This window comes from Xenopus tropicalis, chromosome 4 (genome assembly GCF_000004195.4).
Source record: "Xenopus tropicalis strain Nigerian chromosome 4, UCB_Xtro_10.0, whole genome shotgun sequence".
Taxonomy (NCBI): Eukaryota; Metazoa; Chordata; class Amphibia; order Anura; family Pipidae; genus Xenopus; species Xenopus tropicalis.
In genome coordinates, this window is record NC_030680.2 from 5,478,026 (window position 1) to 5,550,114 (window position 72,089).

The following is a 72,089-nucleotide window of genomic DNA, read 5'->3' on the forward strand; positions in this document are numbered from 1 at the left end:
AAAAACAAACTTGCCCAAACTGCGCCCAGATATTGGACGGGCAGGGCCGTTGTGGGGCCCCATACACTGGCAGATAAGCTGCCACGTTGGTCTAAAGAACTCAAATCGGCAGCATAAATATGCCTGTGTATGGCCACTAGGGATGCACCGAACCCACCGAACCCCCGAACCCACCCTGAAGGATTCGGCCGAACCCTAATTAAAATAAGTTAATTAGGATCGAAAGGGGGTTAAAAAAAAAAAACAAACTAATTTCCCCTGACCATTTAACCCTCTCCGGATACCGAAAAAAAGCCTGGATTTGGCCCGGATCCCGAACCAAATCCGGGATTCAGTGCGTCCCTAATGGCCACCTTTACAATCATTGAGACAATTGCATAAGCACCGGATCAGGTAACCAGAACCAACACGGAACCACACAAACAAAAGTACAGCGTCCCTTGGTGCATTGGCATCACCTGACCCACCAGTATCCAATCATCAGGCACTTTAGGAGTTTGGAGAAACACAGACACACACACAACACAGCTTTGAAAGAGGTAATATCGTAACGTTTTGAAACAACATAATGGGACGCAGAGACTCACCTCGGATCTTTGGTAAATTAAGCACCGGCTCCGTTACCGGGAACTGAACACGGAAACGGGTTTTTGCACAATGAAAGAAAACATCATTCTAAGCAACTTCTCAATATACCTAAATTAAACGTCTTAAGTGGGTTTTAGAGTCACCACTACTGAAAGCAAATTCCAACTCTGCATCAGTAATCTGCTCTCCTCCAGCCCGGACTACAATTCCCACAATGCCTTGCACCTTCTCTGATTCACAGACCCGCACAGAAGATGCATAGTGAGAACTGGACTCGGATCCATTAATCCATAAATAAGTATGTTATAGAAAGGCCAATTCTAAGCAACTTTTCAATTAGTTCCTTTATATTACTTATGTTTCTATTCAAGCCTCTCTCCTATTCATATTCCTGTCTTTAATTCAAACCACACCCTGGTTGCTAAGGTAAATTTGGATCTGGCAACCAAACAGCTGCTGAAACTCCAAGCTGGAGAGCTGCTGAACAAAAACTGAAATAGTTAAAACAAACTACACATAATAAAAAATGAAGACCAATTGCCAACCACACTTTGGTTGCTAAGGTAATTTGGATCCTGGCAACCAAACAACTGCTGAAACTCCAAGCTGGAGAGCTGCCGAACAAAAACTGAAATAAATAAAAACAGACACATAATAAAAAATGAAGACCAATTGCAAATTGTCGCAGAATATTACTCTAGTCGAAAGGTGGATAAGCCCTTTGAATTTTTTAACATAAATTGCTTGAAATTATATTTTTTCATTGTGCAAAGAAGGAACAAATCAGTTTTGGGAGGGCTGATAATTAAATAATTAGATATACAAACGAGCAGTGTTGATTTCTATGGTTATTAAACACCGAACAAAGGCCACAATGAGAAATGTCTGTGCAGACCCACGATACATAGGACATATAATGGCTGTTCAACAGTCTTATATCCATTACTAAGAAGGAACCAATCGGATTCAGAGATGGTTCCGCCGGCCTTGGAAGCAACAGTGCCGTAAGGTGCAACTGGATTGGTTACGTAATTCATACACATCTTCCATTAGACACATGAAATCTACTCTCTAGCATAGTGTGTGCCTATAACATTAATTCCCTATATATTTATGGGTGGGAGCTGCCATGGCGTTCCCCTCATTTAGTAATGCAGTATGGCAGCTCCCACAAACACATATAAATAGTAATACACATAGAAAGAATGTTCTGCACACATTAATAAAGGGATACCCCATACTGTACTATATATGCAAGGGTAAATACACGGAAGACATGCTAATAATTTATGAAACATTTGTAACCATATATAAAGCTTTTCTGATTGCACAGAGGAGGAGACCTAAGGTGGAATGTCTTTACTAAGCAACAAAATCTCTGTTTTCAGGGGTTAAAAGAAAATGGTACAGTCATAAAAATCTTGAATTTGCCGTTTTCGGCCCCAAATACAGGGAGAGATTTCAGGCACAGGGTGACAGCACCCGAGAAGCTGCAGGACTGCTTAACACAAGGCACCAAAGGGAATTAGAAAAAGTAGCCAAGATGGCGGAAATGACAAGGACATGAACGCAACAACCAATAAATCTAGTCCAACAGTCACAAGGGGACGTCTGATGGAACGAGGCTAGAAGTCAGATGGCTACAGTTGGCCAGATAAGTCATAGGCTGCTTGACAGCCAATGAGATTAAACCTTTTATGCAGAACGTTGATATGGCAAGGATATGGAATATATAAAGAGATGGACATTATACCCATTATACAGTATATTATGGCTACATATACACAATCTGTACATAAGACAGGTGACATTTTCCTGAGAAAGCAAAGGGACTTTTTTTTTGCAGGACCGTTGATTATGGTGGATGACCATTGACCAGGTTCCATCATTATGAAAAGATATATGGTCTAACAGTAATAGATCTATCCTATCCTGCATCACTCAAGAAAGTACGATGCAGAATAACCTCATTATGTCTTGTGTATCCACCCCCCCCCCAAAAAATAAAATCAGAGGCTGTTTTGCTGAACTACGACGCTCAGAGATGCTCCGAGGGCTGCCATTGCTTCCTGCCGAATTCAGAGCACCTATACGTTGGGTATAAATATTAAATACTTGGCTGCTGTACCCACACCTCCCAAGAGTGAGTCCATAACGGGGCGGAGAGTGGGCGGAGGTATGTCACATGTTAACTACTAATCCCTGCCCCCCCTACGGAGAGGGGCAGAGTCCTTCATGATAAGTATAGGCCCAGCAAGCAGTTGCATTTTGGATATAAAAAGCAAAAAGGCAACAGTCATAATCATCTTTGCAAGTGGCCCTCAAAATCACAGTTCTAGGGAGACAAAACTAGGAGCAAAAACCTATGCAGGGTTTCCAGAGTTTTAAAGACACAGCGCATCGATGACATTTCCCAAGAAAGGGTAAGTAAAATAAATAAATTAATCGGCAAAACGTCGGGAATTGCCCAGGAATCTTGCTTTGAGATTAAGGAGAACGTGCAACGTAGCCATGATTATTGTCCTGTTCCCTAAGACAATTCCCAGGGTTTTGCCTCTGTGCCATCAATCCAATGTTCTACGAGAAGCTCTGGAGACTACTAAAGTGGAAACGTTGCTATGCAGCCAATCAAAGGGAGCCTTCTCAGCTCCTACAGCAGCTCAACACTGTGCTCCGATAAAAACATTCGCTGTTCCACCAAAACGCCAATGGATTGTCTACAGTGAATCTGTACATTACTCAGCGAGGCAAAGGGTACGCAAACTGCCTTCATCTGGAAACCTGAGTACGTACGTTTCTTTTATTTGAAACTTTTTATACGAAGAGTCAAAAATTCTTCCCCAAAAAAACGTTTTCCAAAAAAGTTAAAAAAAACAAAAAACATAGCTTAAAATCAAAAGTAAGAAATAATATTAAAAAATAAAGAGCGGTGTTGAACAAGGTATTATTGGCTGTGTTTTGGGCAAAAACGCAAAAAAAGTGTCCCAAGTCCATAAGTGGGGCGGTGCTACATGGCCGCAGAGAGCGCCACCTTTCCTTTGGTGGCTATAAACTCCTTGTCGTTCGAGAGAGGTTCGTTCTTGTTGCAAAGCTTCTGCTTCAGCTTCTCAAGCTCGTATTCGTGCAAGATCTTTTGAGTTAAAAATTTCTCACGTTTGACCCGGGCCTTCACCTCCGATGGGACGTCGGGGATCAGCCAAGCCACGAAGAATTTGACGAGGAACACCACGTGCTGCGGGGGGAAAATACAAACAATTTTGAGAATCGAGCAGACGGCACAACTAGGAATGGACAAGCTGACCCCAAGCCTGTGGGGTTTACCTTTGGGTTGAGTAGGCCCAAAAAAAACAGGCACCGGCTACAGTCTGGGTGGAGTGCAGGTGTAACCAGAAGGTCCCAAAATACAACATTGGTGGGATATTGCTCCCAGAACCTGGACCTTCCAACGTCTTCTCAACCAAAGGTTTTGCTCATTTCTGACAGAAGCCAGAGAAAAAAGATGATACTTACCTCCATTATAATGATGAAGGCCATCTTGGCAGCGAGGATATGCCAGTACTGCATGGTGACTTGGTACTCCTTTTCATGGCCAGGTGGATAGCGATAGTCTCTATACCTGTAGGTTCAAGCAAACAGCAGCTTTGGGTTTTTCTATTCTTAACAGGTTTTACACAGACCAGATCCATGTGGCCACCGAGAGTTTCTGACTGTTTGGCCCCTGGGCCAATGGTTGTATCATTGTAGAGGCTTATGCAGACCCCTCAGGAGAAGACTGTGTCAACGGACAAATACATTCCTTGCCCAATGGGATTTTCAAACCAGTCCACTAGAAATCTGGTCAATCAATACTGATCAGAGACCACTGTTTTGGCACCATGCGTGGTCCAGACAATGTCAGCCCCTGTATGGCCAGGATAATATGGCTGGAATGGAGGGGGATAAACAGATTTATAAAAAGAACTAATTAATTAATAAATCAAAATCTAAGAACTGGAACAAAATCAGTAATTCTGAGCAATCTGCCCACTTAACACTGGGCAGTTTGGGCAATTTCAACAAAATAGTCATCTATCTACTCACAAAACCTACTCATGATCAAGCAGAATCTTCAAGTAGTCATTTGCAAAATAGTTCCTTGGGTTCTACCAGTTATCTGAATGGCCTAATAAGGGTCTTCAACGGCACCATGATTTGTTGTCAAGTTGGCATCTGCCCATTTGTTAAGTTCTCCTTAATGGCAATTAAACCCAAAAGGACCCCCCAAATTAAATTCCAGAGGAAGTCCCATGAGTGTGACATCTGCCTTGCTACTGTTACTGGAAAGGGGGCCCTGTTGGGTACCAACGTGGCCAGTAGGAGGAGCTAGGCAAGGGGGGCCCTGTTGGGTACCAACATGGTCAGTAGGAGGAGCTAGGCAAGGGGGGCCCTGTTGGGTACCAACATGGTCAGTAGGAGGAGCTAGGCAAGGGGGGCCCTGTTGGGTACCAACATGGTCAGTAGGAGGAGCTAGGCAAGGGGGGCCCTGTTGGGTACCAACATGGTCAGTAGGAGGAGCTAGGCAAGGGGGGCCCTGTTGGGTACCAACATGGTCAGTAAGAGGAGCTAAGCAAGGGGGCCCTGTTGGGTACCCAACATGGTCAGTAGGAGGAGCTAAGCAAGGGGGCCCTGTTGGGTACCAACATGGTCAGTAGGAGGAGCTAAGCAAGGGGGCCCTGTTGGGTACCCAACATGGTCAGTAGGAGGAGCTAAGCAAGTTGATCCTAGCGATGTTCCTAAGATATTCTCCTGACTGGTGCTGTTCATTGTGGATTAGGCCATTGGTAGTATCATATGCGTCCTACAGATATTTATCAGATAAGTTCCAATATCCAAACATGTGGATACCCTAATGTAGAGGTCGTCAGACTTTGTGGACCAAGATTTTGGCCTGGGACCCCCTAAACTCATTTAACAGGATACAGAAATACCATGTCCTATATGGCTAAAGTTATAGGCAGGTCCAAAGTAATGGAAGTTCTCTGATGAAGCAACCATCACAATAGAAGCCGCGTGGCTACCAACCTGCAGCTGATGACGTTCATGTCATTTTCCATGGGCATGCTCTGCTCCTTGAAATCAGAGACGTTAAAAACAGACAGGCTGCTGCCAATGTATCCCGACATGGGCGTGCCTTCATCTTGGGAGTAGGCGTAGTAGTAGACCAGGCGCGGAATCATGTCGGACGTGAAGGCCACGATGAAAGCCTGAAAAAGGACAATAATTACTGATGGATCTTTGGGAAGGGGAAGTCAACTTTAATATGAACTTTCAGAAAGCCAACAACTGTTGTTGGGCAGGTCATTAACCCCACATTCATAACTGCCTGCTGAAACTGCCACCGAGTCCCATATACCTGTCTGGGCATGTTCCTGATCTACCCAATTCTGCCCAAATGCTTCCAACCTCCACCCAAACCACACTCTTTAGGATCCAACCCACCCATTTCAGCCGTCTGAGCTTTAACCAAGCCCCCAACAGGACTCCTCCCTGTCCCCTCCCAAATGTAAATAAACTCTCCTTACATTTGTTACCACTGAAAGAATAGCAATCCCGTTCAGGATCTCTTGCCACACCCCTATGCTGTGCGCCTTGGCGGCTACCGGCCTCTTAAACTGAGTGGTCAGCTTCCACGAGTCGACCCTGATCTCCAGGATGTTGTTCAGAAGCGCGAGGAGAGGCGCCAACGGGAAGGAGGCCACAAACAGCGTAATGAATCCAAACTGAACAACTAAAGCAGAACCACACAATCAGATGGGGCCCAACTGTACGCAAAATGTGATTGGCTAAAACGGAATCACCATGCTAGGTTCCTTTTATGCAGAGAGAGATAAGCATTCTTGGAAAACATGGAGCCCATTTCTTACCCATTTCAAGATACTCGTTGAACAGACCCAAACCGCCAAAGGTCTGAAGGTCACCATCATGTTCCCATCGGCTGTAGAGATTCTGAGGATGATTCCTGGCCTTTCTACGCTTCAACCAGTTCCACGTCCACCTGAAACACAAAAAATTGATGAGGTTTCTATGGATATGATCTCATACGCCCACCAATGGTGATCATTACTTACGGAACAAATGCTTCTTGAATGTTGCCCCAGATTTGCTTGCCAGCCATAACGATGGTGAGCTGCGTGGTCAGTTCTATAAGGCACCCAGCTGGGTCACACTACAACAAGAAGAAGACAACTTTATTAATTCTAGAAGGTTTATTGACTTTCTATACACCAGTAAGGCGAGTGGAAGGTTTATAGCCAATCGGAATGCAGCTTGTGCCAGAGGCATGGGAGCGTGAAGAGTCAGAGCAACGTCTGAGGGAAGAACTCCATCTTGCCCATATGTCGTTAGACATGGACGGGTGGCTGTGGTTTATATGTTCTCCTTTCATGGGTGAAGCATTGGTGATTTATTCCCATAAAGAACAAATTAATTTATCTTCCTCTGGGAATGAGACAGAGGGTCTCTAATCTTCTTGTTATTATATCTAAAGACCACTCAAAACCACTTAGCAGTTTCCAATAAATCTCAGATGGGACAGTATTGTAGAGACCTATTGCTAAATACCTTTCAGCCACCAGGGGGCAACGTTTGTCCTTCAGTTTATACAAACTCTGGTCCGGGTAGCCCTACAGCTTACGGCTGCTCGTTGAGCCCAAAGGCTATGTGTACCAGGATCGACCCTTCAGTCAGTTGGTCCCCCAAACTACATAAGGGGGTAGTTCAACTTCAGCTACAACTGTTAGTATGTTATAGAATGGCCAATTCCTAGCAACTTTTCAATTGGTCAGTTTTTTATTTGTTTTATTCATTTTATTTATTTGCTCTTCTGACTCTTTCCAGCTTTCGGGCCGAATCCAGGCTTTTTTTTTCTTTTAAGGATTCGGTGTCTGCCGAATCCACGGTCCTGGGGTGAACTGAATACAAATGAAGACCAACTGCAAATTGTCTCAAAATAGCGCTCTCTACATCAAAGTAAAGGTGAACAACTCCATCAGGCCATAATATCATCCCCATATTACCAACAACTGCCCAGTTCAGACATTCACCTCTTCGTTTCTCCACTTGCCGAACAAATAGCTGTAATCAGCGGGGTAACCCACGAACTTGCCCTTAAAGAAGGCGACATAGAAGCAGGACGAATAGTAGTTGACAAATTGGAAAAGGAACATTTTCATCGTGAGTCGGTTCTCGTACTCCAGGTGGGTCCTTGGGATCTCTGCAAATGATAAGAGGAGCAGAGGGTGAGGATTGGACGGAATAATATTTAGTTACCATTATTCCCTATGGCCCAGTGCACACAAACAATTTCGGTTGCAACTATATTGGAGTTTTCTCCAGCTGCTAAAATGCAGCAAAATAAATATGAAGCTTTGAAACTGATCTGTGAATATGTAGCAATTCTCCTGATACATAAACAGCTGCCGCAATAAACCGTTTCCAGACTGCGGCAAAATTCTCTTATAGACAAAGGCAGAGCCAGGATCAAGCAGCTTCCAACCAATCAGAACTGCGGCCCCGTTGGTCTCTGTGGAGGCCAAGAAGTGAAACAAATATGGGAATATTGTGTTTCAGAAATTTTGAAACTGAACAGATTTTCACTGAATCCCTAATTGGATAAAATCAACATAATTGGCAGATCTGCGTTACAGAACCAAAACCTGTGTTGCTTTGAAGGCGCCACCTACAGGTCATTAGCAGGCAGAGCATCCAGCTGCAACACTAGGCTACACTTTTATCTTTATCTTACAGCCAAGTGTTATACAGTCCTAACAAGTGAGTGTGATACGGCTCCCAGCTGTGGGTGAAATGTGGCATATGCTTAGGAATTCTTTCCACTGATACTGAAATATCCAGTATACATGTCACCCAGTCAGAGCATTCTGTCACAGTGGCACAGATCCTATCTGACCCCCCCATTGTAAGCAGCAGTCCTGCCCTGCTTTATGGCTGAGATTCTAGCTATCTGTATAACAGAGCATTCTGTCACAGTGGCACAGATCCTATCTGATCCCCCCCATTGTAAGCAGCAGTCCTGCCCTGCTTTATGGCTGAGATTCTAGCTATCTGTATAACAGAGCATTCTGTCACAGTGGCACAGATCCTATCTGATCCCCCCCCCCATTGTAAGCAGCAGTCCTGCCCTGCTTTATGGCTGAGATTCTAGCTATCTGTATAACAGAGCATTCTGTCACAGTGGCACAGATCCTATCTGATCCCCCCATTGTAAGCAGCAGTCCTGCCCTGCTTTATGGCTGAGATTCTAGCTATCTGTATAACAGAGCATTCTGTCACAGTGGCACAGATCCTATCTGATCCCCCCATTGTAAGCAGCAGTCCTGCCCTGCTTTATGGCTGAGATTCTAGCTATCTGTATAACAGAGCATTCTGTCACAGTGGCACAGATCCTATCTGATCCCCCCCATTGTAAGCAGCAGTCCTGCCCTGCTTTATGGCTGAGATTCTAGCTATCTGTATAACAGAGCATTCTGTCACAGTGGCACAGATCCTATCTGATCCCCCCCCCCATTGTAAGCAGCAGTCCTGCCCTGCTTTATGGCTGAGATTCTAGCTATCTGTATAACAGAGCATTCTGTCACAGTGGCACAGATCCTATCTGATCCCCCCATTGTAAGCAGCAGTCCTGCCCTGCTTTATGGCTGAGATTCTAGCTATCTGTATAACAGAGCATTCTGTCACAGTGGCACAGATCCTATCTGATCCCCCCATTGTAAGCAGCAGTCCTGCCCTGCTTTATGGCTGAGATTCTAGCTATCTGTATAACAGAGCATTCTGTCACAGTGGCACAGATCCTATCTGATCCCCCCCATTGTAAGCAGCAGTCCTGCCCTGCTTTATGGCTGAGATTCTAGCTATCTGTATAACAGAGCATTCTGTCACAGTGGCACAGATCCTATCTGATCCCCCCCCCATTGTAAGCAGCAGTCCTGCCCTGCTTTATGGCTGAGATTCTAGCTATCTGTATAACAGAGCATTCTGTCACAGTGGCACAGATCCTATCTGATCCCCCCATTGTAAGCAGCAGTCCTGCCCTGCTTTATGGCTGAGATTCTAGCTATCTGTATAACAGAGCATTCTGTCACAGTGGCACAGATCCTATCTGATCCCCCCATTGTAAGCAGCAGTCCTGCCCTGCTTTATGGCTGAGATTCTAGCTATCTGTATAACAGAGCATTCTGTCACAGTGGCACAGATCCTATCTGATCCCCCCATTGTAAGCAGCAGTCCTGCCCTGCTTTTTGGCTGAGATTTAACTCTACATGTTAGCTTACCCATATCAGTGATCCATATGGCAACCCGCTCGTACAAGAAGTTAAGAATCATGATGGTGACAAAATTCAGGACGGAGGCCGTGACAGACGTGGCCAGTTGAGGAGTTAACAAGTTGCTTACAGGCTTCAGGGCCAGATTATTATCCATGATACTGGCGAATGCTGCATAGACCCACAGCCGATAGACTATAATTGCAATGATGCTGGCGATAATCAGTGCGATCTGGAAGGGATTTTTTAGAAAGATCAGTGAAACGTACAGAAGGGGGGGGGGGGGGAGACATAGGAACGAAGGCCGCAAAGGTAGGAATTTTACTGCTATTCTAAAGGCCAGATTAATAACAATGTTACATATTATTGAACTATGTGGGTGGCTACAATCTTAGATTGTAAGCTCCATTGGCCAGGGGTATGGACCATTTAGTAACAGTGACAAACTGAAAGATACAGTGGAGACTGCCTGAAATGGAGTCTCTGGCTTTACCCCCTTAGGTGGTTTATATATCGGCAGAGCAGTAACATTGCCAGACTTTGCGGTTTCGAGAAACAACAAACACAGACAAACAAATAAATGGCTGCAAAGCCACACGCACCCCCGTACTGAGAGCAGTTTCACTCCATGCTGGTACCCAGGTTAAACTGCAGCTCAATAATAAGGATAACCTAGAGATAAAGGCTGGGATATGGTACTGATCTGCTCCAGTGTGAAACAGAACCGGCAACGGCACCGAGGGAGGGCGCTACTGCCCTGTGTTTATTACTGGCTCTACTATCTCTAACAGCCTTCCTATTGTGTTATTAAGCTCATAGTCTGTACAGAGACATACCATAAAACTATGGCAGCATAGGGATTCCCCTGTACTAAGCACAATTCAGCAGGAACAGCCCCCTAAGTTTGCTCATAGCCTGTACAGAGAGATACCATAAAACTAAGGCACATAGGGATTCCCCTGTACTAAGCACAATTCAGCAGGAACAGCCCCCTAAGTTTGCCCATAGCCTGTACAGAGAGATACCATAAAACTATGGCACATAGGGATTCCCCTGTACTAAGCACAATTCAGCAGGAACAGCCCCCTAAGTTTGCCCATAGCCTGTACAGAGAGATACCATAAAACTATGGCACATAGGGATTCCCCTGTACTAAGCACAATTCAGCAGGAACAGCCCCCTAAGTTTGCCCATAGCCTGTAGAGAGAGATACCATAAAACTATGGCACATAGGGATTCCCCTGTACTAAGCACAATTCAGCAGGAACAGCCCCCTAAGTTTGCTCATAGCCTGTACAGAGAGATACCATAAAACTATGGCACATAGGGATTCCCCTGTACTAAGCACAATTCAGCAGGAACAGCCCCCTAAGTTTGCTCATAGCCTCATAACAGTATTTATTATTGACATATAATGAATTTCAGCAGTTGTTTAACCTGGGTGACCAAGCGGCACAGAACACTCTCAGTTCCCCCATTGAAGCCACCACATTGCAGCAGCCCAGTGAGAGGGAGGAATAACCCAAGACAGACGTTAAGGGAAGGATTAGGAATATAAAGGTGCTCACCCAGAATAAAACCGTAGCTCCCGAGAAGCAGAACCGAGCCGCCTTGCTAGTGGCAGGCAAGTAGGGCTCCATCTCCTGAAACAGTCAAGCAAGCAAAAGCCAAGATTCACCATTGAGCGAGAGACCACTGAGCAATAGAGAGACCGTTGCGTGGAACCGAGCCCCTCGCTGGCTGCCAACCCTCCCTGAATTGTGGAGTTAGGGGGTCTCAGGGTTGTGGGGGCTCTGGGAGTTGTAGCCCCAACTATCTCTACCCCCTGGTATGTGTATTTATTTTCATTAAACTGCAAACGCTCGAGCCTATGATATCTGAACCAAGAGAGAGCTGCCATATGCATTCCCCCTAGGAGCAAATAAATAGGTCACTTTTAGTATGATGTGTATTTTGAGACAATTTGCAATTGGTCTTCATTTTGTCATTATTTGTAGTTTTATAGTTATTGTATTTTTTGCTCAGCAGCTTTTCAGTGTGGAGTTTCAGCAGTTATCTGGTTGCTAGGGTCCAAATTACCTTAGCAACCAGGGAGTGGTTTGAATGAGAGGCTGGAATATGAATAGGGGAGGGGCTGAATAGAAAAATAAGGAATAAAAAGTAATAATAACAATGGAATGGAAGCCTCACAGAGCAATAGGTTTTGGCTGCCGGGGTCAGTGACCCCCATTTGAAAGTTGGGAAGAGTCAGAAGAAGAAGAAGGAAAATAATGTAAAATCTATAAGAAATAAATAATGAAGACCAATTGAAAAGTTGATTAGAATTGGCCATTCCATAACATACTAAAACTGGAAAGTGAACCCACCCCTTTAATGCAGAATAAAATAAGGGAAAGGAGCTACTGAGACCCAGGAAGGGTTTGCACAGCGAGGGCTTTTCTTTCTTTCACCGAAGCAAAATAAACCATTTTCAAAAAAAAAAAACAAAACCCTCTGAAAGCAGGAAAAAATAAACTGTTAATTTCGTTAGTTGACTTTCTGCGCAGCCGCCATTTTGTTTCGGCCGCCTTACCCAGAAGAGCACCGACATCCAGCACCAGAACATCTTTGCCAGGAAGTTACAAGCCGTTTGTTTAATAACCAGCTCGTTTTCCTACAAACGTAAAACACTGGCGGGTAAATCTCAAGAGCCCAAGGTAGAAAAGCAGCAGAAACAACGTTCCATTTCAGCTTAAAGGGACGGTAGGGTTGCACTATGGGGGCGGGGCTTATTTATACATATTATATGAATGGTTGCTATAGAGGTTATATAGACCAACGTGGTCTGTGTAGGCAACAAAAGAGCAATATCTAGTGGCCATGGTCTGTTGGAAGCCAAGTACAGGTATGGGATCCGTTATCCCGATATAATTTCCCCTTATTGGGGGCAGAACAGTCCTATTGGGTTTATTTCATGGTTAAATGATTCCATTTTCTCTGTAATAATAAAACAGTACCTGTACTTGATCCCAACTAAGATATAATTACCCCTTATTGGGGGCAGAACAGCCCTATTGGGTTTATTTCATGGTTAAATGATTCCCTTTTCTCTGTAATAATAAAACAGTACCTGTACTTGATCCCAACTAAGATATAATTACCCCTTATTGGGGGCAGAACAGCCCTATTGGGTTTATTTCATGGTTAAATGATTCCCTTTTCTCTGTAATAATAAAACAGTACCTGTACTTGATCCCAACTAGGATATAATTACCCCTTATTGGGGGCAGAACAGCCCTATTGGGTTTATTTAATGGTTAAATGATTCCCTTTTCTCTGTAATAATAAAACAGTACCTGTACTTGATCCCAACTAAGATATAATTACCCCTTATTGGGGGCAGAACAGCCCTATTGGGTTTATTTAATGGTTAAATGATTCCCTTTTCTCTGTAATAATAAAACAGTACCTGTACTTGATCCCAACTAAGATATAATTACCCCTTATTGGGGCAGAACAGCCCTATTGGGTTTATTTCATGGTTAAATGATTCCCTTTTCTCTGTAATAATAAAACAGTACCTGTACTTGATCCCAACTAAGATATAATTACCCCTTATTGGGGCAGAACAGCCCTATTGGGTTTATTTCATGGTTAAATGATTCCCTTTTCTCTGTAATAATAAAACAGTACCTGTACTTGATCCCAACTAAGATATAATTAATCCTTACTGGATCTAAAATAATCCTATTGGGTTTAATTCATGTTTTATTGATTTCTTAGCAGACTTAAGGTATGAAGATCCCTTATCCGGAATACCCTTGGTCCCGAGCATTCTGGATAACGGGTCCTATAGCTGTATAAGGACACAGTAAGCTCTATCAGAAATGGATATCAGGCCTTGCCAGGGGTCATGGCTTTAAAGGAAGCAGCCCCTATGGCTGCTGGGGGGCCCAGGAGGTATAGGGGTCCCAGTGGGGCCCTGACTGATAAGCAGTTTTAATTGGTCAGATATCAGTTGGGAAGATTTGAAAATCCCATCAGGTATGGGCCACACTGGCACACTGAGGTGGCTCTAGTCCAGGGGCGGGCAAACTATGGCCCGTGGGCTTTTTAATCCGGGCCGCTGTCTCAACGTGAGTCTTGGCGTCTGGGGACTGATGAATGAAGACGGCATAATGCTGGCCCGGCTATCAAATAAGTCAATGTGGCCCCTGAGCCAAAAAGTTTGCCCACCCCTGCTCTAGTCCAACTGGTCTCTGTTGCCCCACTGTATGATTTGGACCCTAGACCAAATGGACTGGCTGGATTTGGCTCAGGACATGGTTGGGCAAATTGGGCCCATGTGCCCTTGCTTAGGACTTGTATTCCAACTGGGCCTGACGCCTCTTCCAGAACTCCAAGAACAGGGTAACTGCAAAGCTACACACAGAATAACAGGTACTCAGCACCCAGGCACCCATGGGATCACACAGTGGTTCAGCCGAAGAGCCCTCTGTAAATATAATTGCTAAATGCAGTCTTTGTCCATTTTTATTCAATCTGCCCTGCTGCGACTGACTCCTGTTTCATGGGCCAGAAGCAGCAGTGCAGATAGGAAAAGTCCAAAAGCAATAATACTTAGAAATAAACTTTAAAACCAAGAATCTATATTAGAAAGTTATATTTATTGGGTTTAGAGTCAGGACATGACAAAAAAAATTCAAGTCTAACTGGTCTCTGCAGGCCCCACTGTATGATTTGGACCCTGGACCAATTGGATTGGCTGGATTTGGCTCAGGACATGGTTGGGCCCACGTGAACTTGCTTAGGACTCGCACAGTACCTATATCTCTCTCTTAAAGGGATACACACATCCTTAACCCATAATTAACATAACTCTCTCCACACGGGGTTCGTGGAACAGCAAACAAAGATTAGTAATTAGTGGTTAAAAAAAAAAAGTCTTATATAATTCACATTTCATGTATAAAGAGATCGTTAAAATATACTAAAGGGAAAATTAAACCTTAAAAAGAAAAGGGCAAGTTAAATATTACAGTAAATCAATTAAAACTGCATTTTGATTTACAAAAATTATTTTTTACAATTTTTTTTCTTTCTTTAACACTACTGCCCCAGTCCGACATATTCTGTCCTGTGCAACCAATTTACTCATGCCGCTAACCCCTGCTAACAGCCTGAGCCTACAGAATGGGTCGGCTGGTTACGGCACAACGGTATAATACATAGGTCATAGTGCCCCAGTGCCAAATCTATAGGACAAAATAATGACAATAGAGATTTATTAAACAATATTGCTTCATGTATGGAACGATCTGAGAGATATGGGTCGGACGCCCAGCGATAGGCAGAAACAAACCAGACAAATATTACCTGAGTTACTGGATTTTTCTTCTTTTCAGTGCACTTGGATTCATATTCGGGTCTCAGCTGCAGCTGCTGCTGTTCCTCTTCAAAATCAACCAAGTCCCACTCGTATTCCAACCGGGCCTGACGCCTCTTCCAGAACTCCAGGAACAGGGTCACTGCAAAGCCACACACAGAATGACAGGTACTCAGCACCCAGGCACCCATGGGATCACACAGTGGTTCAGCCTAAAGGTGGCCATACACGGGCCGATTGTAGCAGCCGATATAGGGTCCCTTAGACTGATTCGGCAGCTTATCGGCCCGTGTATGGGCAGCAACGACTGGCATGCCCGACGATATCTGGCCTGAAATTGGCCAGATATCAGTCGGGCAGGTTAAAAGATTTAGTCGGATCGGGGACCGAATGCGGCCCCTGAACCGTCTGCACCCATTGCCTTCATTTTAATTCGATCAAATTATAATTGGGCCAAACGATCGAATTAGCCTAAATTTGCCCGATATCACCCACCCGTAGGTGGGGATATCGGGAGAAGATCCGCTTGCTTGGCGACCTTTGTATGGCCACTTTAAGAGCCCTTTGTAAATGTAATTGCTAAATGCAGCATTTGTCTGCCCATTTTTATTCAATCTGCACTGCCGCTTCTGACTCCTGTTTCATGGGCCAGAAGCAGCAGTGCAGATAGGAGAAGTCCAAAAGCAATAATATTTAGAAACAACTTTAAAACTAAGAATTGATATTAGAAAGTTATATTAATTGGGTTTAGAGTCACGACATGTAAATAAAATTCAAGTTTCCACCAGGATTTGACACTCACAACACCCATTCAGATGTTTGTTCTCAAACAAGGGACTGGTAAAAACTACCAGCTGGCTGTTGCTATGGTACTGGTACTACCCTAGTAACGTTTACTACATTATCTTCAGTTTGAGGAATTCTGATAGATGTTTAGTCTCTGCTTGATGCAGGAAAAGGTGATGTACCGTGTTAGCCAGTCAAAAAATGTTTACAGAGTAACCCTTTTGAAATAAATAAACCAAACAGGAATGGTAGGTGTTAAAACATTTGGCCACTAGGGGTCACTGTTTCCAACTAGAGCCAATGGCAGTAATATATGGGTGCTAACATGCAGGTTAGCAGTGCTGCCATGGAAACAAAGGTATGTTAGCTTTGCTACGACAATCAAGTCAATATAAACTCACCCCAAATTCCCATGAATATGGCAAAGAACAGCGTGGCCACGTTGTCAAACATATGTGAATACTGAAGAGAAGGAATAAAAATGAGATAAATTAATTACGGAAGTGGGCGTGTACTAACAGATTTATTGCCCCGCCCCCAACGTACCTGCGACGGCTCACAAGTGGAATTTAACCTCCAGAACTCACAGCGCTTATCACACAGGGGGCACATTATGATCTGCCCACCAATGTTGGGGTCACAGATTTCTTTACTGCAGTAGTGTAAAAAACAAGGGAATAGTTATAGTTGAATTAACAAGCAGTGATTGGTTGGGCTCAAGAGGAGATGTTATTAAAGCTGCCCCTATTCTACAGCAGCATGGCATCTCCCTTACCTACTAATACTGTCATCCATTGTTATCCAGCCGTAGAGAAAACAGAAAAATCCAACAACAGCAGCATAGAACAGCATTTCCGTATAGAAGCCCAACCAGGCAAAATAGATCCCGATCTTCTCCCCATAGTATTTCCTAAAGGCGAGACAAAAATAGTCATATTGTTTCCCTTAGACAGTACAGTATGGGGGTACAGCTTATTGTGTGCCCAGAACATTCCTTCTCTGTATATTTGTATTTATACATATGGGTAGGGGGCGCCATAGTGTTTCCCTTAGACAGTACAGTATGGGGGTACAGCTTATTGTGTGCCCAGAACATTCCTTCTCTGTATATTTGTATTTATACATATGGGTAGGGGGTGCCATAGTGTTTCCCTTAGACAGTACAGTATGGGGGTACAGCTTATTGTGTGCCCAGAACATTCCTTCTCTGTATATTTGTATTTATACATATGGGTAGGGGGTGCCATAGTGTTTCCCTTAGACAGTACAGTATGGGGGTACAGCTTATTGTGTGCCCAGAACATTCCTTCTCTGTATATTTGTATTTATACATATGGGTAGGGGGTGCCATAGTGTTTCCCTTAGACAGTACAGTATGGGGGTACAGCTTATTGTGTGCCCAGAACATTCCCTCTCTGTATATTTGTATTTATACATATGGGTAGGGGGTGCCATAGTGTTTCCCTTAGACAGTACAGTATGGGGGTACAGCTTATTGTGTGCCCAGAACATTCCTTCTCTGTATATTTGTGTTTATACATATGGGAGGGAGCCAGAGAAAACCCTGAACTCTGAACGCCACTTATCAGTTCTGGACCCAAGATATATGAAGCCAGTACCAGCCATTTAGCCAGCGTCAGACTCTTCCCACCCACCTAATCAGATCCAGAGGCTGTTCCTTATAGAAGCGGGTAAACTTTGCCCAGTGAGTATATAGAGTGTATCTCTCGCAGTTCCTTTCATCTGTTTTCTTCCAATACTGACACTGAAGGGGAAGTAAAACCACAGTCAGAGAGACCGAAATAGCAGCGCAGATAACAGAAAGGGAAATAAAGTAATTAACCAAGTTTTAGTTGCTATGGCGATGAGACAACAATTCCTCTCACGCTGAGTGATCATTTTGGGCCCTTGGGTCCAATAAGAATTACTGACAAATTAAATCGTAAAAGTGGGCTCCCAGGGGGCAAAAAGGCCAGTCACAGAGCAGTTTGGGATCACAGTGGATACTGGATACTTAGAATGGGTCTGCTTATAACCAGTATCCAATCAGGTGTCTGCTTTCACTGCTGAGACACGCTTGGATAAGTAAAAGCTATTGCCTGATTGGCCGATGCCAGCCATAAGGCTAACCTTTCATGTAATGAATCAGCATTATTACTTGTCATTACCCACGCTTTATAAAAAGTAATTGTGATTGGCTGGGAATTGTTCAACCAAATCTCTGTGTTTATGACCAAGAGATACACTGTAACAACCAAACACTCAGAACCTGCCGACCTCCCGTCATTCATCCGGCTTCCCTGTTCCCTGCAAAAAAACGAGGGGTCCATCAGAACCACAAATATGATACGTACATCATGGAGGGGGTAGGCATCCAAGTACGACCCGTTGGTCAGGAGTCTCTTAATCCCAAACTTTTTCTTCCCTTCTTCTTCCCCATAATGGCAGCGAGAGAGAATGTAATACACCTGTGAGAGGGAAAATATCAGCATCACTAACATAGATAGGGATTCCCCTGTACTAAGCACAGTTCAGCAGGAACAGCCCCCTAAGTTTGCTCATAGCCTGTACAGAGAGATACAATAAAACTATGGCAGCATAGGGATTCCCCTGTACTAAGCACAATTCAGCAGGAACAGCCCCCTAAGTTTGCTCATAGCCTGTACAGAGAGATACAATAAAACTATGGCAGCATAGGGATTCCCCTGTACTAAGCACAGTTCAGCAGGAACAGCCCCCTAAGTTTGCTCATAGCCTGTACAGAGAGATACAATAAAACTATGGCAGCATAGGGATTCCCCTGTACTAAGCACAATTCAGCAGGAACAGCCCCCTAAGTTTGCTCATAGCCTGTACAGAGAGATACCATAAAACGATGGCACATAGGGATTCCCCTGTACTAAGCACAATTCAGCAGGAACAGCCCCCTAAGTTTGCTCATAGCCTGTACAGAGAGATACCATAAAACTATGGCACATAGGGATTCCCCCGTACTAAGCACAATTCAGCAGGAACAGCCCCCTAAGTTTGCTCATAGCCTGTACAGAGAGATACCATAAAACTATGGCACATAGGGATTCCCCTGTACTAAGCACAATTCAGCAGGAACAGCCCCCTAAGTTTGCCCATAGCCTGTACAGAGAGATACCATAAAACTATGGCACATAGGGATTCCCCTGTACTAAGCACAATTCAGCAGGAACAGCCCCCTAAGTTTGCTCATAGCCTGTACAGAGAGATACCATAAAACTATGGCACATAGGGATTCCCCTGTACTAAGCACAATTCAGCAGGAACAGCCCCCTAAGTTTGCTCATAGCCTATACAGAGAGATCCCATAAAACTATGCCACATAGGGATTCCCCTGTACTAAGCGCAATTCAGCAGGAACAGCCCCCTAAGTTTGCTCATAGCCTGTACAGAGAGATACCATAAAACTATGGCACATAGGGATTCCCCTGTACTAAGCACAATTCAGCAGGAACAGCCCCCTAAGTTTGCCCATAGCCTGTACAGAGAGATACCATAAAACTATGGCACATAGGGATTCCCCTGTACTAAGCACAATTCAGCAGGAACAGCCCCCTAAGTTTGCTCATAGCCTGTACAGAGAGATACAATGTCCATATTAATGATTCAGCTGAAGTTCTGTAGACCAGCAGTTCTGATCCAATAAACATATAAATTGCCCCCCAGCTCAGGCTACACACAGGGGTACAGGACGCCTTACGTACAATTCTGTTTCGGGTTGATGGGGTGAAGAATTTCTCCCTTTCCTCAGTACGGAAGAGCTCCTGTTTATCCTTCCGGAACGGCGCAGTGAAATAGTCCGGCTCGGGATACATGACCTCCTGCGGCAGCTTGAACAGTTTCAGCACGTGGCTCAGAATGTTCTCAGAATCATCTTTTAAATCATCAGCCTTGAGGGGCATTTTGAGGTTTAGGACTTCTGCGTAAGTTGTTAGAACCTCCCAGGGCGCGTGGATTTTTACAAAGTAGGTTTTCCCATTTTCAGATTCCTGCAAGAAAAATGGACTTACTCTGTAAGTAACATGGCAGCTCCCTCTCATAATAAGCTGTACCCCCATACTGTACTGTCTAAGGGAATCACTATGGCACCTCCTACCCATATGTATAAATACAAATATACAGAGAAGGAATGTTCTGGGCACACAATAAGCTGTACCCCCATACTGTACTGTCTAAGGGAAACACTATGGCACCCCCTACCCATATGTATAAATACAAATATACAGAGAGGGAATGTTCTGGGCGCACAATAAGCTGTACCCCCATACTGTACTGTCTAAGGGAAACACTATAGCACCTCCTACCCATATGTATAAATACAAATATACAGAGAGGGAATGTTCTGGGCACACAATAAGCTGTACCCCCATACTGTACTGTCTAAGGGAAACACTATAGCACCTCCTACCCATATGTATAAATACAAATATACAGAGAGGGAATGTTCTGGGCACACAATAAGCTGTACCCCCATACTGTACTGTCTAAGGGAAACACTATGGCACCTCCTACCCATATGTATAAATACAAATACAAATATACAGAGAAGGAATGTTCTGTATATATAGTACAGTATAATAGGTACTTACCTTTTTGTCTTCTGTCTCTAATTCCAATCCTGATTTCTGTAAATTTAATTCAAACTCTCTTCTTCTCTCCTGTAAGAAAAAAACAAAATGTGTCAATATTATATATAAACCACACCAGATAAAGAAAATACAGAAGAAACTAACAATTTAAAGGGGAACTACACCCCAAAACTATTTCTGAGCCCACTGAAAGAAAATGTAATTCTAAGTAACTCCCCAAATCCATTCATTCCTCATTCTCACTGGGTTTATAGTTATGTGTAACTGTCACTGTGTCTGTCCCTTTCCCTTCCCTGCACTGCTGGTTCTGACTCCTGATACAACTCCCCAAATCCATTCATTCCTCATTCTCACTGGGTTTATAGTTATGTGTAACTGTCACTGTGTCTGTCCCTTTCCCTTCCCTGCACTGCTGGTTCTGACTCCTGATACAACTCCCCAATATCCATTCATTCCTCATTCTCACTGGGTTTATAGTTATGTGTAACTGTCACTGTGTCTGTCCCTTTCCCTTCCCTGCACTGCTGGTTCTGACTCCTGACACAACTCCCCAATATCCATTCATCCCTCATTCTCACTGGGTTTATAGTTATGTGTAACTGTCACTGTGTCTGTCCCTTTCCCTTCCCTGCACTGCTGGTTCTGACTCCTGATACAACTCCCCAATATCCATTCATCCCTCATTCTCACTGGGTTTATAGTTATGTGTAACTGTCACTGTGTCTGTCCCTTTCCCTTCCCTGCACTGCTGGTTCTGACTCCTGATACAACTCCCCAATATCCATTCATTCCTCATTCTCACTGGGTTTATAGTTATGTGTAACTGTCACTGTGTCTGACCCTTTCCCTTCCCTGCACTGCTGGTTCTGACTCCTGATACAACTCCCCAATACCCATTCATCCTCATTCTCACTGGGTTTATAGTTATGTGTAACTGTCACTGTGTCTGTCCCTTTCCCTTCCCTGCACTGCTGGTTCTGACTCCTGATACAACTCCCCAATACCCATTCATCCCTCATTCTCACTGGGTTTATAGTTATGTGTAACTGTCACTGTGTCTGTCCCTTTCCCTTCCCTGCACTGCTGGTTCTGACTCCTGATACAACTCCCCAATATCCATTCATCCCTCATTCTCACTGGGTTTATAGTTATGTGTAACTGTCACTGTGCCTGTCCCTTTCCCTTCCCTGCACTGCTGGTTCTGACTCCTGATACAACTCCCCAATACCCATTCATCCCTCATTCTCACTGGGTTTATAGTTATGTGTAACTGTCACTGTGTCTGTCCCTTTCCCTTCCCTGCACTGCTGGTTCTGACTCCTGATACAACTCCCCAATATCCATTCATCCCTCATTCTCACTGGGTTTATAGTTATGTGTAACTGTCACTGTGCCTGTCCCTTTCCCTTCCCTGCACTGCTGGTTCTGACTCCTGATACAACTCCCCAATATCCATTCATCCCTCATTCTCACTGGGTTTATAGTTATGTGTAACTGTCACTGTGTCTGTCCCTTTCCCTTCCCTGCACTGCTGGTTCTGACTCCTGATACAACTCCCCAATACCCATTCATCCCTCATTCTCACTGGGTTTATAGTTATGTGTAACTGTCACTGTGTGCCATTCTGTTCTTTGGGTTGGCCTTTGCAATAAGCCCAGTAGGTGGCAGTAGTAACAAAGTGAATTTTACATTCAGAGCATGAACCATTATATGGTCCTTCCCTTCCAATTCCTGTGCTATAAATATAACATTTTCCAATGGCTTTTATACAATGAGGGGCATCAAGACTAGTTATGTGAATAACCCCAAGGTTCATTTATGTCCGTTTGTACAATATATAGTATTTTATCTAAGATCTGTACTTTATATTATCTGAGCAGCAATCTCCTTGTGACCTCTCACTCACATGTATCTGATTATCTACTCGCTTTATCTCAAGGGCAAATTATGGATCTGTGTGTGATAACAAAATAAATACAAATATACAGAGAAGGAATGTTCTGGGCACACAATAAGCTGTACCTCCATACTGTACTGTCTAAGGGAAACACTATGGCACCCCCTACCCATATGTATAAATACAAATATACAGAGAAGGAATGCTCTGGGCACACATATACCCTTATATACTACATGTTCAATATGATGGAAAATAAATGCAAGATAAACCTTTGGCTATTTATAACGCATTTCCCTTTAGAGTGAAGGAGGCTGATAAGAGTATCGTGCGGATATGGGCACAGGGAGGACAGGAAGCCCCCACCCCTCGCGCTATGTATATCTGTAATATGGTGCATAGGTTACTGGGTTCCTTCCCAAGCTCTGACATGTGGGAAGTGATCCAGAGGAGTCCCTGTAGGGCTGCCCTTACTGATGGCCTGTGGGCAATATACAATAGATCTGCTTCAGCCCACAGCCCTAAAGCTGCAGAACTACAACTATCAGCACCCTCTGTGAGTAGGAAGAGAATGCAGGTTGGGTATATTGTGTGGGGCACACTGGGAAGTGTAATCTTTATTTAATGGTTAAATGATTCCCTTTTCTCTGTAATAATAAAACAGTACCTGTACTTGATCCCAACTAAGATATAATTACCCCTTATTGGGGGCAGAACAGCCCTATTGGGTTTATTTAATGGTTAAATGATTCCCTTTTCTCTCTAATAATAAAACAGTACCTGTACTTGATCCCAACTAAGATATAATTACCCCTTATTGGGGCAGAACAGCCCTATTGGGTTTATTTAATGGTTAAATGATTCCCTTTTCTCTGTAATAATAAAACAGTACCTGTACTTGATCCCAACTAAGATATAATTACCCCTTATTGGGGCAGAACAGTCCTATTGGGTTTATTTAATGGTTAAATGATTCCCTTTTCTCTGTAATAATAAAACAGTACCTGTACTTGATCCCAACTAAGATATAATTACCCCTTATTGGGGGCAGAACAGTCCTATTGGGTTTATTTAATGGTTAAATGATTCCCTTTTCTCTGTAATAATAAAACAGTACCTGTACTTGATCCCAACTAAGATATAATTACCCCTTATTGGGGCAGAACAGCCCTATTGGGTTTATTTAATGGTTAAATGATTCCCTTTTCTCTGTAATAATAAAACAGTACCTGTACTTGATCCCAACTAAGATATAATTACCCCTTATTGGGGGCAGAACAGTCCTATTGGGTTTATTTAATGGTTAAATGATTCCCTTTTCTCTGTAATAATAAAACAGTACCTGTACTTGATCCCAACTAAGATATAATTACCCCTTATTGGGGGCAGAACAGTCCTATTGGGTTTATTTAATGGTTAAATGATTCCCTTTTCTCTGTAATAATAAAACAGTACCTGTACTTGATCCCAACTAAGATATAATTACCCCTTATTGGGGGCAGAACAGTCCTATTGGGTTTATTTAATGGTTAAATGATTCCCTTTTCTCTGTAATAATAAAACAGTACCTGTACTTGATCCCAACTAAGATATAATTACCCCTTATTGGGGCAGAACAGCCCTATTGGGTTTATTTAATGGTTAAATGATTCCCTTTTCTCTGTAATAATAAAACAGTACCTGTACTTGATCCCAACTAAGATATAATTACCCCTTATTGGGGCAGAACAGCCCTATTGGGTTTATTTAATGGTTAAATGATTCCCTTTTCTCTGTAATAATAAAACAGTACCTGTACTTGATCCCAACTAAGATATAATTACCCCATAGGGCAATGCATGACACCAAAGAACCAATAGCAGCCCCTTACCCTTAGTTTGGCCCCCCCATAGTTACCCCCATGTAGGCACAGTTGGATATTTAGCTCCCCTTTGAGTACTTACCGCTTTCTTCTCAGCGTCTTTGCCTGTGTCTTCAGTGTAGGAAAGAACAAAATCTATCCGCCGGGATCCATCCCAGAAGAACACCGAGTCCTTGCTCTGCGCATGTTTGTCTATCTGTGGGGGGGGGGGGGGGAGGAGATAAAAGGAAATCAATATTTTATATCTATTCATGATTGGCATTTGTGTTGTAATGCAGGAAACACAAATGCCCCTTATTCCCAGTGTCGGATACCTACCCTATGTGCTGTGGGGCAAGACCCTCATTTCATAATACAGCATGCAAAGAAGGACTGTGTATAATATACTCCTATAGGCAACATGTGATGCCATTTCTGACCAGCAGATGGTGGTGCTCTCAAAAAGAGTATGGAAAATGCCTGTGATAGGAAAGCAACCTGGCAGCTCCCACCAGTATCAATTAGTGCAGAAGAATGTTCTGGGCACACCCCAAACACACCCTCATACGGTGCTGTCTAAGGGAAACACTATGGCACCTCCTACCCATATGTATAAATACAAATATACAGAGAAGGAATGTTCTGGGCACACAATAAGCTGTACCCCCATACTGTACTGTCTAAGGGAAACACTATGGCACCTCCTACCCATATGTATAAATACAAATATACAGAGAAGGAATGTTCTGGGCACACAATAAGCTGTACCCCCATACTGTACTGTCTAAGGGAAACACTATGGCACCTCCTACCCATATGTATAAATACAAATATACAGAGAAGGAATGTTCTGGGCACATAATAAGCTGTACCCCCATACTGTACTGTCTAAGGGAAACACTATGGCACCCCCTACCCATATGTATAAATACAAATATACAGAGAAGGAATGTTCTGGGCACACAATAAGCCGTACCCCCATACTGTACTGTCTAAGGGAAACACTATGGCACCCCCTACCCATATGTATAAATACAAATATACAGAGAGGGAATGTTCTGGGCACACAATAAGCTGTACCCCCATACTGTACTGTCTAAGGGAAACACTATGGCACCCCCTACCCATATGTATAAATACAAATATACAGAGAAGGAATGTTCTGGGCACACAATAAGCTGTACCCCCATACTGTATTGTCTAAGGGAAACACTATGGCACCTCCTACCCATATGTAGAAATACAAATATACAGAGAAGGAATGTTCTGGGCACACAATAAGTTGTACCCCCATACTGTACTGTCTAAGGGAAACACTATGGCACCCCCTACCCATATGTATAAATACAAATATACAGAGAGGGAATGTTCTGGGCACACAATAAGCTGTACCCCCATACTGTACTGTCTAAGGGAAACACTATGGCACCCCCTACCCATATGTATAATACAAATATACAGAGAAGGAATGTTCTGGGCACACAATAAGCTGTACCCCCATACTGTATTGTCTAAGGGAAACACTATGGCACCTCCTACCCATATGTAGAAATACAAATATACAGAGAAGGAATGTTCTGGGCACACAATAAGTTGTACCCCCATACTGTACTGGAAAGAGCAGGACAAGATGGAAAGAGCAGGACAAGATGAAGACAGTAGGGCAAGATGGAGACAGTAGGACAAAATGGAGACAGCAGGGCAAGATGGAGACAGTAGGACAAGATGGAGACAGTAGGAGAAGATGGAGACAGTAGGGCAAGATGGAGACTGTAGGGCAAGATGGAGACTGTAGGGCAAGATGGAGACAGTAGGGCAAGATGGAGACAGTAGGGCAAGATGGAGACAGTAGGGCAAGATGGAGACAGTAGGGCAAGATGGAGACAGTAGGGCAAGATGGAGACAGTAGGGCAAGATGGAGACAGTAGGGCAAGATGGAGACAGTAGGACAAGATGGAGACAGTAGGGCAAGATGGAGACAGTAGGGCAAGATGGAGACAGTAGGGCAAGATGGAGACAGTAGGGCAAGATGGAGACAGTAGGACAAAATGGAGACAGCAGGGCAAGATGGAGACAGTAGGGCAAGATGGAGACAGTAGGGCAAGATGGCGAAAGTAGAGCAAGATGGAGACAGAAGAGCAAGTAAAGACAGTAGGACAAAGGAAAAACTTTGGACAAATTGGAGACAGTAGGACAAGATGGAAACAAAAGGGTAAAATGCAATAAGGAGAGGAATATGGTGAAACAACCTGCAACCCTTCATTGCTATTGAATTACAACTCCCAGCACCCACCGGCAGCTGAGGGGCATCAAGCAGTGTTGGGAATGTTAGTTCAAGCAACAGCTCAAGGGCCAAAGGTCAGACCGTCCTGTCTATGCATAATGGGACATGCCAAGTCTATTTTAACCCTGAGCCCCTGTAATTCTGCCCACACCAGAGAAAGCATTTGATTGGCTGCTATAGGTTACTATAGTGGGGACAAACGTCAAGCACCAAAACCCAATCAAAGCAGGCCATTCGCTAAAATCAGCCCCACACCGTATAACCGGTCATGCAAAGGAAACAGGTTAGAGAAGCAACATGGCAACTCCAACGCCGGGCAGAAACACTGATCAAACCAAAGCAAATCTGGGTTTACCCTGAGGCGACGCTTCAGGAACAAGTTCATTTTGCGCCATTTCTGCGGAGTAACCAGCAAATAACGTTACAAAATAATTCATAAACAGAATCTCACAAACTGCCATGGCAAAGAGTCTGCACTTGGCCGGCCAACTCCACAAGGGAAGGGGGGGGGGGGGCAGATATTGGTACAAAGGGGGCACAATTCAGTTTGGGTGAAACAAGCAGAGACATGCGGTGAGTGAAGCACAGAAACTGACACTTATAGCAGCCATATTCCAGTCATATCCAAGGGGCCCCGAGGGTGGTAGGTCCCTTACTGGCCTGGCCCTAAGGTTGGGGAGTCACTTACTGGCCTGGCCCTGAGGTTGGGGAGTCACTTACTGGCCTGGCCCTGAGGTTGGGGAGTCACTTACTGGCCTGGGCCCCGAGGGTGGTAGGTCCCTTACTGGCCTGGCCCTAAGGTTGGGGAGTCACTTACTGGCCTGGCCCTGAGGTTGGGGAGTCACTTACTGGCCTGGGCCCCGAGGTTGGGGAGTCACTTACTGGCCTGGGCCCCGAGGTTGGGGAGTCACTTACTGGCCTGGGCCCCCGAGGGTGGTAGGTCCCTTACTGGCCTGGCCCTAAGGGTGGGGAGTCACTTACTGGCCTGGGCCCCGAGGTTGGGGAGTCACTTACTGGCCTGGGCCCCGAGGTTGGGGAGTCACTTACTGGCCTGGGCCCCGAGGTTGGGGAGTCACTTACTGGCCTGGGCCCCGAGGTTAGGGAGTCACTTACTGACCTGGGCCCCGAGGTTGGGGAGTCACTTACTGGCCTGGGCCCCGAGGTTGGGGAGTCACTTACTGACCTGGGCCCCGAGGTTGGGGAGTCACTTACTGACCTGGGCCCCGAGGTTGGGGAGTCACTTACTGGCCTGGGCCCCGAGGTTGGGGAGTCACTTACTGACCTGGGCCCCGAGGTTGGGGAGTCACTTACTGACCTGGGCCCCGAGGTTGGGGAGTCACTTACTGACCTGGGCCCCGAGGTTGGGGAGTCACTTACTGACCTGGGCCCCGAGGTTGGGGAGTCACTTACTGACCTGGGCCCCGAGGTTGGGGAGTCACTTACTGGCCTGGGCCCTGAGGTTGGGGAGTCACTTACTGACCTGGGCCCCGAGGTTGGGGAGTCACTTACTGACCTGGGCCCCGAGGTTGGGGAGTCACTTACTGGCCTGGGCCCCGAGGTTGGGGAGTCACTTACTGGCCTGGGCCCCGAGGTTGGGGAGTCACTTACTGGCCTGGGCCCCGAGGTTGGGGAGTCACTTACTGGCCTGGGCCCTGAGGTTATATATATACTGTACATATTCATATTGTTTCCATTAGAAAGTACAGGAGTAGTGTGTATGTGCAGAACATTTGTGCGCTACATATAGTGAAGCTGCCATGTTGCTTGCCCCATTATATACACAAAATGTATCATCCAGAATACAGAGGGAACGGTACTGCTCGTTACAAAGAAACCAAAATGCAGTCGGCCGCTCTGACTCCATAAAAGCCAGAGGTTCATCCTGAGCCATTGCCGGCAGGTTCATTACTGACAGAGAATGGAGACGCCGGCCCTTTATCTTGCTTGGCTGTCTATTGAGTGCCTGAGAGAGAGGGAGAGGTCTCGTGGGTGTGATTTACACAGAAAGTCTGGGGAATATTTGTCATGCAAATGTGACCTGAACTAGTAGGTAAATAAATGTTACTGCGGTGCCAGATAAGAGACAAAGGAGTCACTAAAGATCTTATCAATATAATGAGCCCCAGGAGCAGAGGCACGAGAGGGGGCCGGCAATGCAAAAGGGGGGGGGATTTATGGGCAAAATAAAGTCACGTGACTCTTTGTAGCCATTGGGAACATACAACATGGGCACCTTTCCATTAAAACTAATGGCAGGTTTGGCCGTTTCTCCGCCAGCTGAAAAATCCCCCGTAAGATCTTATCAATATAATGAGCCCCAGGCAGGAGAAGAGGCACGCGAGGGGGCCAGCAATGCGAAAGGGGGGGATTTATGGGCAAAATAAAGTCACGTGACTCTTTGTAGCCATTGGGAACATAGAACATGGGCACCTTTCCATTAAAACTAATGGCAGGGCCGTTTCTCCGCCAGCTGAAAAATCCCCCGTAAGATCTTATCAATATAATGAGCCCCAGGAGCAGACGCACGAGAGGGGGCCGGCAATGCAAAAGGGGGGGATTTATGGGCAAAATAAAGTCACTTGACTCTTTGTAGCCATTGGGAACATAGAACATGGGCACCTTTCCATTAAAACTAATGGCAGGTTGGGCCGTTTCTCCGCCAGCTGAAAAATCCCCCGTAAGATCTTATCAATATAATGAGCCCCAGGAGCAGACGCACGAGAGGGGGCCGGCAATGCAAAAGGGGGGGATTTATGGGCAAAATAAAGTCACTTGACTCTTTGTAGCCATTGGGAACATAGAACATGGGCACCTTTCCATTAAAACTAATGGCAGGTTGGGCCGTTTCTCCGCCAGCTGAAAATTCCCCCGTAAACATCTCTACTTAAAGCAACGTAGCAACTTTCCCCCTTTTTCAATACATTTGTCACCGTTCCGCGCGCCGAGATCCCGGGAACTGTATGTAAACACGGAACTGACGGGTGTTGGTGGTCACATGGTCTTGCTGAAAAGGAAACCGTTAGTAATGGAGGGAAGCAGCCGTTAAATGCAGTATGATATGTAATTAGTATAAAAAGGAAAGGGAAAAGCTCATTAGTAGCCAAACCAGGAGACAACTACACAGCAAAAGGCCACTTACCTACAGCACAAAAACCACATTCCACTTACCCCTTCCATACTATTCCCCATCACTACAACGTTGCCCCATTGGCAACCGAGAACAGGGCCACATTGCTACTAAGTGGCCCAAGTTGCTTTGGGGAGGATTATGGGATTGCCCCAAATCATCGATTCCACCTACTGCTTAGACAGCAGTCCCTAGTAGCTGCCCACTGATTGGTGGAAAGAGTATCCAATCAGTAAGCGGTCAGGAACAAAGTCAGTTATATTATAGATTCCTATAGGAAGTCATGGCTGTAAGCGGCACCCAAATGCAGCCCTAGACTAACTGGCGCTTCTGCTTTAGGGGATAATAAAGGGAAAGTACGCCGGGCAGTTGGAATGTGCTTTTTCTTACAGACAAGACACCACGCCACGAGACTACCACCAGCTACAAGCACCATGCCCACCTACGGTACCCATGCACGGGGGCAGCGGCTTCTTACCCTCTGGTGATTGGAGATGAGAAATGTGCTTTCTGTGCTGCTCAAGCCCTGCCGTGGTCACGGTGGGAGAGATATACACAATGGCGGTTAGTGGGGACGTAAAAAAAAACCATTCCATACATTTCAGTGCAAGGGGGCACACAGCAGGGGGGCTGGGTATTAGAAGGGAGGCCGGGGGGGGATAAACGTCATGCACAGGGAGCAGATGGCATTACGCAGGGCTGTGGCTAATCCCGGGCTGGCAAGGAGCAGATCTCATTACGCCATGAGCACAATCATCTTTATTACATTCCTTGTCTTATAAATTCTGCCCTCAGCTGGGGGTTAACCCTTGGGGCAGATATAGAGCAGCCGGTTCTGACTGATCCAAAATGACCGTTGGACTTGAATACAGCACAGATCACACTGATGGCAGTTTAGGGTGTTCTGACGCCACATTTTTGGGGTACACAATGCTCAAAGTGCCTGGATGCCCCCCCCCCCAGGGCTGCAGAATGATCCCCACTGGGTTAAATCAATGGAACTGTAATGCAGGCATAGGTGAGAGCACAGGGATCCGGCTGTGCCTGTGGTTATGGGATCCGGTTATTTGGGGAGATCCACTCCTGGTTTTGAATGTGGCTCAGGCTGCACAGCCAGCAGTGGCGCCACGGGAGGGGAGTTGCAGTTCTGCGTCTCTCACAGCCGCACTCAGCTCTCGTTTTTGTTCCATGTGTTTCTCATACAGAGCAGCTGATATATCACCCTGTGTTTATATACACAGATCATTTGTATCGGGATCTAAGGGCTAAAGCACCCGGAAACTTGGCTGCAGGGACTCGCCCGTCACCCTATCAGTTACTCACAGCTGCCAATAGGAGGGGGGGGGGGATCTGGGGAATTTACTTTCAATTTCTACAAGAGGGAAGGGTTTTTGGGAATTAATTTGATTTAAGAGAACTCCCGTGTAAAGGTTCTGTATGCTGAACTGAGCCAATCAGGAATGGGCCAAGTTTGACCAGAGAGCAGTTTTAGATGGGCGTGGGTTGAGAAGGGGGGGTTCAGATGGGTCTGGGTTGAGAAGGGGGGGTTCAGATGGGCGTGGGTTGAGAAGGGGGGTTCAGATGGGCGTGGGTTGAGAAGGGGGGGTTCAGATGGGTCTGGGTTGAGAAGGGGGGGTTCAGATGGGCGTGGGTTGAGAAGGGGGGTTTAGATGGGCATGGGTTGAGAAGGGGCGGGTTTTGTGGCTCTGTGTTGAAAAGGGGCGTGTTCAGATGGGCGTGGGTTGAGAAGGGGGGTTCAGATGGGCATGGGTTGAGAAGGGGGGGTTCAGATGGGCGTGGGTTGAGAAAGGGGGTTCAGATGGGCATGGGTTGAGAAGGGGCGGGTTTTGTGGCTCTGTGTTGAAAAGGGGCGTGTTCAGATGGGCGTGGGTTGAGAAGGGGGGTTCAGATGGGCATGGGTTGAGAAGGAGCGGGTTTTGTGGCTCTGTGTTGAAAAGGGGCGTGTTCAGATGGGCATGGGTTGAGAAGGGGCGGGTTCAGATGGGCGTGGGTTGAGAAGGGGCGGGTTCAAATGGGCATGGGTTGAGAAGGGGCGGGATCAGGGGGGTCTGTGTTGAAAAGGGTTGGGTTCAGATGGGCGTGGGTTGAGAAGGGGCGGGTACAGATGGGCATGGGTTGAAAAGGGGCGGGTTTAGAAGGGCCTGGGTTGAGAAGGATGGGCCTGGGTTGAGAAGGGGCGGGTTCGGTGGGCCTGGGTTGAAAAGAGGCGGGTTCGGTGGGCCTGCGTTGAAAAGGGGCGGGTTCAGATGGGCCTGGATTGAGAAGGGGCGGGTTCAGTGGGTCTGTGTTGAGAAGGGGTGGGTTCATATGGGCGTGAGTTGAGAAGGGGCAGGTTCAGTGGGTCTGGGTTGAGAAGGGGCAGGTTCATATGGGTGTGAGTTAAGAAGGGGCAGGTTTGGGTGGGTCTGGGTTGAGAAGGGGCAGGTTCATATGGATGTCAGTTAAGAAGGGGCAGGTTCATATGGATGTGAGTTAAGAAGGGGCAGGTTTGGGTGGGTCTGGGTTGAGAAGGGGCAGGTTCATATGGGTGTGAGTTAAGAAGGGGCAGGTTCATATGGGTGTGAGTTAAGAAGGGGCAGGTTCATATGGGTGTGAGTTAAGAAGGGGCAGGTTCATATGGATGTGAGTTAAGAAGGGGCAGGTTCATATGGGTGTGAGTTAAGAAGGGGCAGGTTTGGGTGGGTCTGGGTTGAGAAGGGGCAGGTTCATATGGGTGTGAGTTAAGAAGGGGCAGGTTCATATGGGTGTGAGTTAAGAAGGGGCAGGTTCATATGGATGTGAGTTAAGAAGGGGCAGGTTCATATGGGTGTGAGTTAAGAAGGGGCAGGTTTGGGTGGGTCTGGGTTGAGAAGGGGCAGGTTCATATGGGTGTGAGTTAAGAAGGGGCAGGTTCATATGGGTGTGAGTTAAGAAGGGGCAGGTTCATATGGGTGTGAGTTAAGAAGGGGCAGGTTCATATGGGTGTGAGTTAAGAAGGGGCAGGTTCATATGGGTGTGAGTTAAGAAGGGGCAGGTTCATATGGATGTGAGTTAAGAAGGGGCAGGTTCATATGGGTGTGAGTTAAGAAGGGGCAGGTTTGGGTGGGTCTGGGTTGAGAAGGGGCAGGTTCATATGGGTGTGAGTTAAGAAGGGGCAGGTTTGGGTGGGTCTGGGTTGAGAAGGGGCAGGTTTGGGTGGGTCTGTGTTGAGAAGGGGCGGGTTCATATGGATGTGAGTTGAGAAGGGGCAGGTTCAGGTGAGTCTGGGTTGAGAAGGGGCAGGTTCATATGGATGTGAGTTGAGAAGGGGCAGGTTCAGGTGAGTCTGGGTTGAGAAGGGGCAGGTTCATATGGATGTGAGTTGAGAAGGGGCAGGTTTGGGTGGGTCTGTGTTGAGAAGGGGCGGGTTCATATGGATGTGAGTTGAGAAGGGGCAGGTTCAGGTGAGTCTGGGTTGAGAAGGGGCAGGTGAGCCTGGGTTGAGAAAGGTTGGGTTAGGGTGGGCCTCTTTCCTTAGTTCTACAGCAGTGGGCCAATGAGAGCTAATTATGAATTGGTTGCTATAGGTACCTACTCTTGCCTGTGTATTCCTCCAAGGCTGGGCTTCCAGGGCACCAACCATTTTCTGATGTCTCAGAGCTGTGGCTGGAAGTAGCCTTACAATGAATGGCCAGGAGCAGCATCTAACTGCTCATTTATGGAAGCGCAGAAATAAAAACATAGGAATAATACAAAAATATTCTTTCATTTCCATTCATGACGCCTTTTCTCTTACCTCCGAGTTGCCGGGCAGTTCCGAGTCGGTGATAGAGTTATTATCTAATAAGGACCCATTGATGTCCTCTCCTAGGGAAACACAGACACGGATTTGAGACAAACGGAGCAGGAAGGGTTAAATGGAATTATAAACATTCCTTGTCATTGGCTGACGTGGGGGGGGGGGGTCATAGAGAACTGACTGCTGATATAAAGGAAACACATGAATTAATGAGAAATACAGAGTATACAGAAAGCAGGTTACGCTAATTAGCAATTAACAAGACATCCAATTACATTAAAGAGAATTTGGGGGGGGGGCTACAGATGAGGGTGACACAGAACACAAAGGGGTTAAGGAGCACGTGTGTGTGACACACACATTACACGCACATTCACAAGTGAAAGCACAAACACAATAGTTCTGTTCACGCCCCTTTAACCCTCGGCTGCACAGAAGAAACCCGAGATGTAGATTCTAAGGCGTCGGCAGCCGGGATCACAGAATTTACCATTCTTGGTATGTAAGTGGTTAAAAGGAGGCACGTTAGAGCCACATGATGAATGGTTAATTAGAGGTTAATTACAGTTCCCCTTTAATTAATAGGCACCTATAACTGGCTGGCCATATTTATATAGAGCAACCAACTCTGCTACAGGGGGGACCAGGGGGCCTATAGCCAGTAGCCCTGTTGCAGCAGTCATGGCAATAAAGGGTGCTGGGCTTGCTGGGACGTGGGCACACTCTAGGCGTAACGGGGCAGATAGGGGCTTTGCCAGGTGTGGCAAAGGGGCAGGTTCAGATGGGCATGGGTTGAGAAGGGTTGGGTTCGGGTGGGTCTGGGTTGAGATGGGGCGGGTTGAGATGGGCATGGGTTAAGAAGGGGCAGATTGAGGTGGGCATGGGTTGAGAAGGGGCGGGTTGAGATGGGCATGGGTTGAGAAGGGGCGGGTTGAGATGGGCATGGGTTGAGAAGGGGCGGGTTGAGATGGGCATGGGTTGAGAAGGGGCGGGTTCGGGTGGGCATGGGTTGAGAAGGGGCAGGTTCGGGTGGGCATGGGTTGAAAAGTGTTGGGTTTGGGTGGGTCTGGGTTGAGAAGGGGCGGGTTCAGGTGGGCATGGGTTGAGAAGGGTTGGGTTCGGGTGGGTCTGGGTTGAGAAGGGGTGGGTTCGGGTGGGTCTGGGTTAAGACGGGGTGGGTTCGGGGGGTCTGGGTTAAGACGGGGTGGGTCTGGGTTGAGAAGGGGCAGGTTCGGGTGGGTCTGGGTTGAGAAGGGGCGGATTCAGATGGGCATGGGTTGAGAAGGGTTGGGTTCAGGTGAGTCTGGGTTGAGAAGGGGCGGGTTCAGATGGGCATGGGTTGAGAAGGGGCAGGTTCGGGTGGGTCTGGGTTGAGAAGGGGCGGGTTTGGGTGGGTCTGGGTTGAGACGGGGCGGGTTTGGGTGGGTCTGGGTTGAGACGGGGCGGGTTTGGGTGGGTCTGGGTTGAGACGGGGCAGGTTTGGGTGGGTCTGGGTTGAGACGGGGCGGGTTCGGGTGGGTCTGGGTTGGGACGGGGTGGGTTCAGGTGGGTCTGGGTTGTAAAGGGTCAGGTGTGGCATTTTATTGCTAATGTTTCTATTGGGCCTTATTTTACTTACTTGGCAGTGCCCATGCAGGCTATGGACTAATAAATGGTGCCCCACGGGGACTGCCCTGCTAACTATATAGTATAGGACCCCATGATTTGTGGTGCCAAACGAGCGGATCTTCTCCTGATATGCCCCCCTAGGGCCAAACAACCGAATTACAATGACGGACAAGGGCCGAATCAATGAGCCAATGCTGTCCCTGATCCAAAGGGAAAATCAAACCTGCCCGATTGATTGCAAATGGCAGCCAATCAGTGACCTGGTGGGGGCGCTCCCTAAACAGGAAGTGGAAGCACCTACACTCCATTTGCAACCCAGTTGTTGGGCTCAAGGCTACAATCAGTGGGACTAGTGCAATAGGGATCCTGACATCTGTGGAGTTCTTTATACCTCATAACAGTTTCTTTTTGCTGCATATTTACATTAGTGCTTATTAATGGGAGCGGCCATGTTGCTTACCGATGCTCATTCAACAATTTATGGAGAAAGCATTAGCCAAGGCAAGCAACATACATAAAGGCAAATATACAAAAGGCTGTAAGTGCGGCCTAAGTACTGCCACATCCTATAACAAAGGCCTATTGTGCGCTCGGACTGTGCAAATGGAAACTTATATTATAAACACCCTCCCTCTGTGCTTTATTATCAGAATTCAGAATGAGACAAAGAAGAGACGTGGGACAAAGGCGCCAAACAGGACGGGCACAATAGCGTTACACTGCGGTTAGTACGATACCTGCCGAATCTGGGGTCCGGAAGTCGGTTAGTACAGAAATATCATCTTTAAACAAAGAAACAGCCATGTTAGTCACATTAGCCACGTTAAAGGACAAGAAAAGGCTTAATAATAGCAGCGGGCTAGTTAGTGTGGCACAGCCCCAGTGCATGATGGGTAGAACCTGACTGCAGTTATATTGCGGATCTATGGCCATAAGGGATCAGTGCCTGGCAGCCGGTGCCGGCCCAGGGCTTGATGGGCACAAGAAGCCCTGAGACAGCACTGAGACTGCTCTTTGAGCCTAATAAAAATAACAGTGTTATCGGCCCTCGCTGTGCCTTGTACTGTACATGGATTCATTACATAATATCTCTGTTTCCTACTTAATTAGAAATCAATTTCAGTGTCTATAAAATCCAGCTTTCCAGTGCCGCAAACAAGGCAGTGATCCCTGTAATATTGCTCTCATTGTGATTGGCTCATAGTTCCAGGGGTACCCAGGGAACAAATAAGCACTCACCCCAAATCCCCCCCTAACTGGCCTTCAGGCTGGGCCCCCTTAGCCCATAACAAGGTTACAGATATATAGAAACATTGGGGTAACAGTCACCCCGCTATAGTTCCAGGGGTACCCAGGGCACAAATAAGCACTCACCCCAAATCCCCCCCTAACTGGCCTTCAGGCTGGGCCCCCTTAGCCCATAACAAGGTTACAGATATATAGAAACATTGGGGTAACAGTCACCCCGCTATAGTTCCAGGGGTACCCAGGGCACAAATAAGCACTCACCCCAAATCCCCCCCTAACTGGCCTTCAGGCTGGGCCCCCTTAGCCCATAACAAGGTTACAGATATATAGAAACATTGGGGTAACAGTCACCCCGCTATAGTTCCAGGGGTACCCAGGGCACAAATAAGTACCCCAAATCCCCCCCTAACTGGCCTTCAGGCTGGGCCCCCTTAGCCCATAACAAGGTTACAAATATATAGAAACATTGGGGGTAACAGTCGCCCTGCTATAGTTCCAGGGGTACCCTGGGCACAAATAAGCACACACCCCAAATCCCCCCCTAACTGGCCTTCAGGCTGGGCCCCCTTAGCCCATAACAAGGTTACAGATATATAGAAACATTGGGGTAACAGTCACCCCGCTATAGTTCCAGGGGTACCCAGGGCACAAATAAGCACACACCCCAAATCCCCCCCTAACTGGCCTTCAGGCTGGGCCCCCTTAGCCCATAACAAGGTTACAGATATATAGAAACATTGGGGTAACAGTCACCCCGCTATAGTTCCAGGGGTACCCAGGGCACAAATAAGCACACACCCCAAATCCCCCCCTAACTGGCCTTCAGGCTGGGCCCCCTTAGCCCATAACAAGGTTACAGATATATAGAAACATTGGGGTAACAGTCACCCCGCTATAGTTCCAGGGGTACCCAGGGCACAAATAAGCACTCACCCCAAATCCCCCCCTAACTGGCCTTCAGGCTGGGCCCCCTTAGCCCATAACAAGGTTACAGATATATAGAAACATTGGGGTAACAGTCACCCCGCTATAGTTCCAGGGGTACCCAGGGCACAAATAAGCACTCACCCCAAATCCCCCCCTAACTGGCCTTCAGGCTGGGCCCCCTTAGCCCATAACAAGGTTACAGATATATAGAAACATTGGGGTAACAGTCACCCTGCTATAGTTCCAGGGGTACTCACCCCAAATCTCAGGGCCTTTGGGCCAGTTTGGGCTCTCATGCTGAATGGTGAATATTAGGGACAGAAATTCTTTCTATATAAATATTTAAGGGAGATTCTGATACATAAATACAGGGAATAGGACACCAGTATCACTGCAGGGGCCCTTCCCATAGAAATAGACAGAGACAATAAAGGCACAGGGAGTGCAATACAAAGGCGCAGGGAGCGCAATACAAAGGCGCAGGGAGCGCAATACAAAGGCGCAGGGAGCGCAATACAAAGGCGCAGGGAGTGCAATACAAAGGCGCAGGGAGTGCAATACAAAGGCGCAGGGAGTGCAATACAAAGGCGCAGGGAGTGCAATACAAAGGCGCAGGGAGCGCAATACAAAGGCGCAGGGAGTGCAATATAAAGGCGCAGGGAGTGCAATACAAAGGCGCAGAGAGCGCAATACAAAGGCGCAGGGAGCGCAATGTAAAGGCGCAGGGAGCGCAATATAAAGGCACAGGGAGTGCAATTTAAAGGCGCAGGGAGTGCAATTTAAAGGCACAGGGAGTGCAATACAAAGGCGCAGGGAGTGCAATATAAAGGCGCAGGGAGTGCAATATAAAGGCGCAGGGAGTGCAATACAAAGGCCTATCTGCAGTGCAATAAAATTAAGGCAATAAAATGATTGTGAGTGTTTCTTATCACTAAAACAACAAACAGAGCCAGTTTATAATGGGATCATCCTCACGAGAAGAGATAAGTAGAAGGCGGAGCTGAATTCTGTAGCCAATAGAACGCAGAGGCAGCCCATGTGGTGAAACCCAATACCCACAATCCCCAGCAAGCCATGCAGGGAAAGTAAATAGGTTTGTTGTAACCCAGTTACATGGAGGTTCTGGCCCAGCACGTTCCATAGGAACAGGCAACGTGGCCTCCATCCTCTATCTGTGCCGCGGCCCCATTACTGTGTATAGTGAGACGTTCCATAGAGAGCAGATAAAGCAGCAGTTCTGTATGCAGATAACCCCGTAGTACATAACAAGAGAGACTGAGTGCGAGTCCTTGGGGCCAAAGAGCAGAGGGAGATATCGCAGGAAGCTGATAAGGGCCAATAACTGATCCCAAGAGCTGACAATCACGGGGCCTGGGCGCCTCCTGGGTGATGGAGTTTGTTACAAGGTGCTAATTGGGCAATAAGTGGCCCTGATCCCTGGGGAACCCTCTGAGGATTCCCGTGTGGCTGCCAGATTGTCCTACATAGAGGGTGAAGCCACACACAGCTACTTAGTAGCAGCTACAGAAACAGACAATGCTGATCATGTACTGATAATTGTCTCTATGTGTGTTTTAGCAAAGGCAATTCTCTGTATTGTCTATGGCAGGGGATTTTTGGCGTGTAGTAGCTGCTACTAGTAGCTCAGTTACTTAGTAGCAGCTACTTGTCACGGCTACTAAACCCCAGAAAATACCCTGCCATAGGTAATACTGAGAATTGCCTCTTGTAAAAAACATATATAATAGCAATTATCAGTAAATGATCAGCATTATTGGTTTTAGTAGCTGTGACAAGTAGCTGCAACTAGTAGCTCTGTGTGTCTTCACCCATAATAAGGCTAAGGACCCACAGAGCAATTCAGTTGCCTGAGATAGATCTTCGCAAAGTGATGTGAAGGGGTTTCAGCTGGTGACAGGGCCAGACTAGGGGTGCAGGGCCAACTGGGGCTACCACCCCAGGGTCCCCCGCACCCCCCACCGCGCCTGATACCCTCCCCTGAGCGCATGTACCGGTGGGCAGGGGAGGGGCATCAGGGATCGGGTCTGGGCTGCCGGGGTTTTTTCAGAATGGTTAGTGGCCCTCCAGCAACAACAGCAGTCGCCAATGGAAAGCCCTTTGCATCATTTCAACAATCGGGGCCCCGGTAAATGACCCCTACGGTGTAATGAAATCCATATACAAGTCTTGCTGTGTGCGGCTGCCTTACAAAGGGAAGCCAGGAGCATCGCCCTAAGGCACCGACACAGTGGGTTTCCCTGTTACACAAACTGAGACGCTCCCTGGTACATTGTATCCATTAATAAATAATTTCTTGTGTTCCAATTACACCCGACAGACGGGTCGGCCCTCTGTGATGCTTGAAAAACTGGATTTGCCGCTTCTGGAACCGTTAGAGATCCGCCATTCATAGGGAATCATTGGCTCTTGTGTCAGCTATTACTCTCCTATGGTATCTGCCAACCCCTACCCACAATTCCCAGGGGCGGCTTTACTTACTAACACGCAGGTTTCTAGTAGAATTAAGTCCGGCTGAAAAAGGCCGAATCCTGGAAATAAACCCAATAGGGCTGTTCTGCCCCAATAAGGGGTAATTATATCTTAGTTGGGATCAAGTACAGGTACTGTTTTATTATTACAGAGAAAAGGGAATCATTTAACCATGAAATAAACCCAATAGGGCTGTTCTGCCCCAATAAGGGGTAATTATATCTTAGTTGGGATCAAGTACAGGTACTGTTTTATTATTACAGAGAAAAGGGAATCATTTAACCATGAAATAAACCCAATAGGGCTGTTCTGCCCCAATAAGGGGTAAGTATATCTTAGTTGGGATCAAGTACAGGTACTGTTTTATTATTACAGAGAAAAGGGAATCATTTAACCATGAAATAAACCCAATAGGGCTGTTCTGCCCCCAATAAGGGGTAATTATATCTTAGTTGGGATCAAGTACAGGTACTGTTTTATTATTACAGAGAAAAGGGAATCATTTAACCATTAAATAAACCCAATAGGGCTGTTCTGCCCCAATAAGGGGTAATTATATCTTAGTTGGGATCAAGTACAGGTACTGTTTTATTATTACAGAGAAAAGGGAATCATTTAAACATGAAATAAACCCAATAGGGCTGTTCTGCCCCCAATAAGGGGTAATTATATCTTAGTTGGGATCAAGTACAGGTACTGTTTTATTATTACAGAGAAAAGGGAATCATTTAACCATGAAATAAACCCAATAGGGCTGTTCTGCCCCCAATAAGGGGTAATTATATCTTAATTGGGATCAAGTACAGGTACTGTTTTATTATTACAGAGAAAAGGGAATCATTTGATTAAAATGAAGTCTATGGTAGATGGCCTTCCCGTAATTCTGAGCTTTCTGGATAACAGATTTCCAGATAATGGATCCCATACCTGTTACTGTGTATTCCAAAAATGCTTCTTTAGAAACACCGGGGGGCGCTGTTTCATTAGAATCTGTGCAGAGGGGTCTCTCCTCATAGGAATGAACACAAATATGCAGAGGGGGGAAAGGAGTGAAAACCTAAAAATAGACATTTTTTGCTTTGAATGTGGCCCCTCCAACTGCCCCACAGGCTGCAGTGATTATACCCCCGCCCTGGGTGCCTGGTTACCAAGAGATTGGCACGAGGGGAAGAAATTACAGGACTCTGCGTTATATTTGGATCTGGGGCCCTGGGGCTGCGGCTGGGAAACCTCTGACTGTGCCCGAGCCCCTGGCATCAAAGGTTTATTTTCAGTCTCTGACAAAAGCCAAACCAAGATAATCGGCTTCCCGTAAATATAGGGTGTCGGTGCCAGCAATGGGTGCAGGCGATAAGGACTGGGGGGGCAGGGGCTTGGGGGCAGGGGGAGACATCAAACAGCTCGGAGGTGTTTCCCTGACACTACAAGCGGCTAAATCTGTCCGCACGGAGCTGGGCGACGTGGAAAAACCCACAACATGACAGACTGACAGCGAACAGCTGCCTTCCCTGCCAGGCAATCGCTCCCTCGCCCTGCTGAGCAGGCCCACTGCTACTGAACTACAACTCCCACTGTCAGTCTCCAAAGCTACAGCTGGATCTATAGGAGACCTCACTCCTGAGGATCAGGTCCTGCCTGAATATTGCCCTACGTGGGCCAATACTGGCCATACAGGGGCAGATTTCAGCTGCAGATTCAGGACCTTTAGACCAATTCTGCTTATCTGCCCGTGTATGGGCCGATGGGCCTACCCAACCGATATCTGGCCTACAATTGGACAGATCTCAATGGGGCAGGTTTAACTTTTCCATCGGATCGGGGACCACATGGGCTCGTTGGCACGGTCCTTGGTCCGGCAGCCATATTTAATGCCATTGTTTGGCCCAATTAGCCCGATATCACCCACTGTGGGTGGGAATATCAGTAGACAATTACACAGTGTATGGCCCCCATTACTCTTCATTGCAGCTTATTGGACTGTGTATGGAACCAAAACAATGGCCACTCTGATTGGGCCAGATACAGTCCTTATGGGTCAGCACGGTGCCTCCATGTAATCTGGTGCAGGGTCCAAACCTTCTTATTGCCCCGTTTTGCCCACCACTGGGGGTGAGCAGTATCAGTCTGTCTGTAACTGTCAGTATCAGTCTGTCTGTAACTGTCAGTATCAGTCTGTCTGTAACTGACAGTATCAGTCTGTCTGTAACTGTCAGTATCAGTCTGTCTGTAACTGTCAGTTTCAGTCTGTCTGTAACTGTCAGTATCAGTCTGTCTGTAACTGTCAGTATCAGTCTGTCTGTCCGTAACTGTCCAATTCACCCCCAGTGGTGGGCAAAACGGGCCAATAACCCCGCTATGTCGCTATAGGTAATGGGGCTGAAATCATTTTGTTGCAAAATGTGGATAAACAGGCGATTTTGGGAGAGGACAGCAGCTTCCGCCCATTGTACCAGGGTCCCCACATCATTTATATTCCAAGTTAAATTCGGTTCAGCCAAAAATAGCTGAAATTTTTTCAAACGGATATTCCACTTCAGCTGTCTGGGGGGGGGGGGAGGGGCTAGAGCTGGAACCCTAGAATAACCCTAAAATCAGAGTAGCGCAGGCGTCTCATTGGTCCAACACTGATCTACACGTCAGACGTAGGATTGTTTGGGGCAAGTTTCCCTTTACCATTCTAGCTGTCAGGCCTGCCCGCCCCTCAGTGAGAGGTGAAATTCTTGGCACAAACAAACAGAGATGACGACTCCTGAGTGTTAGGAAACAGCACAGAAGGCAGTTTGGCCCCAGGCGATGCATTTCGTGCATTTCTGCTGAACTGGTTTGTTTAGATAATCAGCCCCTGTGTGTGCGGAACTGCAACTATCTGTGATCCCAGCAACCAGGAATTCCAGGCCCAGCGGCACAGACTCAGCACGGAACATCTATCTGTGATCCCTAGTGATACAGGTCTCCCTAAAAACCATGGGGACAAAGCACAATTCGGCAGGAACAGCCCCCTAAGTTTGCTCATAGCCTGTACAGAGAGATACCATAAAACTATGGCACATAGGGATTCCCCTGTACTAAGCACAATTCAGCAGGAACAGCCCCCTAAGTTTGCTCATAGCCTGTACAGAGAGATACCATAAAACTATGGCACATAGGGATTCCCCTGTACTAAGCACAATTCGGCAGGAACAGCCCCCTAAGTTTGCTCATAGCCTGTACAGAGAGATACCATAAACTATGGCACATAGGGATTCCCCTGTACTAAGCACAATTCAGCAGGAACAGCCCCCTAAGTTTGCCCATAGCCTGTACAGAGAGATACCATAAAACTATGGCACATAGGGATTCCCCTGTACTAAGCACAATTCAGCAGGAACAGCCCCCTAAGTTTGCCCATAGCCTGTACAGAGAGATACCATAAAACTATGGCACATAGGGATTCCCCTGTACTAAGCACAATTCAGCAGGAACAGCCCCCTAAGTTTGCTCATAGCCTGTACAGCGAGATACCATAAAACTATGGCACATAGGGATTCCCCTGTACTAAGCACAATTCAGCAGGAACAGCCCCCTAAGTTTGCTCATAGCCTGTACAGCGAGATACCATAAAACTATGGCACATAGGGATTCCCCTGTACTAAGCACAATTCAGCAGGAACAGCCCCCTAAGTTTGCTCATGGCCTGTACAGTGAGATACCATAAAACTATGGCACATAGGGATTCCCCTGTACTAAGCACAATTCAGCAGGAACAGCCCCCTAAGTTTGCTCATGGCCTGTACAGAGAGATACCATAAAACTATGGCCCATAATGATTCCCCTGTACTAAGAACAATTCAGCAGGAACAGCCCCCCTGTGTAAATAAAACAACTTCACTCCTGTAATTAAATTAAGTGACTATATCTGTATATAAAGCTTTAACACAGGGTTTTGTTGTGGATATTTTATCCCACACTTCCCCCCCCCCATACACAATGGGCATTAATGCAGCAGTCGCACAGGTGGGGGCACACAATTAAGGTGATTGTTTCTAACTGGAAATGATCTGCTGTCATTTTATTCGGCAAAAAATCTCATAAACTCCCTGCTGTGAGTGAAACTCTCAAGGGAGAGTCAGGAACGGCCTTTTATGGGGATATCATTCCAGGAGGCCGAGTCCTTGAAAAACACCCAGTCTGAGCAAAACCAAATCCCACTGCCAGCAGCTACCGACTCCTGACTAAAGGGGAACTACACCCAAACACTGCTATTTGCCCAGAGAAAGAAAATCTAATTCTAAGCAACTCCCCAATATCCATTCATTCCTCATTCTCACTGGGTTTATAGTTATGTGTAACTGTCACTGTGTCTGTCCCTTTCCCTTCCCTGCACTGCTGGTTCTGACTCCTGATACAACTCCCCAATACCCATTCATTCCTCATTCTCACTGGGTTTATAGTTATGTGTAACTGTCACTGTGTCTGTCCCTTTCCCTTCCCTGCACTGCTGGTTCTGACTCCTGATACAACTCCCCAATATCCATTCATCCCTCATTCTCACTGGGTTTATAGTTATGTGTAATTGTCACTGTGTCTGTCCCTTTCCCTTCTCTGCACTGCTGGTTCTGACTCCTGATACAACTCCCCAATACCCATTCATTCCTCATTCTCACTGGGTTTATAGTTATGTGTAACTGTCACTGTGTCTGTCCCTTTCCCTTCCCTGCACTGCTGGTTCTGACTCCTGATACAACTCCCCAATACCCATTCATTCCTCATTCTCACTGGGTTTATAGTTATGTGTAACTGTCACTGTGTCTGTCCCTTTCCCTTCCCTGCACTGCTGGTTCTGACTCCTGATACAACTCCCCAATATCCATTCATTCCTCATTCTCACTGGGTTTATAGTTATGTGTAACTGTCACTGTGTCTGTCCCTTTCCCTTCCCTGCACTGCTGGTTCTGACTCCTGATACAACTCCCCAATATCCATTCATTCCTCATTCTCACTGGGTTTATAGTTATGTGTAACTGTCACTGTGTCTGTCCCTTTCCCTTCTCTGCACTGCTGGTTCTGACTCCTGATACAACTCCCCAATATCCATTCATCCCTCATTCTCACTGGGTTTATAGTTATGTGTAACTGTCACTGTGTCTGTCCCTTTCCCTTCCCTGCACTGCTGGTTCTGACTCCTGATACAACTGCCCAATATCCATTCATCCCTCATTCTCACTGGGTTTATAGTTATGTGTAACTGTCACTGTGTCTGTCCCTTTCCCTTCCCTGCACTGCTGGTTCTGACTCCTGATACAACTCCCCAATATCCATTCATTCCTCATTCTCACTGGGTTTATAGTTATGTGTAACTGTCACTGTGTCTGTCCCTTTCCCTTCCCTGCACTGCTGGTTCTGACTCCTGATACAACTCCCCAATATCCATTCATTCCTCATTCTCACTGGGTTTATAGTTATGTGTAACTGTCACTGTGTCTGTCCCTTTCCCTTCTCTGCACTGCTGGTTCTGACTCCTGATACAACTCCCCAATATCCATTCATCCCTCATTCTCACTGGGTTTATAGTTATGTGTAACTGTCACTGTGTCTGTCCCTTTCCCTTCCCTGCACTGCTGGTTCTGACTCCTGATACAACTGCCCAATATCCATTCATCCCTCATTCTCACTGGGTTTATAGTTATGTGTAACTGTCACTGTGTTTGTCCCTTTCCCTTCCCTGCACTGCTGGTTCTGACCCCTGATACAACTCCCCAATACCCATTCATTCCTCATTCTCACTGGGTTTATAGTTATGTGTAACTGTCACTGTGTCTGTCCCTTTCCCTTCCCTGCACTGCTGGTTCTGACTCCTGATACAACTCCCCAATACCCATTCATTCCTCATTCTCACTGGGTTTATAGTTACATGTGTCATTAAAATGCAGTTTTTCTGGCAGAGTTTGTCTATAAAGCAGAAAAAGATGACGGTGTAGTTTTGCCCCCGGGCAGCTAATGACACAGACACAGGTACAATTCCCAGTACCCAGGGTTCCCCCCCCCAGACAAACAGAGCTGATATGTGAGGAATGCACTTGGGATTTAAAGAGACACAGCACCCAATTCACATGTACTTGGCTTTTCTTATCATTTTAGGGCTATCGTGCCCCTTCCCACAGCTCCTATATGTCCCAGTATCAGTGCTCAAACACATAAATTACTCTGCACCCCCGTGTAACATACTGCCCACACCAGGGGCTGGACTCCTCTTTTTAATCAAATATTTGCTTCAGGCTTTGCTTGCCCTTTACACAAGCTTTCGTGCCAGTACTTAGGATTGAGTGGGAGAAGCACTGGCAGAATCCCATGAATCCCTGGAGCTCAGATGTCAGACCTTCCATTAGTTGCACCGCAGATCAATGGCTGCTTATTGACTCCTATATTATATATATATATATATATATATATATATATATATATATACACACATATATATTATACGGGGGCCCCACACTGGGCAGCTAGCAATAGGCCCCTCGCACCAGGACTCCATGAAACCTCTCTGGATTGTCACAGTCAGGGGGCTCCTGTACCCCCAGATTCCTACAGCAGCCATGGTCTGACCTAGCCATTGAGATGCTTTGGTTGCCCTTAAAGCCTGATTCCTGACCCCAAACCAGTCGCCACACACGATTGGCTGCTGTCACTTAGTGCCAGTGGTGACCCAAACCTGTAAAGTGTTACTATGACTACCTCCTTAGCAACCTGGGGAACTGACATTTAGGTGTAGGTGCCAGTTAGTTTTCCCCTTCAGGCTGGGGTAACAACACTACAGGAAGCAATAGGGTCAGGAACAGATTAAAGGCAAAGCGCGCCTTCCAATTACTTGGAATGTAGTCACGGCATTGAGATTTAATCCCACTAAGAAGGAATAATCTGTCTGGCAGCAACGGAAATCAGTTTTCCTTAACCCGGAGAAGCAGTAATACTTTCCCTTTATTATATGAGAAGTCTGGGCCTTCCCATTGGAGGAACCCAAACTGGAATAACGGTCACGGGGCGGCTGCCTGTCTCTCCCAGTACAAAGCGGCAGTATAACGCAGCCTGAATCTGCCCCTCTAGCCGCTCCTGCCCCGGGGACTGACATCAGTCAGGAGTCACAGTTGGAAACTTTCCCTTTGCTCTATGCCGACGCCCCCTTTGCTAAAAATACAAGGGTCTCACAGAAAGCCACGGAGGGGAGTGGGGAGGCCCCGCCCCTTGGGTGTCAGATTTGGTGCACAAGTTCAGGCTCTTCCCCACAATAAGGCAACCGCAGTGGGATCATCAGATCCCTTTAATCAGGGTGCCCCCCCCGCCTGCTGGCCCACTGTCTACTCAGCTAAATTGTCCAGGCACCCAAGGTGCCACCAAATAACCAAACATTTATCCAATTTGCTCACCCACGTCCTGGGCCAAATAGGCTGCTCCAAGTCTTCAGCCCCCAGGTCAATAATCAGATCATAACAGAGACCTACGGAGCCCAATGGAGCCATAACAGAGACATATGGAGCCTACTGGAGCCATAACAGAGATATATGGAGCCTAATGAAGCCATAACAGAGACATATGGAGCCTAATGGAGCCATAACAGAGACCTACGGAGCCTAATGGAGCCATAACAGAGACCTACGGAGCCTAATGGAGCCATAACAGAGACCTACGGAGCCTAATGGAGCCATAACAGAGACATATGGAGCCTAATGGAGCCATAACAGAGACATATGGAGCCATAACAGAGACATATGGAGCCTAATGGAGCCATAACAGAGACCTACAGAGCCTATTAGAGCCATAACAGAGACCTACGGAGCCTAATGGAGCCATAACAGAAACCTATGGAGCCTAATGGAGCCATAACAGAAACCTATGGAGCCTAATGGAGCCATAACAGAGACCTACTGAGCCTAATGGAGCCATAACAGAGACCTACGGAGCCCAATGGAGCCATAACAGAGATATATGGAGCCTAATGGAGCCATAACAGAGATATATGGAGCCTAATGGAGCCATAACAGAGACCTACGGAGCCTATTAGAGCCATAACAGAGACCTACGGAGCCTAATGGAGCCATAACAGAGACCTATGGAGCCTAATGGAGCCATAACAGAAACCTATGGAGCCTAATGGAGCCATAACAGAAACCTATGGAGCCTAATGGAGCCATAACAGAGACCTACTGAGCCTAATGGAGTCATAACAGAGACATATGGAGCCTAATGGAGCCATAACAGAGACCCATGGAGCCTAATGGAGCCATAACAGAGACCTACGGAGCCTATTAGAGCCATAACAGAGACCTACGGAGCCATAACAGAGACCTATGGAGCCTAATGGAGCCATAACAGAAACCTATGGAGCCTAATGGAGCCATAACAGAGACCTACGGAGCCTATTAGAGCCATAACAGAGACCTACGGAGCCTAATGGAGCCATAACAGAGACCTATGGAGCCTAATGGAGCCATAACAGAAACCTATGGAGCCTAATGGAGCCATAACAGAGACCTACGGAGCCTAATGGAGCCATAACAGAGACCTATGGAGCCATAACAGAGACCTATGGAGCCTAATATGGAGATATAACAGAGACATATGGAGCCATAACAGAGACCTATGGAGTCTAATAGAGCCACAACAGAGACCTATGGAGCCATAACAGAGACCTATGGAGCCATAACAGAGACCTATGGTGCCTAATGGAGCCATAACAGAGACCTATGGTGCCTAATGGAGCCATAACAGAGATCTATGGTGCCTAATGGAGCCATAACAGAGACCTACGGAGCCTAATGGAGCCATAACAGAGACCTATGGAGCCTAATGGAGCCATAACAGAAACCTATGGAGCCTAATGGAGCCATAACAGAAACCTATGGAGCCTAATGGAGCCATAACAGAGACCTACTGAGCCTAATGGAGTCATAACAGAGACATATGGAGCCTAATGGAGCCATAACAGAGACCCATGGAGCCTAATGGAGCCATAACAGAGACCTACGGAGCCTATTAGAGCCATAACAGAGACCTACGGAGCCATAACAGAGACCTATGGAGCCTAATGGAGCCATAACAGAAACCTATGGAGCCTAATGGAGCCATAACAGAGACCTACGGAGCCTATTAGAGCCATAACAGAGACCTACGGAGCCTAATGGAGCCATAACAGAGACCTATGGAGCCTAATGGAGCCATAACAGAAACCTATGGAGCCTAATGGAGCCATAACAGAGACCTACGGAGCCTAATGGAGCCATAACAGAGACCTATGGAGCCATAACAGAGACCTATGGAGCCTAATATGGAGATATAACAGAGACATATGGAGCCATAACAGAGACCTATGGAGTCTAATAGAGCCACAACAGAGACCTATGGAGCCATAACAGAGACCTATGGAGCCATAACAGAGACCTATGGTGCCTAATGGAGCCATAACAGAGACCTATGGTGCCTAATGGAGCCATAACAGAGACCTACGGAGCCTAATGGAGCCATAACAGAGACCTATGGAGCCATAACAGAGACCTACGGAGCCTAATGGAGCCATAACAGAGACCCATGGAGCCTAATGGAGCCATAACAGAGACCTACGGAGCCTAATGGAGCCATAACAGAGACCTATGGAGCCATAACAGAGACCTACGGAGCCTAATGGAGCCATAACAGAGACCCATGGAGCCTAATGGAGCCATAACAGAGACCTACGGAGCCTAATGGAGCCATAACAGAGACCTACGGAGCCATAACAGAGACCTATGGAGCCATAACAGAGACCTATAGAGCCTAATGGAGACATAACAGAGACCTATGGAGCCTAATGGAGACATAACAGAGACCTATGGAGCCATAACAGAGACCTATGGAGCCTAATGGAGCCATAACAGAGACCTATGGAGCCATAACAGAGACCTACGGAGCCTAATGGAGCCATAACAGAGACCTATGGCGCCATAACAGAGACCTTTGGAGCCTAATGGAGCCATAACAGAGACCTATGGAGCCTAATGGAGCCATAACAGAGACATATGGAGCCATAACAGAGACCTATGGAGCCAAATGGAGCCATAACAGAGAGAGACCTACGGAGCCTAATGGAGCCATAACAGAGACTTACGGAGCCTAATGAGATATCCAAACCTGCCCCATAGATAAGTTTTAGTAATTCCCTATGTGCCAACTGTTTAACATTCAGCAGGAGTTACCCGGCCATATATAGTAATGTGTGCCCCCCCCCCCACGAGGAGAGGACAGCATCAACATGTCCATTCGGCCCTATCAAACCAAATCGGCAGATCTTATTGGCCCGTGTATGTCCAGCTAATGGGGTACAATCATCATTAATACCTGCCCCAAACCCTTATAGACCCACGTACAGGCCTGGCCCCTCCAGGCTACTTTGGCAGATTATGTACTGTGGCCCCCCCAACGGGTATCTGGTTAGGGATATATTCGGGTCAGCTTCCCCTTTAAATAACCCTCCTTATTCCCTGGGTTCCGATCCAATATTATCTTTGGGCGCCGCCGTCGTTCCCAGGCCGGGGAGGCGGCAGACGATCGGGGTTATTCATATTGTTTATTGGGTTAAAGTTCCTTGGAAACGGGCCAGGAATGGGCAGAAGCCGAGCAGCACAGGCTCCGAAACCGGCCCCCGAAATCCTGCTGAGTAATTCAGCACCAATGGCAGTGATCCGACGGTTCTACTAGAACCGACCCCGGCAGCTTCTGCTGAGCATGATGGGAGTTGTAGTTGGAAGCTGGCAGGCTGAGTAAGAGTTGGCACGGTGACCAATGGCACAAACGTGGGTTTGGGGCTCGGTGGCCCCGAGTGACTCACGGATCTCAGGCCCTTTGTCTATTTATGATTCATAATCACAATAAGGCATCACTTCCTCTGCAGGAATAACACAACCCCCCAATTCATACCGTCAGGATTCCCCTTCAGCTCACTCAGTATTTAACCTGTAACTTGCCAAGCTGTTTTGTTGGGCTGTCAGGGGCTGCTGGGAGTTGTAGTTGGCTTTGAAATACTATTGTGGGGGGGTGGCACTTTGTAATGACATTATTTGCTTTGAGTCTGTATGTAAACAGATTAGATGTGGGTGGGGCTAGAAACAGCGGCAGCCAATAAGAGCGTTGGGATGGTTAGCGGCATTAGGGCAGGTAACGAGTAAGGGAAATGCACCTCTACATGAAACCGAGAGCTCAGGGAAAGGAAACGATGATGATGATGATGATGATGATGGTGCAGAACAGAGGGCGTTACTGTGGCCCAATAATGAAACGACTTATTAAAGAGGGAAAATAAAGGGCAAGGAAATCCTGAGAGCAACGAGTACAATGAGTGTGTAGTCACAACATAGTCAGCCTGGGCACTTCCACTGGGAAGTCAATCATTGCCAGGGTGCAAAAAGGGGTGATCACCCCCACCCCCACCCCCCTCTTTTATAAGTCGTTTCATTAAGCTATAGCTCCGATAGTGTGTATAGTAAGGCAACGAGGTGCCAGGGAAAAAGCTGTAACTGTAGGGCAGTGTGTATAGTAAGGCAACGTGGTGCCAGGGAAGGAGCTGTAACTGTAGGGCAGTGTGTATAGTAAGGCAAGATAGTGTCAGGGAAGGAGATGTAACTGTAGGGCAGTGTGTATAGTAAGGCAAGATAGTGTCAGGGAAGGAGATGTAACTGTAGGGTAGTGTGTATAGTAAGGCAAGATAGTGTCAGGGAAGGAGATGTAACTGTAGGGCAGTGTGTATAGTAAGGCAAGATAGTGTCAGGGAAGGAGCTATAACTGTAGGGCAGTGTGTATAGTAAGGCAAGATAGTGTCAGGGAAGGAGATGTAACTGTAGGGCAGTGTGTATAGTAAGGCAAGATAGTGTCAGGGAAGGAGATGTAACTGTAGGGCAGTGTGTATAGTAAGGCAAGATAGTGTCAGGGAAGGAGATGTAACTGTAGGGCAGTGTGTATAGTAAGGCAAGATAGTGTCAGGGAAGGAGATGTAACTGTAGGGCAGTGTGTATAGTAAGGCAAGATAGTGTCAGGGAAGGAGCTGTAACTGTAGGGCAGTGTGTATAGTAAGGCAAGATAGTGTCAGGGAAGGAGCTGTAACTGTAGGGCAGTGTGTATAGTAAGGCAACGTGGTGCCAGGGAAGGAGCTATAACTGTAGGGCAGTGTGTATAGTAAGGCAAGATAGTGTCAGGGAAGGAGATGTAACTGTAGGGCAGTGTGTATAGTAAGGCAAGATAGTGTCAGGGACCCATAACTGTAGGACAGTGTGTATAGTAAGGTGAGATAGTGTCAGGGAAGGACCCATAACTGTAAGGCAGTGTGTATAGTAAGGCAAGATAGTGTCAGGGACCCATAACTGTAGGACAGTGTGTATAGTAAGGCAAGATAGTGTCAGGGACCCATAGCTGTAGGGCAGTGTGTATAGTAAGGCAAGATAGTGTCAGGGACCCATAACTGTAGGGCAATGTGTATAGTAAGGCAAGATAGTGTCAGGGACCCATAACTGTAGGACAGTGTGTATAGTAAGGCAAGATAGTGTCAGGGACCCATAGCTGTAGGGCAGTGTGTATAGTAAGGCAAGATAGTGTCAGGGACCCATAACTGTAGGGCAATGTGTATAGTAAGGCAAGATAGTGTCAGGGACCCATAGCTGTAGGGCAGTGTGTATAGTAAGGCAAGATAGTGTCAGGGACCCATAACTGTAGGGCAATGTGTATAGTAAGGCAAGATAGTGTCAGGGACCCATAACTGTAGGGCAGTGTGTATAGTGAGGCAAGATAGTGTCAGGGACCCATAACTGTAGGGCAGTGTGTATAGTAAGGCAAGATAGTGTCAGGGAAGGAGCTATAACTGTAGGGCAGTGTGTATAGTAAGGCAAGATAGTGTCAGGGAAGGAGCTATAACTGTAGGGCAGTGTGTATAGTGAGGCAAGATAGTGTCAGGGAAGGAGCTATAACTGTAGGGCAGTGTGTATAGTGAGGCAAGATAGTGTCAGGGAAGGAGCTATAACTGTAGGGCAGTGTGTATAGTGAGGCAAGATAGTGTCAGGGAAGGAGCTATAACTTTAGGGCAGTGTGTATAGTAAGGCAAGATAGTGTCAGGGAAGGAGCTATAACTGTAGGGCAGTGTGTATAGTGAGGCAAAATAGTGTCAGGGAAGGAGCTATAACTGTAGGGCAGTGTGTATAGTGAGGAAAGGTGGGTAAAGTTCCACAACCTGTAATGCTAAAGAGCAATGAATGCAGCTACATAGAAACCAGTGCAGCCTGCAGCATACAGTGATACAGACTTACAGTGAGGGCACCAGGGAGCTGTCAGACAGTACCACATCCAAGGCCAGTGCAGAACCATTAAGGCATCAGCTGCCGATCTGTCCGACCCAGCATGCACTGCTCAGCTTGATCATGTGACCCGGCCCCTACGGGGATCAATACTGATGGGATCTGTGAGGGACGCGGCGCACATTGTCCAACCTCAGGTTCTGTGTCTGCCCCCTAATATTATATTGCCCCCCCATAACCCCCAACTGGGGAGTCCCACAATGATCAGCCAAGGGCTGTAGATATATAGGGGCAGTTATATACAGGGGGCAGATACACAGAGGGGGCAGATACACAGGGGCAGGGGGGCCGGCTGACTCATCACATGGGGGGGGGGGTCTGCATTTGGGATGTTTTAAAACCCAAGGTTCTGAGTCACGGAGAGTCTCCTGTATTTGCCCCGCCCCCTCCCTATAACATTCTGTGCCCACGATATCCCTATTGGTTAATGCAGCTACAACATCATCAATGTATTTGAGTGCAAGCTTTATGGGCAAGAAGCAAATCTGCACTCTGGTATCAGCAGGGGCCCCCAAGGGATTCAAGTGATGTCCCCAAGGCAAAGGCCAACTGACAGCCCCCCAGCTGTTGTTGAACTTCAACTCTCAGACAGAGGTTTCATAGTGTCCTGTTCCCTTACCGGCACTATATACCCCCACCATAGACACCCCCAAACTGCTACCCCAGGAACTGCCACGCTCCCTGCCCAGCACCCCCAGAATAACAAGGGAGGCACTGCAGCCTGAATACCCCCTAATACCTCTCCTGATCTTTCAACATTTAAAGGGTAACAGCTTAGGGCGCCCAATACCTGCCCCCCCCCAACCTGACCCATAAACAAGAGAATAGTGTGTCAGTGTGAAAAACTTGAGGGTAACATACGGCCCCCATATATACAGGGACGTGCCCCCATACCTACAGGGACGTGCCCCCATACCTACAGGGACGTGCCCCCCATACCTACAGGGACGTGCCCCCATACCTACAGGGACGTGCCCCCCCATACCTACAGGGACGTGGCCCCCCATACCTACAGGGACGTGCCCCCCCATACCTACAGGGACGTGCCCCCCATACCTACAGGGACGTGCCCCCCATACCTACAGGGACGTGCCCCCATACCTACAGGGACGTGCCCCCCCATACCTACAGGGACGTGCCCCCCCATACCTACAGGGACGTGCCCCCCATACCTACAGGGACGTGCCCCCCCATACCTACAGGGACGTGCCCCCCATACCTACAGGGACGTGCCCCCCATACCTACAGGGACGTGCCCCCATACCTACAGGGACGTGCCCCCCATACCTACAGGGACGTGCCCCCCATACCTACAGGGACGTGCCCCCCATACCTACAGGGACGTGCCCCCCATACCTACAGGGACGTGCCCCCCATACCTACAGGGACGTGCCCCCCATACCTACAGGGACGTGCCCCCCCATACCTACAGGGACGTGCCCCCCATACCTACAGGGACGTGCCCCCCCATACCTACAGGGACGTGCCCCCCCATACCTACAGGGACGTGCCCCCCATACCTACAGGGACGTGCCCCCCATACCTACAGGGACGTGCCCCCCATACCTACAGGGACGTGCCCCCATACCTACAGGGACGTGCCCCCATACCTACAGGGACGTGCCCCCCATACCTACAGGGACGTGCCCCCATACCTACAGGGACGTGCCCCCCATACCTACAGGGACGTGCCCCCCATACCTACAGGGACGTGCCCCCCATACCTACAGGGACGTGCCCCCATACCTACAGGGACGTGCCCCCCATACCTACAGGGACGTGCCCCCATACCTACAGGGACGTGCCCCCCATACCTACAGGGACGTGCCCCCCATACCTACAGGGACGTGCCCCCATATTTGTATACCAATACCATATAGAGGGGAGGGCCCCTGTTATGAAGCAATGGATAGAGTGGAACCCCTATACATACAGACTGCTAGCACTGCATCCCCCCCCCCATATAGGGGTGAGGGCCCCCCGTTACACAGTAATAGAGTGGAGCCCCCCCATACACACATACAGAATCCCCCCATATAACCAGGACAGAGCCCCCCATACTCACATACACAATCCCCCCATACATACATACAGAATCCCCCCCCCATATAACCAGGGCAGAGCCCCCCATACTCACATACAGAATCCCCCCCCCCCATATAACCAGGGCAGAGCCCCCCCATACTCACATACACAATCCCCCCCCCATATAACCAGGGCAGAGCCCCCCATACTCACATACACAATCCCCCCATACATACATACAGAATCCCCCCCCCCATATAACCAGGACAGAGCCCCCCATACTCACATACAGAATCCCCCCATACATACATACAGAATCCCCCCCCCCATATAACCAGGACAGAGCCCCCCATACTCACATACACAATCCCCCCATACATACATACAGAATCCCCCCCCCCATAATAACCAGGACAGAGCCCCCCATACTCACATACAGAATCCCCCCATACATACATACAGAATCCCCCCCCCCCATATAACCAGGACAGAGCCCCCCATACTCACATACAGAATCCCCCCATACATACATACAGAATCCCCCCCCCATATAACCAGGACAGAGCCCCCCATACTCACATACACAATCCCCCCATACATACATACAGAATCCCCCCCCCCATATAACCAGGACAGAGCCCCCCATACTCACATACACAATCCCCCCCATACATACATACAGAATCCCCCCCCCCATATAACCAGGGCAGAGCCCCCCATACTCACATACACAATCCCCCCATACATACATACAGAATCCCCCCCCCATATAACCAGGGCAGAGCCCCCCATACTCACATACACAATCCCCCCATACATACATACAGAATCCCCCCCCCATATAACCAGGGCAGAGCCCCCCATACTCACATACAGAATCCCCCCCCCCCATATAACCAGGGCAGAGCCCCCCATACTCACATACACAATCCCCCCATACATACATACAGAATCCCCCCATATAACCAGGACAGAGCCCCCCATACTCACATACAGAATACCGCCACCATATACAGGTGAGCCCCCCCCAGGGCAGAGCCCCCCATACTCACCCGTCACAGTCATCTCTATGAGGGTCTCATCCTCCCGCTGCCCGGAGCCGCTCATGGTGCCGGAGGGAACGGGAATGAGGGGAAGGGAGAAACCAGGGAGCGCTGGGGAATCCGGTCACTTACTGAGAGCCCCGCCCCTCCCGGCCCCTCCCACTGCTTCCCCCGCCCCTCAGCCACCGGGACCGCCCCTGCCTGTAACCCCTTAATTGCTGGTCTGCGCCAAACACCGTGTCATCTCCTTCCCATAAACCATTTCACTGTGTATTACCCGCCCCCCCAAATCCTGTTATTCACTGTATGTGTGTCAGTGTAGGCAGCAGCGCTGTGCAGTAACCATGGTAACAGGCAGTTACACTGTATTACTGGAGGTTCCTTATCAGGGCACAACTGCCCATTTCAACCCAAGTGATACCCCAACTGCCATTCTATCTGCCCCCACCCCTTCCTTACTGGGCAGAACTTACCCCAACTGCCATTCTATCTGCCCCCACCCCTTCCTTACTGGGCAGAACTTACCCCAACTGCCCTTCTATCTGCCCCCACCCCTTCCTTACTGGGCAGAACTTACCCCAACTGCCATTCTATCTGCCCCCACCCCTTCCTTACTGGGCAGAACTTACCCCAACTGCCCTTCTATCTGCCCCCACCCCTTCCTTACTGGGCAGAACTTACCCCAACTGCCCTTCTATCTGCCCCCACCCCTTCCTTACTGGGCAGAACTTACCCCAATTGCCATTCTATCTGCCCCCACCCCTTCCTTACTGGGCAGAACTTACCCCAACCACATTCTATCTGCCCCCACCCCTTCCTTACTGGGCAGAACTTACCCCAATTGCCATTCTATCTGCCCCCACCCCTTCCTTACTGGGCAGAACTTACCCCAACCGCATTCTATCTGCCCCCACCCCTTCCTTACTGGGCAGAACTTACCCCAACCGCATTCTATCTGCCCCCACCCCTTCCTTACTGGGCAGAACTTACCCCAACTGCCCTTCTATCTGCCCCCACCCCTTCCTTACTGGGCAGAACTTACCCCAACCACATTCTATCTGCCCCCACCCCTTCCTTACTGGGCAGAACTTACCCCAACCGCCATTCTATCTGCCCCCACCCCTTCCTTACTGGGCAGAACTTACCCCAACCGCATTCTATCTGCCCCCACCCCTTCCTTACTGGCAGAACTTACCCCAACCGCCATTCTATCTGCCCCCACCCCTTCCTTACTGGGCAGAACTTACCCCAACCGCATTCTATCTGCCCCCACCCCTTCCTTACTGGGCAGAACTTACCCCAACCGCATTCTATCTGCCCCCACCCCTTCCTTACTGGGCAGAACTTACCCCAACCGCCATTCTATCTGCCCCCACCCCTTCCTTACTGGGCAGAACTTACCCCAACTGCCCTTCTATCTGCCCCCACCCCTTCCTTACTGGGCAGAACTTACCCCAACTGCCCTTCTATCTGCCCCCACCCCTTCCTTACTGGGCAGAACTTACCCCAACCCCATTCTATCTGCCCCCACCCCTTCCTTACTGGGCAGAACTTACCCCAACCGCCATTCTATCTGCACCCACCCCTTCCTTACTGGGCAGAACTTACCCCAACCGCATTCTATCTGCCCCCACCCCTTCCTTACTGGGCAGAACTTACCCCAACCGCCATTCTATCTGCCCCCACCCCTTCCTTACTGGGCAGAACTTACCCCAACCGCCATTCTATCTGCCCCCACCCCTTCCTTACTGGGCAGAACTTACCCCAACTGCCCTTCTATCTGCCCCCACCCCTTCCTTACTGGGCAGAACTTACCCCAACCACATTCTATCTGCCCCCACCCCTTCCTTACTGGGCAGAACTTACCCCAACCGCATTCTATCTGCCCCCACCCCTTCCTTACTGGGCAGAACTTACCCCAACCGCATTCTATCTGCCCCCACCCCTTCCTTACTGGGCAGAACTTACCCCAACCACATTCTATCTGCCCCCACCCCTTCCTTACTGGGCAGAACTTACCCCAACCGCATTCTATCTGCCCCCACCCCTTCCTTACTGGGCAGAACTTACCCCAACCGCATTCTATCTGCCCCCACCCCTTCCTTACTGGGCAGAACTTACCCCAACCGCCATTCTATCTGCCCCCACCCCTTCCTTACTGGGCAGAACTTACCCCAACCGCATTCTATCTGCCCCCACCCCTTCCTTACTGGGCAGAACTTACCCCAACCACATTCTATCTGCCCCCACCCCTTCCTTACTGGGCAGAACTTACCCCAACCGCCATTGCTATCTGCCCCCACCCCTTCCTTACTGGGCAGAACTTACCCCAACTGCCATTCTATCTGCCCCCACCCCTTCCTTACTGGGCAGAACTTACCCCAACCGCATTCTATCTGCCCCCACCCCTTCCTTACTGGGCAGAACTTACCCCAACCGCATTCTATCTGCCCCCACCCCTTCCTTACTGGGCAGAACTTACCCCAACCGCATTCTATCTGCCCCCACCCCTTCCTTACTGGGCAGAACTTACCCCAACCGCCATTCTATCTGCCCCCACCCCTTCCTTACTGGGCAGAACTTACCCCAACCGCCATTCTATCTGCCCCCACCCCTTCCTTACTGGGCAGAACTTACCCCAACCGCATTCTATCTGCCCCCACCCCTTCCTTACTGGGCAGAACTTACCCCAACCGCATTCTATCTGCCCCCACCCCTTCCTTACTGGGCAGAACTTACCCCAACCGCATTCTATCTGCCCCCACCCCTTCCTTACTGGGCAGAACTTACCCCAACCGCCATTGCTATCTGCCCCCACCCCTTCCTTACTGGGCAGAACTTACCCCAACCGCCATTCTATCTGCCCCCACCCCTTCCTTACTGGGCAGAACTTACCCCAACCACATTCTATCTGCCCCCACCCCTTCCTTACTGGGCAGAACTTACCCCAACCGCATTCTATCTGCCCCCACCCCTTCCTTACTGGGCAGAACTTACCCCAACCGCATTCTATCTGCCCCCACCCCTTCCTTACTGGGCAGAACTTACCCCAATTGCCATTCTATCTGCCCCCACCCCTTCCTTACTGGGCAGAACTTACCCCAACCGCATTCTATCTGCCCCCACCCCTTCCTTACTGGGCAGAACTTACCCCAACCGCATTCTATCTGCCCCCACCCCTTCCTTACTGGGCAGAACTTACCCCAATTGCCATTCTATCTGCCCCCACCCCTTCCTTACTGGGCAGAACTTACCCCAACCGCCATTCTATCTGCCCCCACCCCTTCCTTACTGGGCAGAACTTACCCCAACCGCCATTCTATCTGCCCCCACCCCTTCCTTACTGGGCAGAACTTACCCCAACCGCATTCTATCTGCCCCCACCCCTTCCTTACTGGGCAGAACTCTCACTTTGGGGCTCATTTACTAACCATCGATTTTTTATTTTAAACTCCATTCAGATTTTTTTTAAAGAGTTGCGGAGAAAAAAACCGCCGCAAAATTTGCGTCAAAACGGCTAAAATCCCAATCGGACAATTCGCCAAGTTCCCGTAGAAGCCGATGGCAGAGGCCCCTCCCCCTTTCCTTCAACTTCTTTCTTCTGTCTCGAAACTTTAGAGATTTCGCCGGGTTTTGTCCGAAAACTTGACTTTTTCAAATTCGATAAAGTTGATAAAGTCGGGATTTTCGCGGCAACAGTTCAAAAAAGTAGAGTTTTTTTTACGACTTTTCTTGCAACTTTTGACATTCGGGAAAACGAATTTAGTCGAATTTGAAAATAAAGGAAATTGAGGAATTATGGAGTTTTGGTAAATTTGCCCCTTAATACCAGGTCAGACTGGGGGTACAGTGCCCTCCGGGGCTATCACCACAGGGGCCCCTAGGGACCCCGCCATGGTCCCCACACACCACTTTGGGGGGGATTCCCCCTCTTTAACTGCCCCATAATATATAACATAGAGGTCTGTGCCCAATGTAACCCCCCAAAGTTGTGTGTGGAGACCAGGCGGGGGTCCCTTGGGGGGGTTGAGGGGCCCCCGGGGTGAGAGTCTGACCCTGTTTATTGACATTCAATATCGGCGCCCCATTAAGGGACTTTTATATAAAAAATGGACAAAAAGGGCCCAACTGGGCGGGGGGGGGGGGGGAACCCTGATTCTGACCAACTGGCAGAGCCTTCCATTATACCCATTCTCATTGGTACAAACGCTGCCAAGGGATCTGTCCAATCAAAACCAGGCAGACAATGTAATTGGCGCCCCCTATAGAGGTGGGTTGTCAGGTTCTGCTCAAGCAAAAGCCCAATGAGATGCTGGTATGGTACCGGGGGGGGGGGGGCATCTGGATGGGGGACTGGCAGGAAGCACTTGCCCTTTACTTGCCCAGCTGCTGTGATCACATGGTGCCAGACTGGGGCATTTCCCTAAAGCAGAACTGAAAGGGCCCCGTCATGCCCGAAGCCTTTCTTCATTCTCAGTAAGAGGAATTCGCTGAAAAGTCTCCTTTCTAAAGAGGAACTTACATTGGGCCTTAAACTACCCCCCCCCCCCCGGGCATCAAGTCTTCTCCTGCCTTGGCATTGGCTGGTAGCTTATTGGTCCCATATTGGTCTCTCTTAATGGGTCTGCCTATTGTGAATTTGCCCTAGGGTGGCTATTCTTCTACAGTGCCACACCCGTCATTCACCTGTCACAATGGGGGTGGGAGGGCAGGTTTCATTGCAGTGGAGGGGGGGGGGTTAACTTTGCTGCAATGCCACTTTCCAAGCATCAAGGATTTCCCTTGGGTTCCTTATCAATCCATACTCCCCCTAGTGGCCAAATGCAGAATCTACATGTGCCCACCTGTCATCTACCTGTTGGATTAAGCTATATAAACACAGAAAAGTAACTGAATAATATGAATAAACACAAAATCTATAGGAATAAAACTACGTTAGAGGAAGGAGGGCACTGGGGGCAGGAAGGCACATTCTTATCCGCACTGTGTGACATCAATGGGGCTCGGGGTAACAAGTGCAGCGGATAAGGGCAGATAAGATAAATTGTAGCAGAGAATCCCTCTGTTCCATGGGGCAGGGGGGGGGGGCAACTGCGCTAATCATTTACCCTGCCTGAGTCTCCTGCGTCACTGTTACTTAATCTTCTATATATATATATATATTTATCTTTATATGGCTTTCCCTCCACTTTATTGCTTGTTATCCCTTTAACTGCAGCATCGACAGTTCCCTGATATTGTGTATTGTGTGTCTCTCCCTTATACAGGGAACTCTCAGTATCACTCATGTATTATAAGGGATACTGTACCCCCTACTGTAAATGATAAGGATATTAGCAGTCACTGAGGGGTTCTGTGCCCCCCATATAAAGGCACAAGGCTGCAGGCTGAGTTATACAGGGAACTCTGAGTATCACTCATGTATTATAAGGGATAATGTACCCCCTACTGTAAATGATAAGGATATTAGCAGTCACTGAGGGGTTCTGTGCCCCCCATATAAAGGCACAAGGCTGCAGGCTGAGTTATACAGGGAACTCTGAGTATCACTCATGTATTATAAGGGATAATGTACCCCCTACTGTAAATGATAAGGATATTAGCAGTCACTGAGGGGTTCTGTGCCCCCCATATAAAGGCACAAGGCTGCAGGCTGAGTTATACAGGGAACTCTGAGTATCACTCATGTATTATAAGGGATAATGTACCCCCTACTGTAAATGATAAGGATATTAGCAGTCACTGAGGGGTTCTGTGCCCATATAAAGGCACAAGGCTGCAGGCTGAGTTATACAGGGAACTCTGAGTATCACTCATGTATTATAAGGGATAATGTACCCCCTACTGTAAATGATAAGGATATTAGCAGTCACTGAGGGGTTCTGTGCCCATATAAAGGCACAAGGCTGCAGGCTGAGTTATACAGGGAACTCTGAGTATCACTCATGTATTATAAGGGATAATGTACCCCCTACTGTAAATGATAAGGATATTAGCCGTCACTGAGGGGCTCTGTGCCCCCCATATAAAGGCACAAGGCTGCAGGCTGAGTTATACAGGGAACTCTGAGTATCACTCATGTATTATAAGGGATAATGTACCCCCTACTGTAAATGATAAGGATATTAGCAGTCACTGAGGGGCTCTGTGCCCCCCATATAAAGGCACAAGGCTGCAGGCTGAGTTATACAGGGAACTCTGAGTATCACTCATGTATTATAAGGGATAATGTACCCCCTACTGTAAATGATAAGGATATTAGCAGTCACTGAGGGGTTCTGTGCCCCCCATATAAAGGCACAAGGCTGCAGGCTGAGTTATACAGGGAACTCTGAGTATCACTCATGTATTATAAGGGATAATGTACCCCCTACTGTAAATGATAAGGATATTAGCAGTCACTGAGGGGTTCTGTGCCCATATAAAGGCACAAGGCTGCAGGCTGAGTTATACAGGGAACTCTGAGTATCACTCATGTATTATAAGGGATAATGTACCCCCTACTGTAAATGATAAGGATATTAGCAGTCACTGAGGGGTTCTGTGCCCCCCATATAAAGGCACAAGGCTGCAGGCTGAGTTATACAGGGAACTCTCAGTATCACTCATGTATTATAAGGGATACTGTACCCCCTACTGTAAATGATAAGGATATTAGCAGTCACTGAGGGGCTCTGTGCCCCCCATATAAAGGCACAAGGCTGCAGGCTGAGTTATACAGGGAACTCTGAGTATCACTCATGTATTATAAGGGATAATGTACCCCCTACTGTAAATGATAAGGATATTAGCAGTCACTGAGGGGTTCTGTGCCCCCCATATAAAGGCACAAGGCTGCAGGCTGAGTTATACAGGGAACTCTGAGTATCACTCATGTATTATAAGGGATAATGTACCCCCTACTGTAAATGATAAGGATATTAGCAGTCACTGAGGGGTTCTGTGCCCATATAAAGGCACAAGGCTGCAGGCTGAGTTATACAGGGAACTCTGAGTATCACTCATGTATTATAAGGTATAATGTACCCCCTACTGTAAATGATAAGGATATTAGCAGTCACTGAGGGGTTCTGTGCCCCCCATATAAAGGCACAAGGCTGCAGGCTGAGTTATACAGGGAACTCTGAGTATCACTCATGTATTATAAGGTATAATGTACCCCCTACTGTAAATGATAAGGATATTAGCAGTCACTGAGGGGTTCTGTGCCCCCCATATAAAGGCACAAGGCTGCAGGCTGAGTTATACAGGGAACTCTGAGTATCACTCATGTATTATAAGGGGTAATGTACCCCCTACTGTAAATGATAAGGATATTAGCAGTCACTGAGGGGTTCTGTGATAAGATTCATTTTCAGCCAATATATATATAGCAAATCAGGGCAGTTTTTGCACCTCAGCAATACTAAGTGTATTCTAAGAATCCTGTGGGTTTGTCCCGTCCCAGTAATTACCCTTTGCACCATGTAATGTACCATCTGGCCGGGCAAATACACGGGACCCACAATCTATTCTCATCCCGGGGCCCCGAGCCGAAGCCTCTAATTTCCCTCAGGGTCCGAGCCGAGGGCAACTGTAACCTAATTGGCGGCTTCTCCTTATTGTATATAATCTGTACGGCGCTCAGAAGGGATCCGCCCTGATCAACCACATCCTGTGCTACATCTCTGCCCCTCAGCCCTGAACCTAGCAGCCGCTCACTGCAGCCTTTTGTGTTATTAGTCATGATGTCTAGTAACCCATAGCAACAGCAGCAGGTAAAAAGGTGTAGCTAGGATACTGGATGCCTGCATCTGATTGGTTGCTGGACTACAGCAGACTTTGTCCCTGCTACAAGATAACCTGCTATGGGGGTTACAGTTCAATCCATGTCACATCCATGTGATGCTGTGGCCCCCGCACATACCAGGGCCAGCAGTGACGGGGTTACATCAGATGCCCGAGTACATACGGCCCTGGACTGCCATGAAAAACACAGCAAATTGCCCCACTAGTAAATCACTCTCAGACTATACTGGGGTGGCAAAACAACTGAGCGGCATTTAGTGCCACCTAGTGGAGAAAATGATATTGGAATACAGAGTGTGTAAAAACTACAAATATCTTTCATACTAGAAGAGCCTTAGTTGTTTGGAAGGATTACATTACTACAGCAACCTCAACCAGGCTACTCTTAGGATGTAGACACACGGAGCTACTTAGTAGCAGCTACTTGTCACGGCTACTAAACACCAGAAAATCCCCTGCCATAGACAATACTGAGAATAGCCTCTGCTAAAACACACGTAGAGACAATTATCAGTAAATGATCAGCATTGTTTTAGTAGCTGCAACAAGTAGCTCTGTGTGTCTTAACGCTAATGGGCTGCTCTTTCCCTTATATAACCTCTAGCTGAGACTTCCCCTTACCCAACAGCGCCACCTGGTGACCAATTAGAACAACAACTATATAGCATCATTTATTCTACTCCTTACCCGTAGCCATGGCGACTTACTATACTTATACTTACTATACTTATACTTACTATACTTATACTTACTATACTTATACTTACTATACTAATACTTACTATACGTATAAATGTTCAGTTTGATTGTTCTAAACTTTTTTATGTATCTTCAGCCTTTCCTCTGGCCTTCTGGATCCAGTTCTCAGGGAGTTTATTTCTATGGCACCTTTGCCAGTGTTAGACTCCCCCCCCCCCTTCATATCAGGAAAGTCCCAGTAGGCCCAGGGGGGGTCAGGGGGTCCTCTATGGCGGGTCTCCGGCCCCCCAGTCCAACTCATCACCAGTTTGTATAATGGTTATAACATTGCAAGGCTCCTGACCTATCTGAAAAGGAATTATAAGGTTAGAATGAAAGAGGCTGAATGTGGTGCAGAAGAACCAATCAGTCTGCATAGAACAATGGTCACATGGTTACAGCTGAAACAGACTGATGGGAAACCTTCTATCTTCCCTCCCCCAATGGCACAAATCCATTTTTTTCTCATTTTTGTTTTGCTGAAATGACACCATTGTACCCCAGCAGGGTTGCCCTCTATCTCCTCTCTTGTTTGTATGGGGATTAAACCACTGGCAGAGTAAATTCAAATGTCTCCTTTTTTCTACTGGGGGGGGTAAGTGGGGATCTCATAGCTCTATTGGGTGGGCCCCCTCTTATTAGCAGGTTCCTGGGTATGGGCCAGTGTGCCCCTCCGGCTATATTATTGTGGGGGCCACTAGTGCTGATACATGGGACAGGCCCAGTGACAATGTCAGTGTTGGTACCAACCTTCTTTAGTCTCCTTGGCAACTGTTTCTCTGGTGGCCCAGGCTACCTCAGTCGGACCCAGGTCACAGAGTTGGAGACAGCAGGTATATTGGTACTACGGGCAATAAAGCCATATTTATCTGCCCCCCTCTACAGTAAGTGCTGTACCTGCCACTTTGCTCAGATTGCAACTCTCTTTCCTACTGTCTGTGGTTCCATCCTCCGACTTTACTTTCAATGTTAAATAACTGTTTCTGTTTAATTCTATTACACCAGGCATCCTCAAACTACGGCCCGCGGGCCGGATCCGGGGGAGAGGGGAGCAGGTAGCGAGAGTGGCCTGTAGTTTGAGGACTATAATCCGTCCCCCCCAACAGTCTGAGGGCCCATGAACTGGCCTTCTAGCTATCTGTATAACAGAACATTCTGTCACAGTGGCACAGATCCTATCTGATCCCCCCATTGTAAGCAGCAGTCCTGCCCTGCTTTATGGCTGAGATTCTAGCTATCTGTATAACAGAGCATTCTGTCACAGTGGCACAGATCCTATCTGATCCCCCCATTGTAAGCAGCAGTCCTGCCCTGCTTTATGGCTGAGATTCTAGCTATCTGTATAACAGAGCATTCTGTCACAGTGGCACAGATCCTATCTGATCCCCCCATTGTAAGCAGCAGTCCTGCCCTGCTTTATGGCTGAGATTCTAGCTATCTGTATAACAGAGCATTCTGTCACAGTGGCACAGACCCTATCTGATCCCCCCCCCCATTGAAAGCAGCAGTCCTGCCCTGCTTTATGGCTGAGATTCTAGCTATCTGTATAACAGAGCATTCTGTCACAGTGGCACAGATCCTATCTGATCCCCCCATTGTAAGCAGCAGTCCTGCCCTGCTTTATGGCTGAGATTCTAGCTATCTGTATAACAGAGCATTCTGTCACAGTGGCACAGATCCTATCCCCCCATTGTAAGCAGCAGTCCTGCCCTGCTTTATGGCTGAGATTCTAGCTATCTGTATAACAGAGTATTCTGTCACAGTGGCACAGATCCTATCTGATCCCCCCATTGTAAGCAGCAGTCCTGCCCTGCTTTATGGCTGAGATTCTAGCTATCTGTATAACAGAGCATTCTGTCACAGTGGTACAGATCCTATCTGATCCCCCATTGTAAAAATAAGGGTTGCCCTTATCCCTTTATATAACCATATCCCTGCTGTATGAGACCTGGCTTTGTATAACAATATTATCCAGGCCAGAAGTTAATATCCCAGGAGTAACAGACTGAGGAGACCTCAGAAAGTAACAGTAATGTCTCTGGGCCTAAGGCTGCTGTAATATCTCCATCTAGTGGCCACAGAGAAAACAGCACCTATTTCTTAATGTACAAAGACAAAACACACATTACAGTAATAGTTATATATATACTAAATGTGCCAATCTGTATATTACAATGCCAACTTGGAATAAGTGCCAACTTGAACTTTACATTGCAACCCCATGTTACATTTACAGGCAATTTACAGTTCCAAGTAGCAAGAATACCAATGGGCACAGACATAGACTGTATGGGCTCTAGTTGTAAGTATGTATGTATGTATGTATAACTTTATTTATAAAGCGCCACAAGGGTACGCAGCGCTGTACAGTCTTACAGAATACAAAATTACACACAGGGAGGACAAGTGATATAATAAATAAATACAATAAATACATATATATATATATATATAAGTGCCATGTGGTATGAGACACAGTAGGAAGGAGGTCCCTGCCCCGTAGAGCTTACAATCTGAGTGGTTGGGTGACATACAGGCACAAACTGGAAGGTAAGAGTGCACCAGGTATGGGCATTTGCCCTTAAGCGCAGGACTGGGCAAAATAATGTCTTAGTGCCCCAGAAGGTAACAGCTGAGTAATTTCTTAAAGAGAGTGGGTGAGTGTTCCCTACGGAGGGATTCAGGGATAGAGTTCCAGAGGGAAGGAGCAGCGAGATAGAAAGGGTTAAGACGAGAGAGCGCAGTGGGTGTGGATGGTGTAAAGAGACGGAGGCTCTGAGAGGAGCGGAGGAGACGACCCGGAACATGTAGGGAGACCAGTGAGGGAATGTAGTGAGGAGCAGAGGAGGGAAGGGCTTTGAATGTCAGCAGAAGGATTTTGTAAGCTCCTTTGCTTGACAGGCAGCCATGCTAGAGAGCTTAATTGAGGCTGAGCAGGATCCCTCTTAGGAGAGAGCAGGAGGATCCTGGCAGCAGAGTTTAAGATTGATTGCAGGGGAGAGAGGTGGGAGTCTGGGAGGCCGGTTAGTAGGAGATTGCAGTAATCTAAGCGGGAAAGGATAAGGGCATAGATTAGTGTTTTAGCTGTTGCTTGTGAGAGAAAGGGGCGTATCTTGGCAATATTACGGAGGAAAAAGCGGCAGGTTTTGGCAGTGTTATTAATATGGTTAGAGAAGGAGAGAGACTGGTCAAAGATAACCCCAAGGCAGCGTGCTGAAATACCAGGGTTGATGGACATGCCATCAATAGTAATGGTGAAAGGAGGAGGAGGGCCAGGTTTGGGCGGGAAGACCATGAACTCTGTTTTGGCTAGGTTAAGTTTGAGCTGGCGTCGGTTTATCCAGGAGGAGATAGCCAGGAGGCAGTTACCAATCTGGGTTTGTACATCAGCAGTTAGTGCAGGGGGGTCTAAGTATATCTGGGTGTCATCTGCATATAGGTGGTATTTAAGACCAAAAGAAGAAATAAGGTCTCCTAGAGAGAGAGTGTACAGGGAGAACAGCAGGGGACCAAGCACAGAGCCCTGAGGCACCCCCACACTAAGTGGCACCCCCACACTAAGCGGAACCCCCACACTAAGCGGAACCCCCACACTAAGCGGAACCCCCACACTAAGCGGAACCCCCACACTAAGCGGAACCCCCACACTAAGCGGCACCCCCACACTAAGCGGAACCCCTACACTAAGCTGAACCGGGGTAGAGGATTTGTTAGTAAGAGCGACAGAGAAGGAGCGGTTAGAGAGATAGGAAGAGAACCAGGGTGCAGCCTGATCCCGGATACCCAGAGAATGGAGAATCTGCATAAGAATAGAATGGTCGACAGTATCAAAAGCAGAGGAAAGGTCTAGGAGAATGAGGACCGAGTAGCGTCCTTTGGCCTTGGCAGTCTGGAGATCATTTGCCCCCCTACATAAGGCCGTCTCAGTGGAGTGCGCAGGCCGAAAACCAGACTGCATAGGGTCCAGCAGATTATGGGTGCAGAGGGAGTTAGTTACACGAGAAAAGACAAGACGTTCCAGGAGTTTAGAGGCTGGGGGCAGGAGAGAGACAGGGGGCAGGAGAGAGACGGGGGGGGGGGCAGGAGAGAGATGGGGGGGGGCAGGAGAGAGACGGGACGGTAGTTAGATAGGCAGGACGGGTCCAGTGTAGCCTTTTTAAGAATGGGTTTGACACATGCTTGTTTGAAGAGAGAGGGAAAAGTACCAGAAGCCAGAGAGGAACTGAATATGTGGGTAAGGGCTGGAGTAAGGGCAGGGGCACACTGTTAGTAGGGATGGGGGCATAGGGCCCAGTGAGCAGGGAGTAGGGGGAGAGGAAGTGAATATGTGGGTAAGAGCTGGAGTAAGGGCAGGGGCACACTGTTAGTAGGGATGAGGGCATAGGGCCCAGTGAGCAGGGAGTAGGGGGAGAGGAATTGAATATGTGGGTAAGAGCTGGAGTAAGGGCAGGGGCACACTGTTAGTAGGGATGGGGGCATAGGGCCCAGTGAGCAGGGAGTAGGGGGAGAGGAACTGAATATGTGGGTAAGAGCTGGAGTAAGGGCAGGGGCACACTGTTAGTAGGGATGGGGGCATAGGGCCCAGTGAGCAGGGAGTAGGGGGAGAGGAACTGAATATGTGGGTAAGAGCTGGAGTAAGGGCAGGGGCACACTGTTAGTAGGGATGGGGGCATAGGGCCCAGTGGGCAGGGAGTAGGCGGAGAGGATCGGAGAAGCTGAGAGACTCCAGACTCTGTTACGAGACTGAAGGAGCTGAATACGGAGAGAGGAGATTTGGGAAGGTTGAGATTACCGGTATCTGAGGGTTGGGAAAATTGCTTGCGGATAGAATCGACTTTGCTTTTAAAGAAGTCAGCAAAGTCCTGGGGGGGGGGGTTCAGATACGATTGATTCATTAGGTGAGGGATGAAATAGCGCGTTAAATATGGAGAATAAGCGCCGCGGGTTTGATTTATTATTATTTATAAGTGTGTTATAGTATGCTTGCTTGGCCTGGGAAAGGGCAGTATTGAGGCACACCATAAGGGATTTATAGTGGGGGAAGTCAGCTTTAACGCGGGATTTCCTCCAAATGCGCTCAGCAGATCGTGCACAGGAGCAGAAATGGCGTCTGAGGGTTAAGCCAGGGACGGGGATTGCGGGCACGACTGCGTTGGGGCTGCAGGGGGGCATGGGTGTTAATTGCAGATGATAAAATGGAGTTGTAGGTATTTACCAGTAACTCAGGATCAGAGGAAGCACAGGAGGAGGAGAGGCTAGAACTAAGAGAGTTAGAGAGAGCAGTTATATCAACCATTCGCGTGTTGCGAATCAGGGTTTTAGGCTGAGAGTTAGAGGGAGAATGAGACACGTGCGAGATAGAAAAGGAGATAAGATGATGATCTGAAAGAGGAAAAGGCTCACTGTTACATGTAGATAGATCTAGATTTTTAGAAAAGACCAGATCTAGAAAATGCCCATCCTTATGGGTAGCTGTATTAGTCCCATTGCCGGAGATCAAAGGAGGAGGTTAGATGGAGAAATCGAGAGGCCAGGGCTGAGAGGGGGCATCTATATGGCAATTGAAGTCGCCTAAAATGATTGCAGGGGGGTCAGAGCATAGAAACAAAGAGCCAGGATTCAAAGTCAGAGAGAAACGTAGCCACAGATTTTGAAGAAGGAGGTCTGTAACCAACTGCCCCCCCCCCCCGCACAGAGAGAGGAACAGCTGAACCGCATGCACCTCGAAAGAAGGAAACCTGAAAGTAGGGGGTATAGGGATTAGTTTAACCCGGCAATGGGGGGAGAGCAGAACCCCTACCCCTCCCCCACGGCCAGTAATGCAGGGAGTGTGAGAGAAGGAAAGGCCCCATAGGAGAGAGCTGCCCCAATAGCATTATCATTCTGAGAGAGCCGGGTCTCTGTTATGGCAAAAAGGTGAAAAGCCACTTGGAGCAAAACAGATGATGAATAAAAGCGGCTTTGTTAGTTACAGAGGGGTATTGAGAAGGGCACAAGGGAAGGGGAGAGAGTGGGAATGGGAATAAGGTTAGACGGGTTAGCAGTTTGTGAGGGTTTTACCAGAGGAGAAGCATTGCGTGGGCGATAGGAAATGGGTATATGGCAGGGACCAGGATTGGGAGAGATATCACCTGCGGCCAGTAGGGGCAGTAAGGGGAGGGAGAGGAGGTGGGAGAATGATTTAAAATCATCATGCTTTTGTGAGGTATTGGTTGGAGGGGCTAGATTTTTCAAAAATGTATAAAGATTGTAAGAGCAGCAGTGTGTAGCATGGAGGAGAGAGGGAGATATTGTTATAGAGTAGGGACAGGCAGCTGGGGGGAGATATTGTTATAGAGTAGGGACAGGCAGCTGGGGGGAGATATTGTTATAGAGTAGGGACAGGCAGCTGGGGGGAGATATTGTTATAGAGTAGGGACAGGCAGCTGGGGGGAGATATTGTTATAGAGTAGGGACAGGCAGCTGGGGGGAGATATTGTTATAGAGTAGGGACAGGCAGCTGGGGGGAGATATTGTTATAGAGTAGGGACAGGCAGCTGGGGGAGATATTGTTATAGAGTAGGGACAGGCAGCTGGGGGGAGATATTGTTATAGAGTAGGGACAGGCAGCTGGGGGGAGATATTGTTATAGAGTAGGGACAGGCAGCTGGGGGGTTAAAGGAAGAAGTTACCTTTGGAAGAACAAACATGAAAGATAAAACTAATAAGAGCAATGACATTATGCAGGTAAACTGGGTCTTGATTCAAGTGGACTGAGGCTGCCGGTCTTCTGCTGTTGCTTCCCTAGTTATTCCTCTTGTTGTACTCCTTGTTAAACTCGTTCAGATCCCTTGTAAACAAATCACTTTGGAACAAATCACCCTTGCAAATGCCCCCCCCCCCCCCCCCAGCAAATGCCCCCCCCTAAAAAAGTCTAAATAAATAGGGAGAGGCAAAAGCTGGGCAGCTCTGTACACAGGTCTGGGGAATCCCAACTGAAGTCCTGGCACACAAGATGCACAATGGCCGGCCTTCCACTTCACTATGGTTGGACCCACCTCTTTTTCCCACCATACCCTTAGTAGTCATGTGACCCACAGATTGGTCAGTCACCCCGATTATTAGTTGTCGCAGAATGACAAGTTTGTTTGAATCACACCTCGTATTTCTAACACATTTTATTTATGTATTTATGTACCAATTTATAAATGTGGCTAAAAACAGAGAATTATGGGTAGGTAACTGGTCAGTGTTCTGCTTCATATTTGATGGATAGAAGTCTCTGTTACGTTGAAG

At 47.6% G+C, this 72,089-nt stretch overlaps 1 protein-coding gene across 6 annotated transcripts; it reads right to left on the reverse strand.

Annotated features, from left to right (window-relative positions):
- Positions 1–1,331: 1,331 nt before the first annotated feature.
- ano5 (anoctamin 5) lies at positions 1,332–56,436 on the reverse strand. Of its 6 annotated transcripts, none has more exons than XM_031900390.1 (22): positions 56,298–56,436; positions 35,947–35,991; positions 33,599–33,669; positions 30,302–30,349; positions 24,516–24,629; positions 20,676–20,744; positions 19,791–20,075; positions 18,411–18,524; positions 17,712–17,821; positions 16,832–16,966; positions 16,603–16,708; positions 16,458–16,518; positions 15,261–15,412; positions 12,478–12,558; positions 9,915–10,137; positions 7,671–7,840; positions 6,696–6,793; positions 6,492–6,622; positions 6,150–6,355; positions 5,650–5,831; positions 4,099–4,204; positions 1,332–3,820 (listed from the first exon to the last, which is right to left on the reverse strand). In XM_031900390.1, exons 1-22 carry the CDS (start codon positions 56,350–56,352, stop codon positions 3,596–3,598), a joined length of 2,787 nt encoding a protein of 928 aa, XP_031756250.1. In that variant the 5' UTR covers positions 56,353–56,436; the 3' UTR covers positions 1,332–3,595. The 6 variants fall into 6 exon arrangements, with proteins under 6 accessions (XP_031756250.1, XP_031756251.1, XP_031756252.1 ...); XM_031900391.1 differs by lacking the exon at positions 12,478–12,558 and adding an exon at positions 11,474–11,548 and having other exon boundaries at positions 56,298–56,435; XM_031900392.1 differs by lacking the exon at positions 35,947–35,991.
- Positions 56,437–72,089: the final 15,653 nt, after the last annotated feature.

Coding starts and splice junctions, on each gene's coding strand:
- ano5 (XM_031900390.1), bottom strand. CDS start 56,352: ATGAGCGGCTCCGGGCAGCGGGAGGATGAGACCCTCATAGAGATGACT. Junction 30,350..33,598: donor AACTGCCCGGCAACTCGGAG/GTAAGAGAAAAG, acceptor TGACCACGGCAG/GGCTTGAGCAGCACAGAAAG. Junction 10,138..12,477: donor GGATGTCGGTGCTCTTCTGG/GTAAGGCGGCCG, acceptor AATCCCTTCCAG/ATCGCACTGATTATCGCCAG.